Source organism: Pholcus phalangioides, unplaced genomic scaffold (genome assembly GCF_987345545.1).
Source record: "Pholcus phalangioides strain wild (caught in Gottingen) unplaced genomic scaffold, Ppha-v1.0 ptg000027l_1, whole genome shotgun sequence".
Taxonomy (NCBI): Eukaryota; Metazoa; Arthropoda; class Arachnida; order Araneae; family Pholcidae; genus Pholcus; species Pholcus phalangioides.
The window spans coordinates 607187-675281 of record NW_028301617.1 but is presented as its reverse complement, the minus strand read 5'-3'; the positions used below and the strand labels follow the sequence as shown (position 1 = coordinate 675281).

The following is a 68095-nucleotide window of genomic DNA, read 5'->3' as shown; positions in this document are numbered from 1 at the left end:
TGGGGTTTTTTTCCTGGCAACCTACTGTAGAGAGATAACCACAGGAACCTTCTAGAGGCTAGGCACCTCCTTAACCTATGGGCACCCACAGTTACTGGTATAAAGCGCCATCAAAAAAAAACTTAAAGATCTAATTTTTTTACTATAATCACAGGAGGAATTGCAATTAATTCTGAAGAACAGGAGGAAAGATAAGAAAAATTTTGGGGGTCTCCTGTTTTTTCTTAATCAAAAGAGTTGGCCGGTCTGGTATTGTTTTTGTACTGTAATTTCCTGTTTATAATCTACACCTGCCAATTTCTGGTAGTTATCTTTATCGCCACTAATTAGATCATAAGCAACGATTGTCGATAAGTTGTTTTTTTTTAAACTATCAATGCCATCTGTTATCTTTGAAATGCATTTTTTATGGATTGTTTTTGAAAATATTTACGATATTTTAATGTATATAAATATAGCGCAATGCACAAAAATGTTCATCAATAATTCGCTAAAAGGAAAATTTACTGCTAGGAAAGTCCATTGACAAAGTGTCATAGTGAGTGAGCAGATGAGTTATTCATCAAGGAGTTTTTAAGTTAGTGGGAAAATATGCGCATTAGTGAGCAAGTGAACAAATGTGTCAGTGACTGAGGAGGTGAGAAAATGTGAGTGAGCAAATTATTGAGCAAGAAAGTTAGCAAATGAGTCATTTATATGGTCGCCCATCCGCCAACTGGTGGTTATTCGCTCACACATTTACTCACTTCCTCAATCATTGGTAGCAAACTGCTGTTGGTGAATTGTTTGTCATGATTATTTTCGTCTGTGAATTTTCTTAGTAAACTGTTAGTGGTGAATTTTCCGTGAATTATGTAATGCATGGCGGTCTATAATCTGCTCCTAGGAGTCCAGTTCTTTCTTGACGTACAATCTGCAGATTATAGACAGGAAATTTATGGTAGTTATTTCTGAGCGAATACTGTGTCATCACATTCGCAAAAAAACAATAAGTTGGGGCTTGCGATGCATAATGTATGAGTGTCGGTATACAAAATTGTCGTAAATGTCTTATTCATTCATTCATTTATTTCGTGTTGATGTGAGCATTATGTATTTTGAAGAACGAACTGGTGCCTTGTACGTGTTTCAAATTCACACAAGGGAGAGATCGTTGTAAATGTGGATTTTTTTTACCTTGAAATAATTATTTAATGTATTTGTAACACTATCCAAATATTGAATGTTGTCGAGTCTCCAAAGTTTGCGATTCAGGATAAATCTGAGGAACGAGCGAAAATTGTTCACAAGTTCATTCTCGAAATTGTTTCACTTGCTAAAATTCAAAAACGGAAATGCTCAAAAATCCACAATCTCACTTGTTCTATTTTATTCATCAATCTGATTTATAGTATATATTTACACGATGACTTTCATCACAGAATAGCGAGCAAAATACGAGTATATGAGTAAAAGTACTCTGTGCCAACTAAAGAAGTTTATGTCACTTTTTTTTTTTTGTTTCTTGTGCCAATGCATTATATAAATAAGTATACTGTTTTTTTTTAGTTTTTTCGGGATGTTTCACTGAACGTTATCTTGTTTTATACACTTGCCAAGCTTGATCATGCATGATTTCGGAAACAAAAACAGTCTCAATGTTGTGTAATGTATTACATTATATATGAAAAAATATTGATGTTTGCAGATGTATGTTCCTATATATATATTAAACGAGATTTTTTTTTTTCTATTATGATTGGGTATTACTCATATGCATATTAGTTTCTAAACTTGCGCTCATTTTATACATACATATCACTTAGTGGGCCAATTTATCATGACCACCAATATCCCACATAATGCATTGTACAACAGCCAGTGTGTTTAGATATTGTTCGAAAGGGTACTTGATGAAAATGTGCCGTTATTTGCCATCCAACGAAGCTTCTTTTACAAGTCTCTGCACTTTTTATTTAGCCTAACTGTTAACGAAACTATGAACATCTCTGTGAATTATACGAAGAACAATTGTCTGGATAAAGAAAGTTCCCCCACAGAGAAACATGTCGTTTCTGTCCAAAATTATCTTCGCTTGATGTCCAGACACGGCTGGATTAACCATTAAGCAAAATAAGCACGTGCTTAGGGCATCAAGAGAAAAGCGACACCACAAAAAAGTTATCAGATTGTATTTTTTTTTTGTTAATGTACAATTTTTTCCCCAGCATCAACCATTCGGTAGAAAATCCTCATAAGATCATGTTGGAAATTAAAATATCTTGAAATTCCTCTTTAGCACAAGATGAGAGGCATGTGCTATGACCGCAACAACAATATTGAAATCTCAAATTCAGAGAAACTAATAATATTGCAAACAAGAGTTCACGTTAAAGCAGAGTTTTTGGAAGATGTCGCAAAAATTCCATAAAGTAAGCCCAGAGTATTTTTATCAACATCATAGACTCCAGAAGCTTATGCTGGCAAGGGCTTAGGAGGCCCGTTACACCCCTCCAAAAGATGATTGAAAATATTAAAATATCGAAAGAAAATACCTTTGTATGTTATTAAATGAATTTCTGTTTACTTGAAAAATTACTCTGGAAAGGTCAATCCTGGGAGGCCCGGAAAGGCAAAGTGATTTTTCCGAGACCCCCCCCCCCCCACCTAAATATTACCTACCTTTTTATTTGCAAAGTTCTACCCAAATCTAATTGTCATGAGGATCTAATGTCTCTGCACCTAAGGCATGGCCGGGTGATCCTGTAACTTTGAGGAGGCACAGAGTAAGCCAAGTTTCAACAATAAGGACGAACTTAGAATGTGCAGATCTTTATGGATAATAAGATCGACTGTGTGTAGTTTGATCCACTGTAGAAGCAAAAGATAGAAATGCTACCAGATCTAGATTGCAAACAAACTCAAAAATGTATCAGAAGGAAAAGGTACCGAATGATGGTGATTAAACACAAATAAGGTACCTGTAGATATTATTGTGGCTATGCCAGTTCAGTGGTTCCTTCTGAAGCCGGTTCGGGAATTCTATAAAGCAGTCAATGGGAGAAAATATCTTGGAACGTTTTTAAAAGACTAGAAAGTTTCCGAACTTTTCTCTCTCTCATCGCCCCAAACTCAAGTGAACTAGGATCATGGCCCCCACATCCTGAAGCAGCCCCCCAACCAGATTTTCCTGGACCCCTTTATGATGAATTTATAGCGTGAAAAAACAAAAATGATGAAAATCATCCCGGGCCCCATGGGTGGAGCATTGTTAGCCCACATATTGTGGGGGGCATGCATAGGATCCTATGTTAAATAGCTTCTATCGCCCTCCCCCCCCCCCCCAAAAAATGGTCATATCTGCCACAATTTTTTTTTTTCAATTGATTCAATAATGCGGGAGAGGGGCACCGAATTACTTGTCGAAACCTTAGTATTAATAGCAGAGTGACATCATCTTCGGATAAGTCAGCATCTGCTAGTAATGCGAACTTTGGCCTTAATTAGGTTTCTGGCAGTGCCGTCTTAAGGCATGGGCCCACCCGGGCGCCTCAAGAGAAAAGGGGCCTCACAAAAGTGAGATCTGGTTGAAATTTTCAACAATTTGTCTGGTAGGGCCTCAGAAAAATCATTTTGCCCAGGGGCCCATGACGCTCTTAAGACGGTCCTGGTTTCTGGCTGTGTCAGTCCTGTTCAGTGCACACAAGCTCTGAGGAGAGGTAGGATTCATTGCCTTTGTAGCATAGTGGTCTATGCAGTAAATGAGAGGACGTGGGTTCGATTTCCCACAAAGGCGATTTAATTTCCTTTCCTGGATTTATCTTCGCATCAGCCAGCTGTCAAAACCTTCAGTCAATTGCACTTTGCATAATTAGCAGAGGTTTGTTTCATTGCACGTCAACATCTGAGGGCTAGTAGTGTTGCGAGCTGTTGCTGAGTTAGTCTATTGTGCAGTCCCGTTCAGCTTGAACATATTGAGCATTTTCTAAGTAAAGTTAGAGAAAACGTCTTGTCCTCTGCAGCTTTATATAGTAGCACTCACCTGGACAGTGAGAGGTTGGTGGTTCGATTCCTCCATGGGACTTTTTATTTCCAAAACTATCGTCTCTTGGTGTCCAGTCAGTTGTACTAATGAATAAACGCCAGAACTTTGCCACTGGACTTATCCCATTGCCGAGATCTCTTCCAGCCCAGCTTCGTGGCAGAGTCTGGAACACTCAGTCAGTTGCACTGCAGGCAGGGACACAACTAGATGCTTAGTCAGCCAGGGCAAGCTCACATTTTGGCACCCCCCCCCTCCTTGTAATGTTGAAGGAGAGGTTAAAGGGTGAAATGCATGTTCCCCCCCCCCCCCGGGTCTAATCCCCACTTGCTTCAGGCCTAGTTGCGGTAATGGCTGCAGGGGCTTTCAAGACAGTTCGTTCACACCCACTGGAAGCCAGCAGCTCTTTATCTATGAGTCATAAATCAAACTTGATTTGCAGAGGCTTCATAAATGAGTCGCACAAATCTACTAGCAGCCAGGGATTCCCCTTAGGTATGGGTCCTGACAGAAACTTGATTCCAGGGAGCTTCTGCGATGGGTTGTACCAAAACTCACAGTCGGTTATTCTTGAGATATTTACAAAGCCGCTGCAAATCAGGTCATAAGTCGTACAAATCCACTTGCAGGCAGGAATTCCTTTAACCATGGGTCACAACGTAAACTTGATTCGTAGCTGCTTCCGAGATTGGTCGTACAAAAACACCTTATAGTCAGGTATTCTTGAGCTATGGGCCACGACCTAAACTTGATTCACAGGAGCTTCCAAGATGGGTTGTATAAATGCACTAGCAGCCAGGGATTCCTTCAGTTATGGGTCGCAGCCCAAACTCGATTCATAGGGGGCTTTTGCGATGGGTCATGCAAACAGTCAGGGGATTCTAGAGCTACAGGTCCAGACAGAAACTTGATTTGTGGAGCCTTCTGAGATAAGTCGTACAAAACCACACTTAGTCAGGGATTGTTGAGCTATGGATCACGACCGTGACTTAATTTGCAGCAGCTTCATAGTCCTAAAAATCCACTAGTAGTGAGGGATTCCTTCAGCTATGGGTCACGACCCAAACTTGATTCACAGGTGCTTCATAGATGAGTAGTAAAAATCCACTTGCAGCTATGGAATTCCTTTGGCTGTAGGTCCTGACAGAAACTTGATTTGCAAGGGCTTCTGAGACGAGTTGTACAAAAACACACTTATAGTCGGGGATTCTTGAGCTATGGGTCACAACCATAACTTGATTTGCAGGAGCTCCCGAGATAGGTCATACAAATACACTAGCAGCCAGGGATTTCTTCATTTATGTCTCATGACCGAAACCTGATTTGCACGAGCTGCCTAGACGAGTCATACAAATCCACTTAGTCCTGTTATAAATACACCTATTGCATCACTTCGGAAAACAAACAGTCCCATGGATCGCAAAGCTAATCGTGTTAATTTTGGGTCTGGGCTGAAGGTGGTTAAGAACCCCTAGTATAATGTATGTACCAAGTTTCAATGAAATTCTCCCACCACAATGGGCTCTACATAGGTCCGAATAGGGTCAGTTTAATTATAGCCACACAGTACAAATAAAAGATAATGATAACACGAGAATGACCCAAATGCACAAGCTCAATAAAATACAATCAACGAAATATATAAATTCTTTTTATTTCCACGTAAATTAATTAAACATCGATCGATGAAACATTTTTTTTTCCTTCAAGAAAAAAAAAAAGAGCCAAGGAACGAATCTACGAAACGAAACAAGGCAGGTTTTAGCACAATATACAGTATACATAATTGTTAAATAAGCCACTCGCTATTCCCGTTTCTAAAACTGAAACGAAATACAATATTACATTTCGTCACCGAAACATATATTTCCATGATTCAAATTTCTAAAATATTCAAAATATGTTTGTCTTTTTTTTTTAAATAAAATTGCATTGACAAGAATACAACCGAATAATTTCTCAATAACAATGCAATAGACGAAACAGCATGAAAAATTGAGATTCACTGGCAACATGATTGATCACACAGACGCAACGTGAAGGAAGGATGTTATTGCTTTTCTATCATTTAATGCATTGTCTAAGTACATGAGCAATTCTCAGAATAAGCCTTATTGGTGCTCTAGATCAGTGTTCTTCAACAGACCAGAGCTAGTTTGTGGGAATTTCCTACGCGTCTGCGAAACAAAATTGACCAATCCATGTAGCCGCTACTGGTATTAGATTTATAACTAAAATGTTGGGTTTCTATAATTGTCTTAGCCACCCAGCAGGTCTGTGCATTATTATGTCTCCCATCTCCCATTTGTGTGTTTTTGCCGTTCCCCAAATTATGTCTCCTGTTTGTGTATTTTTTGCCATTCTTAAAATTATGTTTTTTTTTGCATTGTTCTCATGTAAACTTATTTGGGTGGGGGGGGGGGGGGAAATTAGAAAAGTGTTTTTTAAAATGTTGCTGTAATGGTAGTCGTTAAAACAGGATTCAACTGCATTATTTTCCTCAAATTATGTCTTCCGTTGGTACATTTTTTGCCGTTCCTCAATTTATTTCTCTCATGTCCAATGGTCCGCAGTTACATAAACAGGTTGAAGAACATTGCTCTAGATCTAATTATTCATAAATTCACAAACACCTTCATCATCACCCTGTCAGACTACATGACGAGGCCAGTAGCAAATGTGACTATAGAATTGAACGAGACCTGTAAGCAATGTCTTACAGCTAGGCGCAGATCCAGGGGGGATGTGAAAGGAGGGGCAACTTATTGCGTATATTTATAGGATACTCCTGTGTTATGCAAGACAGCAATTTTTAGCTCTTGGTAGGGGCGATTTCGATTCCTCTGGACCCACATTTGCTTGCAGCATATTAAGGTCATGTTGAATGTGGCAAGAACAAACTTCATCAAATAGTATAAATTCCTTGCATGGGAGATAAGAGTAGTTGTGGGATCTCATTACATTCGTCGTTTTTGTCAATTAGTTTTGAAATTAATGATTCTTCTTCATACCTTTGTTTCTATCATGGAAAGGTAATCGATTCTTTTGAATCAGGTGGGAGGAGCCTGGGAAATTTGCAAAACAAAGGATTTACGACGTGGAGAAGTCTGTTTTTCAATATGCTGAAGCATTAATCTAACTATAAATTTTTAGCAGAAGTTTAAGAATCTCGGAAAAATTATATTGAAGCAAAAATCCCAGTCTTTCCCCAGATTCACAATTTTTTTACCTTTTTTATGTTTATCCCCCTTCGAAGACGGACTCAACGACAAAAAGCAAAAACCCTCAACTGAATATGATCTAGCAATATTGGAATATTAAATAGAAGAAGCTTCTAGTAGGAAACTTTCATCAGACACGCGAGAAAAGATACATAATCAAGAGAACACTGTTCAGGATTCACTTCAGTACATGAGGAATCAGCGCAAATGTCAAAAATAAAAAACCATAGAGGGAAAATATACACATAAAAATATTATGTATGCATATATATATATTACATGTATCAAATTCTTTGCGATTCATGCACTCAAATAACAGACTCCAGCGATAGAAAAACCAACTGATAGCTTTTTCAACAATTACAAAAATACATTCGAAATTCTTTGAGCTTCACTTTCCTCTTTTGTGTTTTCATGACAAATCACACTCAATACAATACAACTTACATTACAGTCGACAAACAGGACATTACACACACACACACACACATAACTCACAATTGTTTGTGCTCCTTTTTCATAGACGGACACAGCACCAATCTCTTTTTCTCTGGTATATTTATTTTTTTATCATTCTCTCTCTAAGGTAGACAATGCAAAATATCGAAAGCGATAATGGATTTTATTCCGCATAAACATCACAGAGATTTTCGAGAGCCACGTCATGTGACACAAAGACGTTCAAAATTTTAGAAAAAGTGGACTTGATTCATTCATAAATGTTATTGTCTCTGTAGTAAATGTACAGCTTCTTCAAGTTTTTGAATTTCAAAATTCAAACGCAAACTAATACAAGCATTTTCATGATTCCAAATATTATTGTGAATCAGTTAAGTAGATCATTTTTTGAAGTATTACAAAGGAGGTTAGAAGATTGTGGCATAAAGAGTCATGTGATCCAGGCAAACTTATTACTAAACATTTCACCCACACCTTGAATGAATGAAATGAACACCAGAGCTCTGACAGAGCTTATCCATTAACGAGACCTCCTCCAGCCTGATTTCATATCTACCAACTTTGGAGAATAAAAATTCAGGAGGTTTTCGCGCAGATCCAAATTTTGCACGAAAATAAATGTAAAAGGGATCTTTAAAACATTTTAGGGGTTTTTTCATAATAAGAGGGAAATTTTAGGGATATTTTCCCACTGCAAAATCCGTGACACCAAACAAGCCATCGCCAATCATGGCCAACTAGTAGGTTAAAGTCCTTGGGTTAAATTACTTCCGAAAAATCAAATCTCCACCGGGAGCAAAACGGGACATGGATTGATCGTGTTAATTTTGGATTTCGAAAGGGCGGATTGACGAATTTTGTGTCTCCCCAAAAATGATATATTTTTTGTGATTTGACAAAATGGTGACAGTTTGCAAAAACGCTTATGAAGGAGCAATTTTTTTTTTTTCCGGGTAAATTCTTAGGGAATAATTTGTTTCCCTAAATGTAGGGATTTTTTTTCCAATCACAGGCAAAATTCGGGAGATAAAATAATTTTTCTGGAGTCCGCGAGGTAGAGTAGAAATCCGGGAGACTTGGCAACTATGTGATTTCATGGCACAGTCTGGAAGAGACCAACATATTACAGCAAGCATTCTAACTGGTGCTAATAAGATCTCGGCTGTCTGGAGATCCCAAGGTTTCACCGGTGTTTGAGGAAACTGAGTTTCTCGAGGGATAGGGCAAATTCAAGACTGCCTCTGTCCCCGAATACATAGAGAAGAAATGAAAATATTTAAACATCAAGATTCCTAAAATTCAGAGAAAGAAGGTGATGAAGCTCAGCGGGATGCAGATCTCTGCTCTGATGAACACCAAATCTTCTGTTCTGTGGGTCCATCAATCAGATAACTCTACGCTTATTGTTCAATCACAATTTTTCTAGACCAGAGTTTTCCCAAACCTATTTGTTTCATTGCCTCTCTTATCAGATGTTGTTTCCACTCATCGTCCCTACTACTTAGCTTAGTAATGTTGTTTATGCCAATAATATACTACGTCCAAAAAAGTGCTGTTCTATAACCTCGTAGGGGGCAATATAGCACATTTCAGGAAAGAGTTCACAACGACGAATAAGGCTGAAGCAATACCCGACTAGTTAAAAAAAACATGTGATCAGGATGAAAAGTCACTCAGTTGTTGGAGAGGCTTTGACATTTAGTGTCTTTGTATAGCTAGCAATGGTTCTTCTAATTCAGTATAACCAGTAATACAAGTCGAGTGGCATAGTGGTAAGATGCTCGTCTACCATCATGAAGGTTGCTGTAACAGTCCCGGTTCAAACCACACGGAAGATATAGATAAAATATTTTCCCTAACAAACTTGAGGCGTTGAGGCGACCACCAATTGACAGCGCCTTCAATTCCAACCCATCTCATTAATGGCAGTAAATTGCAATATAATAGCGATATGGCTAGAGTTGGTGTTTGGTGAGTAATATAAGTCAGACATCTTTTGATGATGTTAACAACAGCAATGGGAAAACATCGACAAAAGCAAAAAAGAACTTGGAAGAGGAATGAACAATAGCCTGAGCCTCCGAATTCGGGGGGGGGGGGGCTCATGTTAGTTTTGAGTGACACTGGGGTCAAAGTTAGTTGGACTGATCAATTAGAAGTATGGTAGCTCTGCTTTTAGTTAAGTGCTCTACAATACTCTGTTGCTTGGTACAACTGACTAGTCTAGGAGTTCTCAAACTTTTTTCACCCACAGCACCCCTTCCTATTTAATGCTTACCCGCGAACTCTGTCGACTCCCCAGAGTTGTTTAACAACGAATCTCTTCTAAAACACCTTTGTCACGGTCACCGCTGCTGGCAAAGGTTGTATGTAAACCAGGGCACTGCGACGCACAGCTTGAGAACCCCCTGGACTAGTCGAAAATCAGACACTAACACAATGCAGCGCAAACGCCACCTGGCAGTCGAGTGGTTAGGGAACTTGCTTCTCACTGTGCAGGTCTGGGTTCGAATCCCGGTTCGGGCATGGATGTTTACTAACACTAACAAATTCCCTGGACGGATCATGCTGATCCCTTGGGAATCCGTGAGGATTACGTTATTAATTAAAAAAAAAAAAAACCTGACATCACCTTGAATACTAGAACAACTGAGACATCTCCACACAGGCGAGATCTAATCAACTCCAATAAAGATTATTGCCCCAGTTATGGACGAAACATACGGTAACAATTCACCTGGACCATGGATCTTCAGCCGAGATTATTCTAGTCCTGACACTGGCCTTGAAAAAAACCAACATTTCTTACATCTGAAAGACTTTCGTGCGTCATGGCAACGGAACACAAAATGGCAGTGTGTCTCTGCCATCAGTAAACATCACAAGCGTTTTAAGACATCTGGGGAAAGAAACAACAGTGGTTGGTTCGGAAGATTCAGTTCATTAATGCAGATGTGGGATTGCGATCATCAGAGACATGATAATTTTTACCCCCATAGTGTCATGTGTCAATCGATATTACGGATTCTTCAATTTACGTATATTTTAGAACATCTGAATGCTCGATAATTTTGCTTTACCCCTCAGCATATAACAACAAGCACTTGGATACAGAAAGCATATGTCCCAGAATAGCACAATCCTACAATGATGCTCGCAATCAATTTTTGTGTCCTCCCCTACAAAACATCAATCACTCTTAACCCAAGAAGGTACTCTCGCAGCCTGCATACTTAACCACTACTCCCCCCCCCCCCGAATGAATATACAAAAATTACATCAAATGCTATTCATACAGACCTGTTATTCAATATTGCTTATTATTATTATATTACTGAATAAAAACTACCCCATTTATATTTCAATAAAGAAAACTGCTTTATATCATCAGTTAAATCGTCATCAAGTAAAAACAGGTGATTGGAAAGAATGGTTTTAGAACCGCAAAAAAAAAAATCAATGGCATTTGATGCACAAAATTTCATTTACAAAAAAAAAAAATTATGATCTTCACTAAAATCACAGCATTTACTTATATTCCCAACTAGTGCCTATGATCGGGAATCATAAGTTTCATGATTGTGTCAAATATACTATAACATTGAATCAATATATAAAGTGTGTTCAAAATGTATCAGACCATAATATTTTGTGCCTGAACAAATGAAGAGCTAGGGAGGCGTGGTTTGGTGCACCTATATACATAATCGTAGTGCACATGCTTGAATTTTTACCTGTCTGCAGACCGTCGATGAGTGAGAAAGTGTAAGTGAGCACCGTTGTAGTTTCGTTTTTCACAAAAATGGCAGAAAAAACTTCAACAACGCCACTGTATTCAATTTTGTGTGAAGCTTGGTGATTCCCGAGTGGAAACAATCCGCATGATAAAACAGTTCTCCAAAGATAAAGAAATGGGCTGGCAACTTAATACCAAATTAAGTTGGTATTGTTAAGTTGTACCACACCTTTATAGGTGTAATACCACTGTTTGAAAGATGGCCACATATCAATGGAGAGTGAAGCATGTTCTGGTAGGCCTTCAACATCCAGAAATGAGATCGATATTGACTGAGTGAGGACTCTAGTGATGCAGCAGCATCGAATCACGATTACGGAACTTGCAGATGAAGCAAGAACTAGAACTGGATACGTTCGTTGCATTTTGACTGAGGACTTGTTCAGAAAATGCAAAGTCAAAATCATGATGACCGTCTTCTTTGACTCCAGTGGCATGGCATCATGAGTACGCACTGCATGGTACAGTTCAACCAAGATGTTGTGTGTCACAATTAAGCTCCATCGTGATTAATGCAGTAGCACTGTTCAAGGTTTTCCCTGCCATTTTGTGAAATGCGAAAATGTGACCCCGCTCACACTTCCTCACTCATCAGCAGTCTGCCGGCGACAGGCAGCATCTGCAGGTAGGGAAAACTTCAAGCATACACACTAGGATTGCCTACACATGTGCACTATAAACCATGCCTCCTTAGCTATATTGGTTCACATATGAGAAATAATGCTCAGACACACTTTGAACAAACCTTGTAACAATAAAACTGATTGCAAAGTGATTGAGAATGATCATCTCTACAAGACTGACATCCATTAAAAAAAACCAATGTTGTCTTGAAAATTTCTTTTTTCATAACATGCTATCGATTTTGTACATTTGATAGCGCTTTGTTACTAAATAAAACCTGGCAGTGGAGTCTCTCGATGGATTTTACCACTGCCTCCATCAAGACGACAAAACATTTTGAATCATCGGGCCCCACCTATAGCTGGCACTCAATGTGCTTTGAACCTTAGCTTTAAATCTTTGCTGAGCAAATGAGCCATACCAAAAGCTTTACAATAAAATACAAAGAGGCTTGACAAATCTGAGGCAGGGCCAATATAACCCATATACCTTCCATGATAATGAGATTTGGAACTATGATTTCCGTAAATTAACATGTAAATTAATAAGCTGTTACTTCTAGTCAGACATAGGGTCCCAGAACATTGCTTTGTCCGAGGTGTGGGGGCCATAATATTCAGACAGCCATGGCGACTACTAAATCCAGGTGTGATTAATAAACTAGTGTCAGATGACAACACAGAATTTTGGAATCCATGTCAACATGTTTATTACGAACATGGAAATAAGTCTTCCAGTGTAGAACAAGTTTTTAAAACATTATTTGGGACCGTTTTCTCAATGGAAAAAAAGTTCTTGGCAACTGAAAAAATTTAGCCGGTGCTCAATTTTCTTTTCCCCGATTTGTCAAACCTCAAAATACACAAAGAATAGATTTTTCGAATACCCTGATGAGCATCTAATTTATAAAACGATAGAAAATACAATCAAATCCTAATGTAAAAAAAAAAAAATTTAAGGGACAGACAGGCCCGTCATTTGGGGTAGGGGGGTGGGCAATTACCTCCTTCCCTCCAGCTTTAAAAAGTACAATAGAAATCGACAAACAAGGTGAAATATATATATATAAATTGAGTATATATTTTTTGCCGTTTCCCCCAGGAAAAAGTTGAAATGACAGGCCTGGGGAAAGAGAAAATGTTTTTTTTTTCTACGTGACTCGACTGTAACAATAAAAAGTCTCTCTCTTTGTTCCAAACTTTTCCAGAGCTATAACTCTTGTGGGCAATCAGTCGTGCTATGTTTTGTACTATAATTTACTTTTTTGCAAAGCCACCTATAAATACCTCAAGTGAGCAACGATTTAAATTGGGATACATTTTACAACAAATGTTTTTTAAGTAGATTGCGAGGGAGGAAAAATTATAATCACATCTGCGGTCAGTTTTATACCCTTTAAGTGGTTTTTAACATTTTCCTGATCCACATTCGAAATGTAGAACCCGAGATATTTCGGGGTGGCCAAAATAAAGTGAATAAAGTTTGACGAGGTATCTCGGGATTGCAGTTGTAAGAGATAACGGGGGGAAAGAAATTGATTTTGACAGAAACTACTACACAACACAGGAAGTTACATCGATCTTGATGAGGATTGGTGATGAAAGCCATTGTAACAAGAGCGGAAACATGTTGGGCAAAAGTTACAGCAATGTTGGTTCAGTGAGTGGATGCAAGCACTTTGAATGAAAGGGGCAACTCATACAAAAGATCAATAACTATTAATGAGAAAAATCATTAATCATCAAGCAATAATTTTTGCAATTTTAAAAATTTAGAGATCCTTCACTCTCGAGAATTCCACCTGATGGCGAGGCAGGACCACAGTCCAGCTGATGTTAAATAGAACCCACACCGACTTTGCAACTTAAAATAATTCCTCAATGATTGAAAGAGAGGTTCTCGGGACAAAGGGGCATCACCTGAGTCTCTTCGCCTGATGATATACTCCCACTTTCTTTCTTTCAAATCGAGCAGTCTCCAGTCTATCGCCATGAGCAATTTACTACCAAGTGAATTGTGCCAGAAATGTGTGTATACCTCAGTCTGCGCATGTATCTAGACTCTTTCATGAATATTTAATACTGCCATTTATATTCAAATTGTGAGTTAAGTGTGACAATTTAATATTTGTACCATTTTAGGTCTGTTGCTCTCTGTGGCTAGACTTTGACAGGGAGATCAGCTCACACTGGTACTTCTAAGTTGAGAACCATGTGTGTGGAAAACCAATTTTAGCTCACCACAACTGTGCTGTCTCTGGGGGTGTGAACCTGGATCCTCGCGATACGAGTATGTAATCATGTAAACGAAACTGCACAATGTTGATGTTATCTATTTGAGAAAAATTAACTTGCACCAATGACAGTCTTTTACTCTCTGAGAACCTCTCTTTCGATTGACAAGACCGCAAAAACTTCAGCAATTACTTAAGTCCCTTCAACTAAAAATGGGAAGACAATATTGCTCCCTTCACCTTCCCTCACATCCACTTCTGATTTCCTTGCAACCCCAGGCAATCATTACAAATCCTCGTGAAGAGACACACACATGGTATACCATCACTATTCCGGCAATGATACTGATTTACACTACAGCCATTTGCAGTCAATTAACACTTCTCTGTTATGGGCAATCCCACACAAGCCTATCACATTGCAGAATCGACTTTCAAATTTGATATATTGATGATTCGTAATGAATTAATCTGATTTTGGGATGAAGATAAATTAAATCTCGCTAATATGAACGAGAAACAAAAAAAAGCAAGCGTTATACAAAAAAAACTACACTATTTGCGATATACACCCCATGTTAATGATGATTAATGAAGGTTGGAGAAATGAAGAAAAAAAAAACAAACGAGTTGGACTAACCAGCAGGCCAACCATCACACCAGAATTAAAAACTATACAGGGATGAGTTTCACTGCACTTCACTAAAATAAAAAACAACGGAAAAGCCAAATACAAAATGTTCCGATAGAATTATACACAAACGGAAAACACAACTTAGATACAGAAACCATAAAGTTTTTGATGGACAACTGAATATTTCTTGTTTTTACTTTGACAACATGCTGTTTTGAAAGTTATCATCCACCCCACAATGATCCTTCCATTTATATGATGGATGGCCTTGAAAAAAAAACACAAAATTCTCTGCAGATACCTTGCAATTTCACATTATCTTGGCAAATGAATTATCTGATTCAAAAAACCGAGGGAAAGAAAAAAAAATCTGATCATCACAGGTGACAGACCACGTGATTGTCAGTATAGCGCCACCACCAATCGATGCGATTCCAACAGAACCATTAAAACGAACTCTCACTTCGGATATTTAAAAGTTCTTCCTTTTCCCGTCGGTCAAACTGAGTACGATGACTACAACAGCAACATCGCGGGAGGGACAAAAAGAATTCTGTTGGGGTGATAATCGCTACGTAGCAAAATCTACTTTGTCCCAATTCATGATGGGCGGACTTCTGAAGTCCATGTCATCAAGGGAAAACATATCAAACATGTCCACGTTAGGCAGCATGTTGGACAACAGGGGATCGCCGCCGCATCCTGTAGAGTTTGAAGTCGAAGAGCCGGGTTGGTTGTCCAGGGAAGAGAAATTGTTGAGCCAGTCAGTCAGGTCCATGTCCACATCCATCGGCTTATCACAGGACAGATCCTCGGAGAGTTGGTTCTGGTTCATCATATTTTCAAATTCCGAAGAGGTGAGATGGTTCGCTTCTTTGGACGACATACTGCCACTACCCTGAGAAGCGAGATTCATGTTCTGTTGGTTTTGGTCTAGCATACCAAGATCCATGGACTCCAGGTCGTGTAGATCCAGTTGGAAGTCGAAATTAAGTGACAGATCCGGAGCGCTTTCTTGCAGCATCGATGAAGGCGGCAAAGGATTCTGAGTAGAGGATGAAGGAGGAGAAATTGGGGAAATCTGCAGCTGGGATGTCGACGAAGTATTCAGAGATAATTCTGGCCTCTTTGTAGCAGTTGCAGGAATTGTTCTCGAAGCAGGCATCTGCGGCATCGTCGGCAAGGATGCAACAGGAAAAGTAGGTGCAGCTTTTGAAACGGATGCCTCCGGTGTATTTGGTGTTGACGGTACTTGGGCAGCACTCGGCGGCAGTTCTGCAATATGAAAATCAAAAAACTAATATAGCGTGTTTTTTACATTACACACACAGTTATTTATTTCATATAATTCACTTCTTTTGACCTCAACGATAAATTAAAATTTTTTTCACACATACTTAAAGACTCAATGCACAAAAACACAAACCTCCGTTTTTTATGAGTATTTCCAAAACATCATCGAGAGCTTGGCTTTTCACAGTTTTCTTATTATTACGCTGCTTATTGGCATTAGCTGGTTTCTGATCCTTTGAATAAATGAAAACGAGTCTGGATTATATTTACAATATATAATCTTGGCCATCCTGCCACAGAGCTTATTTTTTTAAAAACATAATTTTGCAGTTTTTGGTGCCTGCATTAATTTTTGATTCACAAAAAACACATTTGTTAAGAAATTGACTAAGAAATGTACAACACAATGTTCGGGTTTCAACTGATTGTTAGCAGTTCAATTGATCAGAATTGGTCCTAATCATTTAGTTCAAGTATTTCGTACCAAATAAAATCGAGGCTCATTAAGACAAAGTAAAAGAGAAACAGAAAATATTTCATACCAAACATCAAAACAGCCATTTGATTATGTTCAATGTGGAAAATATTTAATTTGTAAAGTGCACGCCACTTATTGCGATCAAATTGGGACTAGGGGTGGGGGGGCTACCATTCAGGCCCGTCATTTTAATTTTTTCCAGAGGGGGGGGGGGGGGTAGACAAAGAACATGTATACGTAATATATTTTACATTGTTTGTCTATTTCTTTTGTATTTTTCATTGACAGGAGGGAGGAAGTTGCCCCCTCAAATGACCGGCCTGCTACTATCTTCTAATGCTTATAAATAGAGCCCGGATTATAAGCACTAATAACAGTTAAATATGCACTAAAAATTAAAATAAATCTTCATTCGAAAATGCCGAGATGACAAAATCAAAAATGTCTGCAAAAAATGGAAAAAAATTCATTTAATAATGCTAAAGTATGGGACTAAAAATAAGAAATACAGTGAAACCTGTATGAAATAGAACATCAAGGGACTGAAATAATATTCAGTTTTAGACAGATTTTATAAAGGTGCAAATCAAAGCATTAATCATTGAACAGACTATATTTTGATTCCGTTTAAGACAGGTTTCCGTCTTAGAAAGGTTTCACTGTATATGTAAAAATGGAAAAAATATGCATTCAAGTTCATAAAAATTGTTAAAATATGCAAAGTTCCTGAAAATTGTTAAAATATGCATTTAAGAATGTTAAAGTATGCATAAAATAAAAAGTATGCTCTAAACATTTTTCAATATGCCCCATGGAAATCCTGAAATGTTAATGTAAATGAATTAAATGAAAGAAAAATGCATTAAATGAAAGAAAAATGCATTAAATGAAAGAAAAATGCATTAAATGAAAGAAAAATGCATTAAATGAAAGAAAAATGCATTTAAAAATGTGGAAGCTTCCCTAAAGATGGAACATATGTAAAAAAATGGGGGGACCTCGAATTTTTAAAAATGCAGGAAGTTGAAATTCAGCAAAATGAAAAGAAAAATTTACAAAAATATGCATATCAAAGTATTGAACTATGCCCTAAGAGAAAAGAGAAGAAAAATATGCAGTAAAACTAAAAAAAAATATGTGCAAGAAATTAGAAAACATCCATTTAGCAGCGCAACAATATGCATTTAAAAATGCCTAAAATGGTGAAATATTTTCTTGATAAAATTAAATTTTATTAAAGATAAAAATAATTTTGAAAATATTAGTAAAATTTGAATTAATTAAAAAAAATGCTAGAAATATGAACTTGTTCTAAAATTTCTGTGATTTTATGCATTTATATGCAGTAACTATAAAAAGTGCTAAAATATGCAATTGCATTTTATCCAGACTCTACTCATAAATAATTAGCAAAGAGACATGGATAATCCGCGCTGTTCATGGAGAAAAGGGAAATTTTGGCACCAGGTCAAAGCTTGATGCTTGAACAAACATCATTTTCGCTCCTTGTTACAAGGAGCGAAAAGAACCACCCACTGAGATTTGGATGACGGTATTTTACACTCGCAATGGCATTACGTTTATGAATTTTTTTTTTTAATTTTGAAAAATAAATGCAATAAATCACAAAAACACGAAATACTTTCATTTTATTATACGAACAGTAATTTTTCTTGTGGAATAAAAGGGTGATTGACATTTTCGGTTGCCAAATAAGGAATTCATCCAACATTTTATGATTGATCGAACTCAATTTTAAATTCACGTTAAAATTTTCTCACAGGGAGAAAAACTGTAAACTGCTACAGATGGTAGTCCAGAATATAGGTATTACGTCGAAAAAAATATGAGTGAAGATGAGGTATGATTTGTTTTCAGAACTGTTGACCTAGATTAATCTCAATCCGTGATCGAGCAATAATATTGCATTACAGAAAACCAAATAATTTTAACTGACCACTGCAAAAAATTATATGTACATTGGGGGGATAATCAAAGATGTGGGGAAGCAAACATAATTCAAATTATTCCACGCTTTTACAGGGATCAAGGTACATTTTTTTTTGCAATTTCGCTGAATGATCATGCTTAAATATCATTATTAGGGTTAAGATTTAGGAATATGTCCCATAAAAAATACATTTATGCCCAAAAAAACCTAAAAATATGCTCTCATATTTCTGAAGAAGGGCGATAGGACAAAAAAGGTTGGGAAACTATGGTCTGAAGCATAATTCTCAAATGATCGGTATGGGGTTCTCTTTTAACCAATATACAAATACAAATACAACGCCACAACAGGCAAATTGCCCAACGAGGTGGCTGACTTAAGAACATCATGGATCCCCGAGCCATTTTTTGGAGGCCCTACCTACTACTGCTACACCACACATGCACCCCCCCCCCCCGCGGAACCCCCCAACGAATCGGTACATGCGGGAATGTGCGTGTACGTGTAGTGAAACCTGACGTGAAGTTTTTTGTTTCTCTGTAATGCTTGTTATGTGTAGTACTGCCATCTGCCACCAGTTTTTCTAACTATGAGTGAAATGTCATGATTGAATGATTTATCGTTGTAGGACTGTTGCTCTCTGTGGCGAGACTTTTTAACGGGGAGATCGGCTCGCATTTGCGCCTTGAAGTTGGGAACCACAGAAAACCAACTTCAGCCGACTACGTGGAGCAATCACTAAAAACAGATCCTTATTTATCTCTTGGATTAATTCTTTATAAGCATTAGAAGATGGTAGGCTCCACAGGGTTTTTGATAACAAAATAATGGTCAATAACTATATCCGAAAAAAAGCCCAACAGTTGATACGATATGATCATATGTCCCATTTTGTTGAATGGGATGTATGAAAACAGCAAAGTCTATTTTCTCTTTCCCCTCCATAACTGATTTCAAAATATTGAATTGTACGGTCATTTTTTTTTTTTTATTCGAAAAATGTGAGGAGTTGGAATAGAATTATTTAATGTGTATCACAAGCAATAGTACTTTTTTATATGTACAATAAGTTTCGTGAATCTTTGAAAATCTTCTGGCCAAGGAACTGTGAACATCAGTGGAAAAAAATGAAGAATTGAAGGAGGAAAGTTTTCACCTATACATGCCTTTACTATAAGGAAGCCATTGCAAAAGCAGCGCTACACACATACATGGATCATAGCAACTATTTTGGTTTGATTAAGGGGCATTGTGAACCAAGAATAGAAATTTTTGTCAATAAGGGAGTCTTCTGACTTAAAACAAACTTGACAAACCTTAACAAACTTGAGGCGACCACTAATAGACAGCACCTTCATTTCCAACCCATCTCATTAATGGCAGTAAATTGCAATAAAGCGATATGGCCAGAGTTGGTGTTTGGTGAAGTAGTATCATAACATGGGAAAAAAATTGTGCCAAAAAAAAGAAATTTTCCCGAAGAAAAATGACTAAAATACTGATTCTTTTGACCTTGAATAGTGACCCTTTCATGTTGGCAGATATGCTGCTCTAAATTCCAAACATTTTGGGCTGCTCTCAGCCTGCAATTTATTAACTACAGAAAGAAAATTTTAGACAGCAATAAAAGAATTTTAGTCGCCATGGCAACCTGACACGTATGATTTGTCCAGCCTGGCTATAGAGATAAATTTACATTGTCTTGCAGATTGATAACTTATCAGGGGGGATAAATCTGGTTAAACCTTATAGCTTCAATATATGCAAAAAGAAAAAACTTTTAACAGAGAAAAATTGATAACATAAAGCAAAGTGCTGATAACTATAAAAATTTTTCCCATGTTGGTACGTTCCATACTTTGCGAAAAGTGAGAACAATACCTAAATGTTAACATAATCCACAATTCTAATAAGAGGGGTCGACTATAGTAAGCAATTTCATCTTAACAAGGTTTGCGATCCGTCAAATACAAATTGAAAAGATATGCAAATATTCATAAGCCAATTTCATACAATATTTCCAGCAGAAAATACAAATACAGAGGGAGAGGAAGGAAAAAATTTCACATAAAAGTAAACATATTCTCTTAACATACCTGTTTGCTTTTAACTATGTGTTTCGTGGCCTCCACATAGTCAGGCGGCAGTTTATTGTTCAACTTATTGTTGGCAGTTTCCACAGGTTTTGTGGCAGTTTCCATAGGTTTCGCAGCAGCTACAACAGCAGAAAAATTTGGCAGCGATGATGTCCTGGAACAGAATTAAAACTCGTTGATTATTTATTATAGTACATTCAGGTAATATTGAATAACAGTTTTATTCTTTTCAATTGTTCCAATTTGAAACATAGTACAAACTTGAAATTTGTATTCCTATAAAATTTTCATTCTTGTCTTTGCATTGACAAGTGTATTGTATTGAAAAATAGATATTATAACTAAGAAAAAATTGCATTAAAATTGCGGTAATATGGCATACAGAATTCAAATGAAAATTCATTTAAATTGATCAAAAACAAGATTTAATGAACCTATAAGGATAAAGATAGAGAGAGAGTGAGTGAGTGAGTGAGTGAGTGAGTGAGTGAGTGAGTGAGTGAGTGTATGTTTTTTGTGGTTGATGATGCTGAGGTATCAGTCTATATACAAGAGCCAAATGCAATCTTCTTATTTTGCTCCAAAACAGTCGAAGTGGACCCACAGAGAACAGGTCACACATTATTTTTATACCTTTCCTCTTCTATCTTCCTAAACTTTCCATCTTGAAGAGATATTCCAGCCCAACTCAGATAATACTTGTAGACTCTCACTAATCTGGCTCAGACCGGGATGTGCAGGATTATTGAAATCCCCACATTACTGGATGCTAATTTTTTAAATTAGCCCCATTTGAATAATACAGTAGGCACGCGTATCGAAATCATTGATAATGTTATCATTCGGATATTGATACGACTTTTGCAAAGTACGGAACGGACCAGTAGCATAACATGCCCGAGTGGCATGGTGGTAAAATGCTCGTCTACCACCGTGAAGGTTGCTGTCCACGGTCCCGGGTTTGAACCCGAAGGAGGATATAGATAAGATATTTTCCTTAACAAACTTGAGGCGACTACTAATAGACAGCATCTTCATTTCCAACCCATCTCATTAATGGCAGTAAATTGCAATAAAGCGATATGGCCAGAGTTGGTGTTTGGTGAAGTAGTATCATAACATGGGAAAAAAATTGTGCCAAAAAAAAGAAATTTTCCCGAAGAAAAATGACTAAAATACTGATTCTTTTGACCTTGAATAGTGACCCTTTCATGTTGGCAGATATGCTGCTCTAAATTCCAAACATTTTGGGCTGCTCTCAGCCTGCAATTTATTAACTACAGAAAGAAAATTTTAGACAGCAATAAAAGAATTTTAGTCGCCATGGCAACCTGACACGTATGATTTGTCCAGCCTGGCTATAGAGATAAATTTGGGGAACTTGGAAGGGGAGGGGGGAATAAAAAATTCCCTTACTGGGTCATTTAGAGATTTAATAATAATAACGTGATCAGCACGTATTTCCCAAGAGATCGTTTTGATCTGTCCAGGGAATTTGTTAGTGTTAGTAGACATCCATGCCCGACCCGGGATTCGAACCCAGACCTGCACAGTCAGAAGCTAGCTCCCTAACCACTGAACTGCCAGGCGGTGTAACATAATTTTGAACTTTCAACTATAAAATACAAACAAGTAAAATCTCAGAAACCAAATTATGTTAATGTAATACGGCAAGAAGACAATCTTATGAAGGGGAAAAAGTGTGACATGAAAAAAATCATACCGTTTATCCAAAGAGAGGTAAATTTTAGCAAAACATTAGTTTTATGACATTAAATAAAACCTGATCAGCTAAAATATTTCAACTTGGATTTCATAAGTTAGCACATAGGATGCAGCAATAATATAGACAACTTACAAGACTAATCTATGTGTCCCAAATCCATTTGGCAGCGAGTTTGCTCTGGGCTTCTCTGCATTAGTCTGGTAGGTCCCAGGTTGGCAGAGGACTATAGGCTGTATATTAGCCAGTCGTGAAAGAGTCTGCTGATTCAAGGCGGCGGCTGTTGCTCCAGTGGTGGATGATGGAACGGCATTCACTCGACCATTTGTTTGTTGCTGGTTATGGATGAAGGCGGCAAGATTTGCTTTGACTGCGGCAGAAACTGCAGAAGGATTCGTTGGAAAAACTGCATTCGCACTGCCTGAAAAGAGAAAAAAAAATGGATTATGATTTACTTTACAGCTCTGAAAAATTACACTGGCCTACAAGGTTTTTCTAACAGGGAAAAATTCAGCTGTTCTTAATTTTTGGGTGCAGATTCCAGATCCAACCTTAAAAAATGGCCATCACATCTAGTTTTTTGTTCTTATGGTATTTAAAATTTTTAATATCTTTCAAAATTTACATATTTAGGCTATATACGTGTGAAATGATGCTAGAAATCATATATATTTCCATTTTTTTCCCATCTAAAACTTCAGGAATGGCAACACACACAATGATTTTATATCTAATTGTATAACCAGATTTTATATTTACAAAAATATTCTAAATTAATTGAAAGATAAATACAAGCTTTATACTTTATAAATTTTATGAGAAAATAATGCCCATTATCTATATTTTCAAGATGTGTAAGTTTCCATAGCGTTAGTGTATTTCAAAAAATGGCCATCATGCATACATAAGAAACTGTATGTAATGGAGATTTTTTACATTCATATTTGAATTCAGCAACCCAAAATTTGTCTAAAACATATATATTTCCACTCATGTTATGAAAAAAAAGTAAAAAATTGTTGACCATCATTATCAGAGATTACTCTTTTTTACAGAAAAAAATTAAACGAACCAGACTGTTGGAGTTGTTGCAGTAGATGCTGCTGCTGGAGCTTCTGCTGCAGGTGCTGCTGCAACTTCTGTAGCGCTTTGGTGTCTATGTTACTAACTTGTGGTAATGTAGTGACTACAGAGGTCACTGGAACTTGCTGCAGATGCGCTGTAGCAACTGACACTGGTTGGGAAACCAACAGCGTCTGTGATGGTCGTTGAACTTGCTGCTGTTGTTGCTGCTGCTGTTTTTGTTGCAGCCATTGATGTTGCTGCAGCTTCAACTGAGACCTGAGAGTAAAGTTGAAAATGTTTTGAAATAGAAAATTCAACTCGTAGGAAAAAAAATAAGACAGATTTGGAACGCAGATGAATATAGACCAGTGATTCTGTGCAAAGGTGTGCAGTGACACCCTAAGAAATAGTGAGAACAGTGACCAGTACTGCACAATGCCAGGGATAAAATTTAAGGAAACGAAAATATGATTTTTGTACATCCGATCAAATAAGAGAACATCATATGGAATGGGACCAAAACTTTGTTCTATACAGAGGCCATTATAAACTGGTTCACAATAGCAAGGTTTGACTGTTTTTTTAATGCAGTCCACAGCGCTTAATGTGATCACATCAGGATTCTGGGTTTGATAACAATAACCTAATGATATGTATATCCAATAAGACCAGATGTATCCTGCCTTACATCTTTTACAGATTTCAAGGCGTTTATATGTACAATCGAATCCTGTTATAACAAACTCCAAGAGACCTGAGAAATCACTTCGTTATAATGAAATTTCAGGTTGTTTGCATTGTTCCTATGTAAACTTATTTGAGGGATTAGAAAAGTGTTCGTTAAAATGAGATTTTTGCTATAATGGTATTCGTTAAAATGAGATTTTTGCTATAACGGTATTCGTTAAAATGAGATTTTTGCTATGATGGTATTCCTTAAAATGAGATTTTTGCTATAACGGTATTCGTTAAAATGGAATTCGACTGTATATCCGGAAAAAGTCCTGTTTGCAAGTGCGGTGACTATAAATCCTGTTTGGTTGGGCGAGTTGTATGGTAAATGGCAATTGGTAAAAAGGACAATTCTTTTTTCTGCCACATAATGGATTGCAAAATGTTCAATCTTTCTTGTTTGTTGTTGTTTTTTAGTCTATTCTAAAACTGGACTTTTTTTGTACTTTGAGCTAAAATCCTACATTTTTGTTATCCATCCATTGTGAGGCGTTAGATCCTTCAAGTCACATTTCAGATATCACTCAAAAAAATATTTACCTTTGCAGTTCCCGCTGCAATTCCTCAATCCTCTTTTGCTGTTGCTTGACAATGTCCTCATTCAGAGCTGACTCTGCTGTAGTGTTCACAGAGTTCTCCGCATGCGGCGGAGAAGGTACCTCGACATCCATGGGAGCAACCGACGAAGGACGAGACACCACCAGCTGACTCTGCATCGGCATGGTGTTATACACAACTAAGGATCCATTCTCTGACAACGTCGCTGGAGCTCCATTGATAGAAGATGTATCCACCGCCATAACAGAGGCAACTGGTTCAGACTTTACAGTTAGAGATGGGAGTGCGTCTAAGATGATTCCATTGAAACCTATGGGTATTGTGCTACTGTCTGTCATCATTGATGCAGTTTCTTGTATTATGGATGATTTTCTGCCCCCGTTGCTCACCATTTCTGAGTAAGGCTTTAACCGCTCAATCAGTTGCGGCTTTGAGCCAGACACTGGTAAATTTCTTTTCTTCAATTCCGCTTTAAGATCGCTCACTGAAACAAGAAATTTTACTATTATAAAAACTTGAATTTAAATGAGTAATAATCCTTTGCCTCTAATACTAATACAATAATGAAGAAAACAACAATAAAGGCAAATACTGTATTCCCCCCCCCCCCCCCGCATTAACCAGCCTACCAGGAAACAGTGAAGGAGACATGCATGCCAGGATTATCCGCATTTTCCAGAATACCAAGAAATTCGAGTCACAGATTCTGGGAAATTCTTTATCCTAAAAATTAATGCAATAGAGCATGTTGTCCTTTGGTTGGCTAGTAAAATTTTGGTTGTATCAGTCAGAAGTTCCTTTTAATATAGATATACAATGAACTGTGTCATCATTAGGTTGGCTAGTAAATTTTCAGTCGAGTTTTTTTATAGACTAAATAGACTGAGCACATTCTGTGATCCTTATTAAACCGTGCTTTTCCTGGCATGCTGATAAAGGACCAGATTCCAACATGCACAAAGCCGGTGCTCCTCGAGTTTTATGGTATGCGGTTAATATGGGGAAATACTGTAACAAGAAAAAAATTTCCTAACATGTTTCAAACACTTTATATTGCCAACTTCAAATATACCGCTGACCAGGGATACTGCTTGGAATTTTGTACCAGGTATTAAACTTCTATTTCACCACACATACCAACTCTGGCCGCATTGCTATACTGAAATTTCCTGCCATTAATGAATTTGGTTGGAAATGAAGGCTCCATCGATCAGTGGTCACCTCAAACTCATTGGGGAAAATATCTATATTCCTTCCTGGGTTTGAACCTGGAACCGTGACAGAAATTTTCATAGCGGTTAACAAACATCTTACAACCATGCCACTCAAGTGCATATTAAACTTCTAGTTGCCGAGAAAGAAGTATGTTTGCTCATGTCAGACTCGCTACGGTTAGAATGAAGCTCAATACCTGTATGAAAGTCTCAAAACACCATTCTAATTGGTCGCTTGTGAAATCAACTTAAAATTTCTATTTGAAATGAAACTAAGCTAAAGCAATGTGATGTGATTGGTAGCGTTGATTTTCTATCATTGATATTTTTGAAAGCCTGATCACATTACCATGGCTTAATTTTATTTTGAGTGTGAATCAGAAGAAAATTTGAATAGACCAATCAACAGCACATTTCCAAAAGCAACAAATCAAAATGGTGCTTTGTACTTACATGCTTGTGAAACTCGACTGCTTTTACAAGGGGACACCAGTATCGATTGGTAAGGGGCAATGCAAGGTTATGGTGTCGCAGGGAATTTTTCTCTAATAGGGTTGTCAATAAATGGAATAGCTTACCCCCGGAGGTAGTAAATTTTAACACAATTGACACATTCAAAAAGAAGTATGATAAACATGTTGGGGTAAATCGAGAAGCTATTCATACTTAGAATAAGACAACCATAAGTATTCTTTATGGGCATTGTATAATATTTTATCATGTGTATATATATATATTGTTTATAATGTTTCTAATTACATTTTTAATTGGGTTGCTTTATTTTTGAAATATATGGCATCCATATTTGCTATGGGCATCTTTTTCATCCACTTCGTTGGGCATTTTGCCTGTTGTGGTGTTGTATTTGTATTTGTATGCAGGCAGGCATTTTGATCCATTCTGGTCAACACGTTTTTGACTTGTATGTAAAGTTTCTCAGATGAGTAACCAGGAGTTAAAATTTGTTAACCAACACAAATGGGATTTCAGACAGAATGATTTTGTAGTTATGTGCATATTTCTCTAAAGATGGCACCCATAGGGTGCCAAAACTTGTTAAAAAATTTGTGGCTTTTACTCATCATTTGCCTTCATTGTTGACTTTAATTTTCTAATAAAAATGTTAATGTTTATTTTTTAGACAAAAATGCCCTTAAATTGCTTTCGATAAAATTCCCAAAAAAATTAAGCACGGTAATATTCAAAAAACAAGAACTAATTTTTTTACTGACCTTTTAAATCTTCAAGTTTGGACCAACATTTCGGAGGGAGAACAACTGGAGGATCCTGTGTCTGGTCCCTTGAAGAGTGGCCATTAGATGGATTTTGATCACTGGAAGATTTCTGAAACAACAAAATAGAGTGTATAACAGCAGTCATTTTAGCTACTCGTATTGTATTAAGAAAAGGATGACACAAAAGAAAGTAACAGAAAAATCCCCTCAGCCTACCACAACAAAATCGCATGGTTCAGTGCCATATCAACTAGCTCTATCCTCTCTCACCACCTTCATACTACAGTTATATACCTCAGCTATCAAAAATAATTTGCTCCAGAATAACGTTTGTTAGCCGAAACATGATTTTCTAAAGGTTTCTATAGAAAATTGTTTGATTCATTCCAGGTAATGCCCAAAATTTAAAGATAAGATTTAAAAAAAACACACCAAGGAGTGCAATAACAAAAGACAAAAACTAGTCTAAGGCTAAAATGAATTGGATAAATGAGAATTTATAGGAAGATCAGATACTGAAGATCTTGTCATTTTACACCATGTACATGACCAATACCATCTACTAAAGCTGGTGTTGGCACAACCCAGTCAATGTGTGTGTTGTGTTCCCAACCATTTGTGATTTTGTCAGCTCCTTTCTGTGTCTAATACATGCAGATGGAAAAAACATAAGCTTCTAGAATGTAGACTATCCAGTTTGATGCCGAGTTATGCATTGAAAGTGAGCTCTGAAAACATAGGCTCCTTTTTTTTCAATGTGTTTTGTATCAGTTGAATCTATCATTTTACTTCAAATTGTTCAATAACCAACTTTCAAAAATAGAAGAAGAGATACATTTGGAAAAATATTACGAGGTGGAAAATAAGTTAGAGATTGAGTGGCAGTAATTCGGTTGACCACTGGCAATAAAATTCAGCTCACAACGCAGTTGTTTTATATTAGAATGTGTGTCCGTATCGTTGAAAATATTCTTCAGCCAAATCGACAGTGCCGTAGCTAGCCATTCCCATGCCCTGTGCAAGAATTTTAATTTAGGCCCATTCTGGGACCCCCCCCCCCCCTCTTTCCAAGTGGGCCCTGTGCAGGTGCATCTGTTGCACCTGCCTAGTTATGGCTTGTGAATTGGTATTTGATAGTCGAGGCAGAAAGTAGCAGAAAATTTTGTAAGCTGAGGTATCACCACAGTATGTGCAGAGGCCACAGATGAGTATAATCATGCCATAGAGGCTACAGTAGTATCTGCTGTCACAAGCAGCATTTGAGATCACTAGCAGGACCCTAGTCTAGTATTTTTCACTGGGGTCTCTCTGTATTGAATTTACAGTATAAAAACCCAAAAATAATAAGATTTGTCTCAGGCCTCACCCTTGTGGGGACCATGGTTGAAAGTGATTTTTTTTACATATGAAGGGCTTGCAGCAAGAAAGGGGTTAACTTTATTTTTTTCACTTTTGAGTCTACCCCCTTTGTTGTTAAAAAAAAAAAAAATCTTTCATTTGGCGCAAGATGAAGGCAACTACAGCAGTTAGTTCCTGTGTTTCTCAATAGATGAAGCATTACCATCATAGCATTGGGACAATAAAAGGTAGCTCCTCATAGGTCTATTGCCAAAAATGGAGCTAACCCCGTTCTTGCTACTACTAAACCACACATGCACCTTCATCTACAATTCTCTGCGGAACTTCTAACAAATTGGTACATGTTGGAATGTGAGTGTAAGTGTTGTGAATCTAACGTGAAGTTTGTTTCTGTGTTATGTGTAGTGCTGCCATCAATTTTTCTAACTAAGAGTGAAGAGTAATGATTGAATAATTGTACCATTGTAAGCCTGTTGCTCGCTGTGGCAAGACTTTTTAATGGGGAGATTAGCTCGCATTTGAGTCTAAAAGTTGAGAACCACCCCCTTTCTTACTACAAGCCTTTCATATATCTTCACAGTGTCTAAATATTTCATAACACACGTTTATTTACAGCAGTGGAGAGGTGGAGTGCCTAGGGTGGCACAAGTAATTTTTCACAAGATATTGGGAGTAAATGTCCAAATTTATGCTCAGAGATAGCTACTTCACTAACTGTAATGTAGCAATTGATTGGTTGTTCCCAGGTACCAGGTTGGGGGAACTACTGATTTGCTGGGAAGATCTTCTATTGATGCATACAATTTTCTGAGTTGATATTAGAATTTCAAGATTGATTTCCAACTTACTGGAGGAACTGGTAGAATCATTTGAGGATATTTCTGTTGCCACTCCAATTGCCATTGCAGGAACAACTGCTGCTGCTTTAATAAGAGCTCGTATGATGTTTCCGACGGAGATAGTAACGCCTGGTTTTTCTGCGCACTCGGTGGACCCTGAAAATGAAGAGTTTGTAAATAAATCAAAAGTTATACGTCTGATAGGCAAGATAGACAACTTAAATTCACATTGATCGAATAAATTTCACGTAATTTTGTTTATTTAAAAAGATACAGTTTAAGGAATTATTAAACAAGTTTAATTTTTATGCCTTCAAAAATTCAGCACACATCTAAAACCTTGCAAAAAAAACAAATTTACATAGCATATCAATTTCCAAGAAATTTTGCCTTTTAGTCAAAAAAAAACTCAAATGAATATGTAGGTAGATACCTTGTATTCATGGAACTTGATGGTTCTCTGTTTTGGCTGAGACTTGGGCTTTGATTTCTTCCTCACTCTGGAAGTTTGTTGCACATCCTTATGAACATACTCCAACTGTGATGTGCCATTCGACTGACTAGATGGTGGAGATGGTATGGAGACTGGCGATGGGACTGAACTCACCGGTGAAACAAGAACTGGTTTTATCTCTGTTTGACTACCAGGCGAATCCAGATTAAGAGGCGAGGGCACAAAACTTTCTACCGATGGTAAACTGAAACACAGAAATGTGAATTAACATAAGAATATTATGTTAATAACATTTGTAAATAGTGTAATAATCATTATTAATTAGGCCAATTTCTGCTTGTAAATAATGTAAATAGTGGGGGGGGGGGGGTTTCCATGTAATGGTTTGGGGCAAAATTGAATATTTTCTGTTAATTGCTCCAAGTTGGCTGGGGACTTGGTGACCTTATAACATCACAACATGAGTAGAATTTTGGATGATACTGGGCTGTTAGAAAAGTTTCTTTCTCTTTATATAAGGTTGCCAAAATTCCCGCAGGATACACACAAGAGAGAAACTAAATCAATCTGTCTGCTTTATTAGCATGTTTTTGTTATGTGTAATTGAGCGGCTGCTGGTGTAATAGTGTAGATTGTTGTTCTATGAATTAATTTGTGTTATGCTGTATTCAATGTTTTTGCTTTTGATTTGATTGCAGGATATAGAATTAATTCGTATCAATACATTTCAGTGCTTCATGAAGCACACAAACCCTACAGAGTTCCCAACAAAGTCGGCTTTATCATTTCCCAGACCAAAACAGGGAGGGGGGGGGGAATCAACAAAAATCTCGACTGAAATACATTTTCCTGATTTTCCCTGACCAAACCATCTGAGGAGAAAAAAGTACAGTAGAATCCAGACTAATGGGGTGGAAGGGTGGGTCACATAATGGAAAAGCCAGAGTTCTATAAATATTCACTTCCTACCCCCACCATGTCATCAAAAACACCATTTTAATACCAAAAACTGCTATTCATATTTTGTGGCCTTTTGGTACAGATCAGTACTTTTTACATAAATGTAAATATTTGTTAATAAATGTTTGTTACACTTTCAAAATTTATTATAGAAAAAGAAAGTCTAAAAATATAAATATTGTTACGAAAATTTAGCATTTATTATATTATTTTTTCCCCTATAAATATTGCCAATCTTTATTTGTAAATTCTGATAATAATTCTGGCTGTGTTTGTTTCCTTGAAAAAGTCAGGTTTCATCTGTTGTTTTCGTTGCTTTTATATAATTCAGGATTCCCACAACCTGGAAAATCAGGAAAATAAAAAATGCAGGAAAAATGAAAAATATTTGATAAAAGTTAGAAAAATTCTATTTATTGGCAACAAACTTAGCAAAGTTTGGCAACAGCTTCAATAATTTGACTACGTCATGGTACCCAGATATTAGGCCAAATAGTCGAGATTCTACTGTGCAATTAAAAATCTTAACCATCCAAATGCTTTCAAATTTAACTTTTTCCCGTTCATAGAATTTTTCTAACTTTTATCAAATATTTTCATTTTTCATTTCTCTGACTTTCCAGGTTGTTGGAATCCTGAATTATATACAAGCTACAAAAACACCAAATGAAACCTTTTTACTTCAAGAAAACAAACACAACCATAATTATTATCAGAATTTACAAATAAAGATTTCAAATAAGTACAGTGAAGTCTCAATCAGTAGAATATACAGCTGCAGATAAAAGACTTATTGTTAACTTATCCCACCTAACTTTCCTACAGCATTGAAGATGCTGGGGTAATGTGAGAACTTCAACTCAAACAGATATTTGATTAATCAATAAAAATTTCAATGATCTATGAAGCAAACCCAAAAAAGCAGGAATATGCAGAGCAGAGACATAATAAAGTAAACAGGATTCAATGTAATTTACCTGCTCAGAGACTGATCAAGAATGTTCTGCTGAGGTGGAGAGAGGGCAACATCACTGCCACTGTCTTCCTCCACAACAAAACTTGGTGGCGGATGACGTAACGATTGACCTTCACATGTCCTTTTGAATTGTATCTGGCCCTCTGTACGTTAAAAAAAAATTTCACTAAATTACAGAGTTTGAAATAAAATATATTTCAATTTTCAACATAATTATACATGTATAAATTTCTCTTCCCTTCCAATTTATGATTTCATTTAAAATGCTTATATGCTTCATGCTTATATTTTGTAACCATAAGTATGGTTCCCAACCATAAGTATTCTTTATGGGCATTGTATAATATTTTATCATGTGTATATATTGTTTGTAATTTGTGTTAATTGCATTTTTAATTGGGTTGCTGTATTTTTGAAACATACGACATCCATATTTTTATGGGCATCTTTTTATCAGCCACCTCGTTGGGCATTTTGCCTGTTGTGGCGTTGTATTTGTATTTGTATCTTTTCACCATTTTTCCAGAAAGATGTGTATAATCATGAGCTGTCATAATAATATCATAAGCCCTTTGCAAAGTGGACAGTTTCTAAAGTCTGGCCCCAGTACGTGAAACCAACAATTTGTAAAGTGACCAGACTTTGGACTTAGGATGTATTATTATGTAATTATGTAATATTTGTGGTCGGCTGAAGTTGGTTTTCTGTGGTTCCCAACTTCAAGGCGCAAATGCGAACCGATCTCCCCGTTAAAAAGTCTCGCCACAGAGAGCAACAGTCCTACAACGATAAATCACTCAATCATAACACTTCACTCATAGTTAGAAAAACTGGTGGCAGATGGCAGCACTACACATAACAAGCATTACAGAGAAACAAAAAAGAAACTTCACGTCAGGTTTCACTACACGTACAGGCACATTTCCGCATGGGTTCCGATTCGCTGGGGGTTCCGCGGGGGGGGGGGTGCATGTGTGGTGTAGCAGTAGTAGGTAGGGCCTCCAAAAAATGGCTCGGGGATCCATGATGTTCTTAAGTCAGCCACCTCGTTGGGCAATTTGCCTGTTGTGGCGTTGTATTTGTATTTGTATTTTAAAGGGTTGTCCGGAACTCCAATGAGAAACTTCTAGGGGTGATTGTACAGACCAAAACAAATAATTTCTGCAATGGAACCTTCAGAGAGAGTCGAAACAGATTTATTTAATCGCATACCACGTTAATACAGAAACAAGTCGCACATATGACAGAAAATAAAGCATGTCGATGTAACAGACTCACGGTGGCTGCTCAAAGTGGCATTGGGGGGGGGGGGTACTGTTGCACAACTGAAAACTGCACAATGTGTCTTTGACTAATGAGGTAGAACCCAGAAGTAGTAGTCTAATGAATTCAGGTCACAGGAACATGCAGACTAGGCTGCAGGTCCCCTACGGCCAAACCATAGCCTTAAATATATGTTGCTGCTTGCTTGGAAATGACTTAGGCAATGGCAGAACTGCCGTTAAATAATAGTGTTTCGACCCAAGGTTCCACTGAAAAAGTTATTTGTCTTGACATGTACAACCATCACCCCCTACTTTCTTTTTACCAAACACAAACTTCGGAAATAATGCCATACAGCAATTCACTACTGATCGAGTTCAGTCGGAAATTTTTCTTCTTGGAGAAAGTCCAGTTATACTTTCGTCCTCATTTTGATTATGGAGGGGACTTTTTTTGGGGATGTCATATTTAGAATGTTCCATCTATCAGTGGTTGGCTCAGGTTAGATGGGAAAAGAACTTTTCTTTACCCATGCTTGGGATAGAACCTGTGGACCAGATGGCAGTTTTTATGGTGGACAAGCATCTTACCACTCACATCCCTATACTTTGGTACTGGTGGCATGCACATAGAAATGTTATTTCATAGCCTAAACTGGCCATTTATGTATTATTTTCTCTTATATCTTGCAATATAACTTTGTTTAAACCTTTAATGCCCAAGATGGCCCAGATAGGAAGTATGGGTATGTTTTGGATGCTTTTGTGAATGGCGGGGAAAAATATGACAACTCTAGTCAGAGGCTGAAACTAGAAAGACAGGTCTAACTCCCATAGAAGAAAAGGGAAAAAGAAAGTAGTCAAAACTTAGACGAATTCGTTTTGAGAAGAAATATCTGAGCCTTAAAGGGTTAATGAATAGTAAGAAGAAATTAAAAAATTTCACCTCTGACAGCTTGAACAAACTTTTCATCCGCTTGTAGAATATTTCCTTTGACAAGTTCCAATGGGCCGGGTCTGTGCGATAAACGATCATTCAAGTCATCTGCTAAGCGAGCTTTCTTCAACTGCCTTCGCTTATCGTGTAGGCTTGGATCTACTGTTGTGTCTGCAAATGTAAAATATGTATATTTACCCTTCAAGTTAAGTCATTGCCTTCCACTTATCACTCATTTATTCTACAAAGAGTGTTTTCTGCTAATAGAACATTGAACTATAGAAATGAACATCCAGAGAATTCATTTTCTTAAAGATGGTACGACACAATAAACAATCAATCTTGAAAACCAAATGACAAAAATTTGACTCAGTCTAAAGCCTAAACATGTTTTTCATTTGTAATAAAACAACTGAAACATTGAAAATAACCAATTGGAAAAGAAGAAATACCTTCTAGAATGTGCTGCTGGATCAATGCTTGCCGATCTGGTCTCCTTTGAATTTTATTTTTAAGGAAATCAGTGGTCTAGAAAATTAAAAAAAGTTTAAGCAATTGCAAAAAAAAAAATAATAATAATAAGCACATCAATAACTGCAGTTGGAAGAAAAATAATTTGTTCTGGTACAACTTTTTCACACCGTTTAAAGAGAAATCAGAAGATACCTTGGCTCTTTCCAACTTCTGTCTTTGTTCATGGAAATGTGGAGTTACTTTCAGAGCTACAGGGTGATTTGAAAATATTTAGATCAATAAATTACAAGTGAAAGTTTTGTTCTATTATTTTTTCAAATTATAACAGACTATAATTTCAAATATGGCATAGACCATTGACATATATTGGGGAGGGGAGGGGGGAAATCACTACTACTACTACTAAACCACACGTGCTGGAGTGTGCGTATATTTGTTGTGAACCTAATGTGAAGTTTGTTCCTGTGTAATGCTAGTTACGTGTAGTGCTGTCATATGCAATCAATTTTTCAGACTATGCGTGCAATGTAATAATTGAAGATTTCTATAGTTGTAGGACTGTTGCTCTCTGTGGTGGGAAGTATTCACTGCTTCATCAATTCTTCTTTAATTGATAAAAATATATAATTAGTGGCATAGGCTGGAGGACAGAAGTGGACTATCATCCCCTTCCAGGCCACACACGCTCTCTGTGATCTCTCCCCCACCCCCCATGTAAAAATTAATTTATAACTATGGCTATAAAAAATTAAGTTTTCACTCACAAGGCAAAATTCCTTGATCAACAAGTTGACTGATAGGCCTCCTCGTCATCAATTTAACTTTCAATGCTAAAAAATATAATTAAAAAGAAAAATACTTGTGTTACACGAATCGAATACATTGAATCATACAAATGATGTAATATTATTGATAATAACAGTTCCACATAAGTATTAAGAGTTTATCATTTAACATAGATGTAACCATCCACAAAAAATGTAATGGGAAAAGATCAAGAAAAAAAAAAAGTTCAGGAAAATGAATTTCATATTTGTCATGAGTAGAGCCAGGATTATAGAAAAGTGGCACTTTGAACTGCCAAAATATGCACTAAAAATCCTGAAAATTTTGAAAAATTCCAAAATATGTACTAAAAATAAGAAAATATGCATTGAAAAATTACCATGCAAACAAAGCAGATATGTTTTCAAAATCCATATTTCCTTTTTCTTATGGTGCATATTCATTCACAAAAAAACAGCCCTGCGTATGTATATACTGCAAATGCAAATATCACTTCTAGACTTTTTATTTAGACATTTTTGGTTCCGTGTTTGTCGTAGCTGCTCAGTAAGGGTACATCCACACTCATATACAAAGTCGCAGAACAAATCGGGCATTCTGCGACTTCTATCTATGAAATTGTAAGTCTAAGTCACAGAACATGTCCACAATCATATCCTCTTCAAACTTGAGACAAACTAATCATAAAAAAACTTTTTGATTAACTTGTGTTTACTATGTGTCAAAAATACCCTTTAAAAAGAAAAAAAATTTTTGAAAAAAATTAATTGAGATTTGGGTCGATATCTTTACTATTACAATTTGAGTTGGGTACCCTAACGCATAAGTTAAGTCTTATCTTCATAAAAGAATCATTAAACCCATTTAAAAACCATTGAGAATGAAGGTACACATATGTGTACCTCTGCAAAGTCGTACAACACATGTTCCGCATGCAACAAATCACTCGATTTGTCAAGCTATTTGTTGCACGACTTTGTATATGAGTGTGGTCATACCCCTATGAAATAATAGTAAAAAAAAGAATTTCAACCCTATATCTAAAAAAAAATTTACAGTTTTGGCATATCTCTAGTAAAATCATTACAATAAAACAGGTGATATTTGGAAAATACAGTATTACAAACATTTCTATTAATTCACTAAATTTCCCACCAGCGGGAAAAAAACTGAAGTCATGAAAATATTATGAGCAATTATTTATTTGAAAAAGTGATTGAGCTATATATATATATATATATATATATATATATATACAAACTTTTTTTTAACTGTAAAATAAAACTGCATTCCAGCAATGACTCGCTGCTCTAAATTGTGTGAACACTCCTAAAAAAGTTTTACGGGGATGGCTCTGCTTTGTAACATGCAGCATAACTTTATATTGTAAACGAGAGCCATCACTTCACAGTATCTCGTAAGCAATATCCATTCAGACAATACAAAATCCTGTGAAATCGGGATTCTGAAGTTCACTTATTTCATTTATATCACTTCATTGCTTACACTGCTTGACCACATTAAAATTCCTATTGTGAGAAATGCATGAATATCTTATACAAGGGACAGCAAACGTATTAAGCAAAAAAAACTTCTAGAAAGAGTTTTTGAAGATCTAAAATCGACATACTATATATTTTCCTGAAGCCATTGCAGGAAATATTAGTGTACACACACGTATAGAAATTGATCATTATCTAAATAACTTCAACAACAGACACCATATTGATTACTATTGGAAAATTTTGGAAGATAACAATCAAACAAAAGCACATGAATTTATTTACAACAAAAACACTTACATTCTTTGTTCTTATCCATGGCTTTCTGGAGCGAAGCCTCGTCAACTATTGCTTTAGGTGGAGAAATCGAGTCCCTGTTCTCCAGGATTGGAATGATCATTTTCCCAAATTGGCAGTAACCTGATGGCTCAACATGCTCTGACATGACTTGTGAAAAATTTTTTCAAAAAAACACCATCCACAGCAACATATCACAAGTAGGATTGAGCTTCATATTGTACCTGGGAAAAAAATTACTCGTCAGATTTCATAAAATCAGAAGTAAAATTAATGTTATACAAGGTGGTATAGTCGCTGTTCAACTTTGCAAACCTCAAATTGATCGCCCAACACATTTTCATGAACTAGTGCTCTGGTCCCAAATAATGTATCATTTCTTTGAACCTCTTTTCCATTCACAAACTAACTGCTCGAATTCGTAAAACAAGCATCTGAGCTACATATTATGAATAACAGTTTACTTTTAGGGCATTTGGCTCTTGTGCATTTTGCCTGTTGTGGCGTGTTGTATTTGCATTTGTATAATAATTTAATAATTTCTTCAAATGTGATGAAAAAATGTGACACAAAATTTAAATAGATGGTAGAATAGTTGCCTGGTGGTCGAGAGGTTAGCGCATCAAACTTCAAATGAAACCACAAACTTCAGAATTAAAATTCTGATTCTGGATCGGATGTCTGATAAGTCCAGTTGTTTGGGTTGCACACTTGACTGTGAACCAACTGAACTGACAAATCGGATTGGTATGATGGCCACAAAATTGGCAATGGGGGACTTTGATATTTTTTTATGTAAACAGTTTTTATGTATGACTAAATAAATCATAGTCTGTGTGCAGTGAAAAATTTTAGAAATCATGTAAGCGTGTTTTTGCTAACACAGGAAAAAATCCCAAAGCCCCAGACAAGTCAAATACAGTAAAACCCAATGGCATCAGTGCTCGAGAACCCACAGAATTTTATAGAACAGATTTGAGCACCTCCAAAATTTAACCACAAATGACAATTTACTGCATAAAACTAAATCTTAGCACCCACAGGTCTGAAACACCTTCAACACCTATGGCAAAACCTGTCCAAGTTGGACACTTACAGTTCCATTAGAATTTGTCTTAGCTAAAGAGATGTCCAAGGTATATAGAGGTAAAGTGCTGTGGAAATTTTGTATTATAGGATTATGGCTGGTTTTATTCAAACAATCCAATGTAGGGAAGTGTTTACCAAGCGAACAGATTTAACTGTAAAACAGCGTTTCCTAAAATTTTTGATATTGCGGAATTCCCCCCCCCCCACCCCCTAGTGTAGATCAATGCTCAGCGAACACACTGTAGCGTTAGTAGGTCGATTTTGATGCCCAATGGCATCCATAAAATCCAAAATGAATTGTTTTTTTATCATTTGCATACATAAAAGATTAAACAAATTACAATTTCACAACACAAAATGTCAATATTCGTGCAATAGTGGTATATGAAAATGATTCCACGGACCCCTTGAAAAGTAGTCGCGGACCACAGGTTGAGAAATACAGCTGCAAGGCATTCAGATCGTTTTGCTGGAAAGGAGGAAGGGGAATCGCAAGGCTCCCATGAAATTTGGCTGCCCCCTATTATTATTTTTTTTTTTTTCATTTGTCAAAGTCCTGTTGTAGATACCGATTTTTCATCGGACCCGATTAGGAATGCTTAAAAATGACGTCACGGTAATCAGAGGGGCCGGCATAGGAAAAAACAATGGGGGAGCTGAAAGTAGCCAGTCGTCTCGTATATGCAGGACTCACACGTATATGAAGTGCGTGCGCAATAGGAATAGGGTGCATCACACTATAATATTCACTGATTCTTGGGGGAGGGGGGGAGACTTATCATTCCCCCCTGAGTTTCCGGAGTCTATGACGGTACTAAGCGTCAAAGATTCATTCATTCTATCGAGAAGATTAATTTAAATTTTTCTCGGAAGAAAAGGGAATTTCCTCTGTTTAGTGAAGTATCCGCGGATGTGAGGGATTTTTACTACACCACGTGAATCAATCCGTTTCCGTCACCGCGCGAGATGACATTTTTATTTCTTTTTCCGTGAACAGCATCTACACGTTCCGAACATACCAAATTACGACCGGAAAAAAGAAATGGATGAAATAAATATAAAACCTTTTTTCCTCTCTCTCTTCTACATTATTCCTTGGAAAAAATCCAAAAAAAAAAAAAAGCAAGAGGGGACATTCTTCCTCGTCTGGCGGCGACCATCGGAAACCGCGAGTCACAACGCCTGAATCATAACATGGCCCAACTCCATCCAGAAAACACCACCTTGTCTCAGAACAATAATATACCGCCGCCCACTGTAGAAACGTGTGTCGTGTAGCAATCACCGATTTAGAGATAATGTTATTTAATTGCTCCCGTGCGTCATCATCGTAGTGAAGAGGGAAGACGACAGGCAATGTAGCATGCTTTTCAAGAACTAAAAATCATAAATTTTCGGCTGAGGCAAAATATCCCCAGGCTTCATTCCACGGAAGAGAACATCTTCAACCTGCTCCCCCCAGCACGGAAGAATCCACCAAGAGTATAGGTATCCCCTCACTTTACGCCATAGTTTCCCAAACTTTTTGCTCCATCGCCCCCTTCAGAAATATTTTCTCTCTCACCCCCCCCCCCCACCTCCAACTCAAGCCAACCAATAGGACCCTATGTTAATACTCGTAACTTCTGCCTTCCCCCTTGGACAATTCCATCACCCCCAGATGGCGATATTGCCCACTTTGGGAAACACTGCTTTGCGCGTTTTCGCTGTAACGCGATTTTGAAAAATCAATGTAAGAAGAAATCACGACCTATGAAATTTTGCCTGGAATTTGATTTTAATTCTGAAAATCGGAGTACAAATGAAAGATTCGACATGATTGATTCTATTATCAAGACAAAATCTGCTGTATATGAGGCTTTACAGTAGATGAGACAAACTTGAATAAAATGGTCGAATACAACTCATGAGAGAGCTCGCCAATGAACATGTTTTGGGTAACACATTGGACATTGAAATCAGAATTTTAAAAAAATGATAGGAATGATTGTGATATTTGCGAAGGATATTCGGGATTCTCTGGCTTTCTATAAGAGTTTTTGCTGGGCCGAAGAATGCTGCTTTCTATCTGAATTTCGAGTATTTCATTAAAAAGTTATCAGCTGTCATTCCAGAGCCCTTCAGATAGATCCACATAAATCTCTCAAAGATCCACGCTCACTAGAACCAGTCACACCAAGAATAAAGAAAAATTTTTTTTGTGTGATTTAACTGATTATTTAAACTTATAGATGAATCTCACGGATTTGCCCCATGTGGATGAATTTAATTGATAATTTTTACTTCTGACTTTTCTTAATTGATGGACTGGTTCACGACTGAATTGAGTCAGCCACATGAGGCCAAATTCATCCACATGAGGCAAATCCGTGAGATTCATCTATAAGTTTAAATAATCAATTAAATCACACAAAAAAAAATATTTTGCTGCTGGAGTTAAGTTTATTTCCTTTATTCTTTTAAGGAGAAACTCTTTCCCCCCCCCCATTCCTATCTTATCCCATGTTAAATTCAACTCACTTTACGCGACTATTTTGCGAAACCAATTAATCGTGTAAAGCGAGAGACGCCTGCATTTATTAAAGGGTTGTGGTTTAGTTTTGTGCTCGCGGATGCCTTGATTGGCACCTCAGTCAAGCTATCCCATTCGAGATTTAACACCCCCCCAAAGCAGAATGTACTGAAAACTGAGACATGCATCACAAAACAATCCCTGGATGAATTTTAAGAAAATGAAGAAAAAACGAACACCTCGTGTTTTTTCGACTATTAATGGGAATTTTTTAACACAAAGCACATTTTCAGTCAACTGAGAAAGCTCAATGCAAAACACATTCTCCTTTAGGCATTTCGCACATGCTAGGACTTGACAAATCTCAGGCGCAAGGTCACTATGGCGACTTAACAATTGACTTCCAAATTTCTCCACGAGTATTTAAAATGGAATACTACTCAATTTTTTTGGAAATCTACTAACACGGAAAGGGGTTGGCTAGCTGACTACTTCGAAACCTAGCACAACTATGGGACAATTTACTACCTTTTTACCCCTCCTTTCCGAAAGATAATTGTGCTGGATAAGTTTGTGTGTGGAAACTAGTGCGCTGCCACACCTGTACATCTATATTTTCAACTATGAGTGTGATGTTTAATGATTGAATACCTGCCTGTACCATTGTCATGGGCGAATCTAGCTCGCTGTTGGGAAAAGAGTGATTTTACAAATTGCTAAAAATTGGTCAGTGTGAATAAGGTGACAATAGGTTCCACATTTTGTTCAGTATTTTTCAGGACAGTCCCGTTTTTTGTTTTTTTTTTCTACGCCCCGACTTTTTTGAAGAAATGTTCCGGTTTCTCACGTTTTCTAGTCGAAGTTTTCTCGAATTTGTTACTTAATCAAAAACGTTGATACAGGTCATTTTCAATGGATTTGAATGAATGCAATATTATCATTATCAAGTTCAAAACATTTCATAAATTACCGCATTTCGCTTGGTGGGGGGGGGGGGGTGATCCGCGCCTGACTATTGTAAGGGGTCAGTTGCTCTTGGCGGTGACTTTCTAAAGAGTCTTCCTCGCATTCGCGGGAATAAGGGATTGTCAAGTCTTGTATATTTTTTTAGCTGGATGTAATAAAATACAGTATGCTTGGCACCTCAAAAATTTGGCCGGCACAAGATACTTTATCTGTTAAGCCCTGCATCATCTGTTGATCGAAATTCAAAGATGTCTCACATCTTTGCCACATTAGTGCTCTTGTTAGGCCATAAGCCGGTGCTCAACCAAAAAAAAAAAAAAGACTGAAGACCCCTCCCCCTCCTGTCCCGGCAGAAGCTGGGTCGCAAAAGGAACCAAATTCTTTCGGAGAAAGACAGTTAATGCAGGGTCCTAACTTCCGCATGAGCAAGTGAAGCATTTGTCCAGGACCTAATTTTAGGGACCTTTGAATAATTCGATACCACAAATATCTTTGACCGCAGTCACGGGGGAAGGGGGGCGGGGGCTGAATTCCTGGTTTGCCCAGTGAATCCCATGCCGAACTCGGCCCCGAGTGAATGGTTTAAAAAGGTGTTTGGACGCAGTGTGGGAAGTTCCAAAAATGAGAAAAACATCAGAAATGAAAACTTCGGAGGTCCAGAAATACGACCTCACATCCTGAAGGATTTCCCACCCCTTTTTGTCCCCCTCTAAAATCAGCAGAAAAACCACCATCTATTCCCACCAACGAGGAAGAATGTTCCCAAACACACAGCACTGGCATCTCGCCCACTGTACACGAGGAACATAAATACAGTGCAATAACCCGCACATATCAACCAAAAAAAAAATGTACAGCTGATGGTAACGTACGAGTACAACTTAGAAACAAACTTCCCACCGCCTCCACCAGAGAAATGACGTCAAACGGAATCATGTTGTTGTTGTTATATAACATGACGTAGTAAGCAACAAGCACCAGGGAGCAACGGGTTATTACGCGAGTATATGTATTGCTTTTCGTTGCGAAGGTCGCCGAATCGGAGGCGGTGGGAAGGGAAACCAGTAGATAAACAACGGCCCCGGGGCCTACTATTTTTTTTTTTATTTATTTATTTAAGATAGCCTAAGCCAAACGCATTCACTGATTGGGACATACATCAAGCCAACATCAGTGGGAGGCGCAGATAATCATGTCAGCAGAAAAGAGACAAGATTCGGCCAAGGTGAAAAGAACCCTAGTGCAACTTTCCCTCATATCCTACGCACAGCGAATGCAATTACAGGTTTTCTTTTAGATATCCAGCAAGCTGAGCTGACAAGCTTCTTGGCTGGATACAAGCTTACTGCTTTGCATATGCATATTTCCAGCACTTGCCCAGTCGAGTCAAATCAATATGACCACCAGCTACTATATAAAAACAACTGTTTTGTGCAGTCAGACCAGCAGCCGGATGGTCTGTAATTGGCAGAAAAAGGTGCTGGGAGATTGTCACGACTCACGAGCATCTGGAACCAAGCAGACTGAATTCTATTATTCGATTACTTGGGGGGGGGGGGGGTCGCAAACATAATTTTGTAAAATAGGCAGTCCAGTGATACCTCGGTTTTCGTCGATAATCCATCCGAAAACAATCGGCGAAATCGGAAACCGACGAAAACTGAGGCGATTATTTCAATATAAATCCAATTAATTCGTTCTATAGCATTCCAAAATAATACCAAAAACACATTTTATAGAGAATAAATGTTTGAAGAAACGTGTTTAATACTAAAAACAACAAGAAACGGACATAAAATGAATATAAAGACTAATGTAAGGAATAAATGAACATTCAATTAACATGGAATTTGCGGGGTTTTTTTTATCATTCTGAAGACTTTTCTAGGCGTATGGAAGACAGCGAGAAGGGGGGGGGGAAGGTGCAGATATTATTGTTTGGAAGGTATAATCCCTCTTCATAAGGGCCTTAGGTACCTAGTTACTATCTGGGGTCACTTCCCTTCTCGGTCTTTTGGTACTAGGACCAGCTTCAGAGTCAGTGGACCCATGTCGCTCAAGAAAGCTGTCCAAAGAGGTCTGTTTCTGCCCCCTCCCCTTAAGATTTGCCTAAAATGGGACAAAACATTATCATTGAATAAGTTGCAGACATGCGGCCTGTAACAGCTTTGTCTCGGTGATTTTTCTCAACCTCCATGTGGAGTAAGGTACGGAGGTGTAAGATCGTACTAGGGAGCAAGAACTTTACGGTGATAAAACTGAACTCCTCCAACAATGTGACTTCGAAACCTGGAAATGCGCAAGATTATGCGTCCATTACCAGGAGGCACTTAAGGGGGGGGGGGGGGAGGCAACTGATTATATATATCCTAGAGAAATTTTTTAACACTCGGGCCAAACACTTCACTCACCCACTCAATGAAAATTGGCCTCGTGATCCATGCTTTCTTCTTCTTTGCCCCCCACATCACAGGCAATTTACTTCTAATCACATTTTTCTGCTAAACACTCTAGGAGTTTCAGAATGGTACACCAGTAAGGACTTCAACTCGATCGTGTTCCTTGCCGCCTTCTTCGAAGGGCTACTGGCTCTGGACTTTCTTTAGTCCCATGGCATTGTTTGGCTAGACGCGATGATGCTCACACAACGAGAAACAACGCCACACTGAGCAGGAGAACGAAAATTAGCAGCGAGAACGCATCGACGATATCCGAGGAAATCGACGAAAACCGAGACAAATTTTTCGCGGAAAAAATCAACGAAAATCGAAACCGTCGATAACCGAAGTCAACGAAAACCGAGGTATTACTGCACATGTAATTGGATCGATCAATGTCAGAATACCAGTAATTTTTTAGGTTTAGGAAGTAAGCACTGTCCCAGGCAGGGTTTCCATCAAAATCTGCTTGATAATTTCCCTGATCAAAACAAAAAAAATAATCCGACTCTCCCCCGACCAAGATACCTGGAGAAAGAAATATGATTCGAAAACCTTGACGTTCCAAATGTTTTTCGAGTTGCAGTTTTGTCCACTTCACAGGATCCCCCCCCCCCGAACTGCAATCAAATGTTTACATATTACCCTGACCTTTACCAAATGCAGGATTTTACATCTTCCCCGACCATTTTTCATTTCCCTGACTTTTCTGGTCGCTGGGATCCCTGCTAGGTTAATTCGGAGAGTGAATCGATGTCCGAAGTGCAGCGCGTCGGAAGATCTCTCCTCATTCACAATCGCATGAAACATTACTCTTCACACATCAACAGCATTTGGTGCTGCCCCGCCTCCACTTAAGTCATGTATTCTCAACCTATTGGTCGCGACATCGCAGGAGCTTGACAGATGGGTCATCTTTTACTCTCCTGTTATATGCTTATTGCGTCACTGCATTGGCTGCACTAATTTCGAAAAAGTCTTGTGCGAGTCGCGTACTCGATTCATGATGTCAACTTAGGGTCACGGGTAAAAAAGGTTAAACCCCTGACTTATGCTATTTGTCTAGTTACGGTATACTTCAATGACAGCATCACGCGAAAATTTTCCCAAAAAAAAAGAAAATGCCCGGTATCAGAGATGCAGAACTGTTTTTTTCCCCTCATCAGAGAAAGGAGGTAATAATCTCTTTTATGAAAATGCGGTAGATCGCTTGTTGAACCTGTGACCGATAAATCATTTTTCCAAATGCTGTGTGATATCACATATAATGTTCACACCAAGTTAGCTCACCTGATGGGAAGAGGACCTAGTATTATTTTTCACCTATCGTACTTTGTTTGTTTTATTATTGTCATCAGCCACACGCATTTGATACCAGAAGATATTGGTTGCGAACCATGTGATCCGACTGTGTGTGTGGTTAGCAATGACATTTTCTCTCTACCCGAGGACTAAACTAGAACAGGACCTGTAATTTATTGCCGATTTCGAACAGCACGGCATTCGACATTTATTTTCTTTCCATACGTCTCGCCGAGAGGTTGGTTCGCTAGCCCCTCGGTGCGAACTTCCTGCCATGTTGCCGCCGTTTCTGTCATACCTCCGCGTAAGAAAGATTCTCAGAAGGACGATTCGGGTATAGAACTAGCCATGTTCTGATTTAGTGGTGTGGAACTAACGACACCTCTGAACATCCTTTGGTACTACTACTAAATCGTACATGCAACTTCGATAAACATTCTTCTGTGGGATTCAAAATTGATTGTTCATGCGTGCATGTGTGCTGCCATCTGCCCTCCATATTTTGAAGTGAAAATGGCAAATTCCTGACTTTTTCATGTCACGTAAGTACCATGTTGAAACTTTCTGCACAGAGCCGCACTATCGAAGAGAGTCCAGCACAATGCCCACACGACAGTGCAGCGGCCATCCTTCGGTACTGTAGGCATCTTATCGACCTGGGCCACCGTGCCTGTTGACAAGACTATCAGAAAAAACTACATTCTACTGATATCGCAGAAAACGAATTTCACCGAATAATTTCCCCCTTATCTATAGCGTTATCGTTATTTATTGCCACTGGAAAGATATCAGTCGGCGAAATTCGATGCGAAACACGTCAAGGCGTGGAATTTCAAGTGGAAAAGTAAAATGAAAGTTTAAAAAAAAAATTATGACGAGAGGATAAAAAACAAATATTTGCAGAGTCAATTCCCGTTAACCGCAGGGTTATCGAAATCAGCAACGGCACGCGATAACAGTGACCCGAGACATTAAAAAAAAATCTCTCCCCATCATACTTCAGGTAAGAGTTTTAACATTGACACCATAACCAACAAGACGGGAGGAAACTTGCCAACAAGAGAGGAAGCGGAAGGACAGAGGCCTCTCGACTTCCGTCTCGTACGTACAACATACAGCAGATACGGAAGAGAACCATCGGGAAAAAGTTCTTTCCTAGCTAAGCACTTCTTCCTCTCATGTCTGATGAGCTTGTCTTTACTTTTTTTTCCCTATTGGACGACCTGCTGCTGAGCCAAGTGTTAAGAAAAACAACAAGAAAAAGACCAACACGCTCAGAACGAATGACGACACGACAGAATAAGAACAAGAAGAATTAAATAAGAAACTGGAATGACGCCGGAACCGAGAAAGAGAACTTGGGTAATCATCATTGAGAAGAAACAGCGCATGTTTTTCTTTTATAAACACGAACTGTTTGAACCCAAAAAAATAATAATAATTCTCGATTAAGTCAAGTCACGACGAGTTTCGAATTCACGGACGCCACAAACAATTCAACAATTCTCTTGCAATACACGTGCACGGCTCGATTTCCTCCAAGAATTTAGTGTCTCGTTCGATGCCTCCAAGTTTTCACCGATTCGAATGTTCCCTTAAGTCCCCCAAAGCAGAATATGCCGGAATCGGCGACGTAAGTCGCAGAACAATCAGGAAGAATTTTAAGCAAAATGTAGAAAACACTATTGTATGGGAATTTCTTGTGCAGAGCATTTCCAGTCAGCCGAGGGTTCGTTGTAGAACAGTGCAAAACATTCTTTGAGGCAGGCGAATGTTGGTCCTAACCTTCGGTACGTGATCGCCATTCAGGGGTACGGGAAGTATAATGGGCGATGGTGCAATGGTAAATAAAGGTAGCAAAAAATAGAAGTGTAAAATATTTTAAATGTGACAGTATGCAAGATTTTCCAACGCATTTCTATGAGTACGCACAGGTATCACGCATATTTCTAGGGATACGCAAGCCTTCTACATATTTTAAAGGGTACAAACGGCCTTTTATGCATTTCCAGCGCGGCATGAAGCACGATCGAGAGATCTCTAGGACACCCTCGATGCCTCCTACTTTCGATTCATCGGAGTCGATCTTAGCGAACAAAACCATGATATACACATGATAAATCGAAAAAATATTTAGGTGCCAGCCGAATTTTTCAGGAATCAAGCATGGGTTTGGCTCTATAAAGAAACGGTCCTAAATAATTTTTTTACACTTCTCCTGAACTTGATAGCTCCTTCACGTGCCGCTGTGGTGGTCGAGTGGTCATAGTGACGGACTCGCGTGTAAATTTAATCTCAGAAAATAACGTAATAATAACGTGATCTTCACGTATTCCCAAGGGATCAGCATGATCCGTCCAGGGAATTTGTTAGTATTTGGTTAGATGCCCGAACCGGGATTCGAACCCAGACCTGCACAGTGAGAAGCTAGTTTCCTAACCACTCGACTGCCAGGTGGCAACATGAATTAGAGGCCAAGATAATGTGGAAAACACATGCAAAAACAATCAAAGGTATATATAGCCCAGGAAGGGTCCTTGACCTTTTTTTCAGCCGCGACCCAAAATCAACACGATTTTGGGTCGAAATTTATAACAGGAGAGTAAGGGGATAGACGACCCATCTATATGTCGCGACCAATAGGTTGAGAATACATAAGTGGAGGAGGGGGCAGCACTAAATGCTGTTGATGTGTGAAGGGTAAATGTTTCATGCGATTGTGAATGAAGAAAGATCGTCCTACGCGCTGCACTTCGGACATCGATTCACTCTTGATTAACCTAGCAGGGATCCCAGCGACCAGAAAAGTCAGGGAAATGAAAAATGGTCGGGGAAGATGTAAAATCCTGCATTTGGTAAAGGTCAGGGTAATATGTAAACATTTGATTGCAGTTCAGTGGGGGTGGGGTGGGGGGAATCCTGCAAAGTGGACAAAACTGCAACTCGAAAAACTTCGCAACTTAAATGGGTCTACTTTGAATTTAAAACTGCTAATTGAGTATTCCCTTATCAACGGTTTGATTTTCCGAAATGGGGAAACAAATGTATTTATAACAAAACATAGTGGGATAGATTTGCACGACCGATCACGGTAGCCTCCCGCGACCCATAGGTTGGGAACCCCTGTTTATAGCCATGACGTGTCACGATCGGCAAATGTTTCTACTGTATATCTTCCACAACCACATCATATTTCGATATTTCTTCTCTTTTGAGACAACTAATTGTCATTCACTCAAGTTTTTTGCAGAATCCGGTATGGATCAAAGGACTACCATACCACACTTGAAGATTCATTTCCAACTTTATTTTTTTTCCCCCCAACGGCGTTTAATCGTCCAAGAAGAATCACGCTCCCACAACAACAACAACAAAAAACCGATTATATTAAGGAATCAGACATCATTATCATCAAGATCTCGTTTCAACCAAAGACTATTTTGTCTCGATTATGCATTCTACAACGCGTTCCAAACAGCGGAGTGGGGAAGGGATCCTCTCTCATCATCTTCCCAGCAAATGGAGTGTGAAGTTTCAAACAAGCTCATCCTTTTGAAGAAGAAAAAAATAGAAGAACGGCTTTAAGAGAAGAAAACAAAAAAGTTTGAACAAACTTTATTTCACGTATCCGTACAGGTTATTCAAATCGATGTCTTCCGACAGAAATGAGAACGGAAAAAAATGTGATGGATTTCGAAATTCCAGACATGAATAGCAAAAAAAATGGGGGGAAGGTATATCAGTTACCGTCTGGGACGGTGTACCTAGAGGATTAAGAAACGAAACTGCCGTGGGAAACAAGAAATAAAAAGGTCTCAAATTCCTAATTTTCGAAGACGGCAGCCGCATATCGATTTCAGCGATATGTCTGAAGGCTTCTCCGGTTTTCCTATACATTTCGCATTGGCAAGGGAGGTAGACGTCAAGTTCACAAAACCCATTCATTACGTCACATGTGTTTCGCAACCCGAGTTTTCCTTCTCATTTCGAGTGCGTTGGGGCCAGTCATTGACAGGCAAGTTTTCAAGTGGTCTCGCTATTAAGGACCATTTAGGACTTATAGGTCGGCGTCTCTCGGGGGACTTGAAACGATCAGAATTCGCATCAACTAAGTGAACATATACACGATCACTCCACGTAGAGGCGTCGGAAGTGTTTTAGACGCGTGGATGCTTCGACCTGATCTTTATGTGGGTGATTTTGATTCCTGAATTAATTCTGCGGAGTGCTCAGACCGGTACTACAAAATACTGTGGATACTCGAGTACCCACTGCATCCTCGGTCCGACGCCACTGACTTCAGGAAACGTGTTTTCCTCTGTCCGTAAAAAACATTTACACTTCGAAACTAGAATTGAATTTACGTCTCGGGGGAATACGCCACAAAAATCAAGATATGAATAGAAATCTTGTAAATGACCAATTTCTATTTATGTTCCGGAAGAAATTATCAATACAAAAAATTCTCTAAACTTGATGGATAATCGAGAAACCTCGAGCAAGACCACCTCTTGTGTCCACAACATTATAAATATGTGCTCAATAAAATCCCACAGAAACACTTGCTGTTTTCAGCACGTACTGAGATCTCGCGATTGAATAAGGGGGGCTGTGAAACCATCGGAGAAGTTCGGCATTTTTAAAACTACTTATCAATTAGCCTGAATTTGAGTGCCACCTTTATAGGTGTAGCGAGTGGGCATGTGCACATTTCGGAAGATCGGGAGAGAAACCACATAAAAGGCCCATAATTATTATGGTTAGCTATGGCAAGCCTAACGATCGAAGGCATCTGAATATCGAGATCTTAGTGATCGACATATGGGGGCCGGTCAACCGAACTGGCCGACTTCGGGCTTTGGCAGTAACATATATATATATAAAATGACATGTCCTGACGGGGCTCGGTCGATTGCCCTGACTGCATCGTAAACTCGTCATCGCCGAGCCGAAACCGATGGAGTTATAAATATGAAATTTGGTCAGTAGCTCTAATTCATGACGCAATGTTTTTTTCCCAGTTCCACTTCTAAAGGGATCATGAGGGAGGGGGTTAAACATTATATGGGGAATTCATCGCCGAGCCGAAACCTCTGAAGCTATAAGTATAAAATAAAAAATACTAACCAAATTTCGTATTGTAAAGAGTCACTACGCGAAGGGATTTTTCAAAATTCAACCCTTAGGAGGGTTCAAAGGTTATATAGAGCAATCATGGTCAAGCTGAAATCACTGAAGCTATAAACATGAAATTTGATCGGTATTATATTTTTACAATATAGAGACTCACTAAGACGAGATTTCTGAGAATTCAATCCCCAAGGAGATCATGAAGGGTTGAAAACATTTGAAGGAATCATTGCCGAGTAATTTTCAGATCAAATCCATGCAAGCGAAGCCGCGGGTAACAGCTAGTTAATAGTATGCATACAAAAATAATTCCACATAAACTTTGGGACCGAAATATGAATGTTTTAAAACAAATAAATGCATTTTAATAACTTTATGCATATTTATTCGCACGTGTTCCCTTTTTTGCCACAAACGCAATATTTTTTTCATGAATTTACATTTAAGTTCTCTCAACCATATTTTGCATAAACAAAAGTAAATCACCTCCTTGAATGAATTTTTTTCAAAAAACATTGAAATTCAGAATTTTATACTATTATTTATTAATAACATCAGCGGCGGGCTGTAGATAGAGCGAGCACTACTACCCTACGCCATCGTCTCGGAACACCTCTGGTCAGCGCTGCATAGGTTGAGAAACGCTGTACAATATCGCCTACAGACACGAATTAAACCATACCGGACATTACCGGGGGGGGGGACCAAATCGTGTCGATGTCCACTTGACTACTCCACTTCCGCGATCGACTGAATATCCGGCGAATCTCCTTGGAATTACTCATCCGTCCTAACAAGCATCTAATGGGAGCGCTCACGAAGAGGAAAAAATATATATTATTCTCCAGGAGTCAATCCAGCCAGACTTTTAGTTTAAGTCAAGAAAGAAACCATTGCTCATCTCGGCCTGTTGCCAACACTTCGAAACTTAAAAAAAAGAATGCGGAAAGGGGGGGGATCTTTTATTTTTCCACGGTCTTACATAACAAAACCGTTATTCCTCCATAATCCCTGCACAGATATCAAACACGAATCCAGCAAAAAGAAGAGCTCGACAAAGTGAGGATTGTGAGTGGAAACATCGGAACGCGAATTATGTCGAGTGTTTTCGATAAGGAAAATAAACAAAAAATATTCGTCCTACAACCACGCGCGTACGAAGTAGGATGTTTCGCAACTACACGTGTTTATTTCGTAGTAATGCTGAGAGACTTTTGACCACGCTTTCGGTTCCCGATGAATCGAATTACGGGAAAAACAAAGATCTAAAACCGAGTATTTTCTTCCATGATTATTACACGGGGAAGATTCGAAACTTCGTCATTTGTTTTGATAATGGAGTTCGTTCGAGCGAAAAGAAAGAACACCCCTTTCCTTGGAGTTAAAAATAAAAAGAAACCCCTGGCGACTAACCCTCAAACCTACTTACAGGGCGGAGAGGCCGCATTATAATCCGACTTTCGGTTTTCTTTCTTCTATTTTATTCCGTAGACGACATAGCCGAGTCTCATTACGTACCATGTGAGCTCATTAGAGCGTGCCACGCCCCGAGCTAAGCCGAACCAGCCGATTCATATACGTACTCATCATTCGCAATCAAACGATCTGCTGCCACAAAACATCCCAATGACTTGAATCAGGGATTCCCCCGCACCAACCTGTGCGTGCCTGGGGGCGCACGTGTACATATTGTTGCAAATTGCTGTTTCATAACAAGCTCTGTTATAGTTCCGCGGAGACCGAGTTGAGAAACACCGTTTTACAAACCGAACTTTTCAAGGTCAAAGAATGGTCACGGTCAAAGGCGGAATTGCTCAATCTCATTACTCTTGAAATTTGGTACATACTTCTCGAGCTCTGGTGTATTAGTGCAGTGGTTCTTCTCCAACTCCCAACCCCATCTTGTCTATAATCAAAACAAAATTTGTTAATCGCGACAGCACCCAATTGTCCGAAGAAAATATGTTGTAAAACTGTTGTATGTTATGGCTTTTTTTTTGTTGTTGTTTTTTTGATACAAAATAAAGTGTTCCGGGCTCTGCCACGAAGCTGGGCTGGAAGAGATCTCGGCAACGGGATAAGTCCAGTGGCAAAGTTCCGGCGTTCATTCATTCAATGCAGTGGTTCTTACTTGGGGTGGGGGCCCCCTGAAGAGGTTTCAGGAGGTCCGTGAGCTTGAATGAGAAAATAATTAACGTATTGTTCTGCAAAGGGGTTCGCAACCCATCTCATTAGCAAATGGGATCCCCCCCCCCCTCTTTGCGTACGCCAATGATCTCGAATGACCCTCTAACCATCTAAAACAATCTCAATATCGTCTCCCTGTGAAAGATTTATAGATTAGTCTCTTCCAAACTCTTTTCTGTTCCACCATCCTTCTTCCTCGGATGAAAGCGATGTTCTCATTAACCTTACTAAGAAAACCCATTAGGTCCCCATGCCATATTTGCAAATTTCTATCGCCCATTTTAGGACTCGTAATGTGTATGGACATTCATTCAAACCGAGCATAACTCCGGTACATCGCCATGGGCAATTTACTACCGATTGAGTGCGGAAGTATGTGTGTGTAGGTACCTAACAGTCTGAATGTGTATTTAGTGCCGTGTTTTTGCATTTTCACTGCTGCCATCTACGAGTGAAGTGCAATGATTCAATATTTGTACCGTTGTAGGCTTGTTGTTCTCTGTAGCGAGACCTTTCAATGGGGCTCACATTTGCGCCTCGAAGTTGGGAACCACAGAAAACCAACTTCAGCCGACCAGCACTGAGGCGACGGGGCGGTTCGAGCCCGGGTCCCCACGATGTCCATCACTATGAACACAATGTGTACAGACAACAAACAATGCATGTAACCACAAAATATTGACGGAGTAGAATGTTAAATAAGCAAAATAAAACTGCGAATTTCAGGTGAACCTATGTGGCCCTACATAGCCAATAGCTAAACCCAGTACTGAGCCGTGGCAAGGCGCTGTTAAGGAAACACAGCCTTTTACAGGATAGACTTCCAACTGATGCACCGTGGAACGACAGGGGGGTGGTAACAAAAACTGTTAAATTGCTAATAGTTGTTTGAACAAGAATATCTATTTTACCATTTTCTCCACTTTCAGAGGTAAGTGATTTAAGTCTGCCGAAAGTCTGTGTCTATACCCAACTGATATATACCTAACCGTCTGCATGCGTATCTAGTGTTTTGTGTGTGAAGTTAGTGCTGCCATCTGTGTTTCGAATTGTGAGTGAAGTGTAATGCTTGAATATTTGTACATTTGTAGGCCGGGTCACTTGTAGGGAAGGGTGGGGGTGGGGATCTGGTGCCCACTGGACCAGGAAAGCCATCAAGTTTGCTTTTTGTTCGTTCCAAATTACGAGGGTGCCGAATTGGGTACTTGCCCCGACCGATATTGTCACTTTTTATTGCGCTTAGGCATGATGAAAATGCATCGAACGCGGAGATTTCGAGTGTCCGAATGAATAAGATCTTTCAAGCTTGCTTGGCCTGCCACTCAGAGTTTCCCTTAAGAAACATAGCAAGAGGAGCGAGCCTCCGAGAGCGAAGAAGTGGTTGCTAGAAATGCAAGCGTTTTTTTCCAAAAAAAAAAAAAAGAGAGGAAAAGAAAGCGAAAAGTCACTGTAAATGCATATGCAGTCGAATCCCGTTATAACGAACGCCAAGAGACCGGAAGAATCATTTCGTTAAAACGAAATTTCGTTATAAAGGAATTCTAGGTTACCTAGCATTGTTCCTTATGTAAACTTATTTGGGGGATTATAAAAGTGTTCGTTAAAACGAGATTTTCGCTATAACGGTATTCGTTAAAACGGGATTCGACTGTATACCTCTGAAAAAATGACTACAGATTGAAATTTACCGTGGAAAAATGCCCAAAAAATTATCTGTAGCGTGAAAATTCCCGAAATATGATTGATCGCTCAAAAATGCTTAAAATGTGACCAATAGCTCGAAAATGCTTAAAATATGGCATGTCATAAAAATCCGAGCCCTAATCCTAACACAGTTGTGAATCGGACCCAGTAATCACTTTCAATATATAATTTTACTCTTCCAGCAAAATATTTTATTGCATCCTTACAGAAAAATCAGACCTTCAACGATAAGAACATGTGGCTGTACCAGAGGCGCCGACTGGATTAGCTTAAAGCAGCCGATCTCGTCCCGCAAATACGATTTTCATGTGAGTGTACAGGAGGTTGAGGAGATGCCTTTCATTGTACAGGGTGTCCCACAAATTCGTAAATAGTTTAAAAATTCATAAAAATTGAAGGAATTAGTACTCGCTTGAATAAAGCGGTTTGCGAAAAAGTTATTCTCACGAAGAGGGGATTTTTTTTTTTTTAATTTTCGTTCAAAGTTTTGTCGATAAAGGGCGCTGCAGGAAAGTAAATCAGAAGTGATTGGACCCCGAACCTTTCTTCAATCTCTTCTGTGTCCGAGACGTTAGTAATGCTTCAGCCGGCGATTCGTTGGCAGTGTAATGGCAAAATAGTGCTTTGTATCCACCGATTTCAACATCACAATGAAAAGCTTATGTAAGCGCTAGTAACAGGAAAATCCAAGAATGAGCTGTTAATCGTACAGTCCCCGCATTTCATAGGACTCCGATTTGCATATTTCTCAGGGACTTGCTTTCGCACCGCACCCTCTATAGACGAAATTTTGAATTAAATTTTTTTCTGTAAAAGAATCCCCCCCCCCTTTTCCGGCGAGAACAACTTTTTTCGCAAGCTGCATTTAAGTGTAGCAATTCCTTCAATTTTTATGAATTTTTAAACTATTTACGAATTTATGGGACACCCTGGAAAGTCAAGAATAATTGGGGGAGTGGGGGGGGGGGGAACTCAGCCTCTCACAGAATTTATTAGGGGGGATCAAAGGCCCTTCAGCCAGCCATGGGCTTCCCCAGGGAATATAAGCCGGTTCGTCTCAAGAGACGTGGGGCCATGGTAAAGAAAATGAGATCAGGAGCCACCCCCCCCCCCCAAGTTCCAGCACCTATAGGCCATGCTTCAAATAAAAATTGCTTCTTGCGACTCGAGATCAAAACTTGAACAACGGTCCGGAAATCAATTGGAGATCATCCGTGTCCGCCTCTAATGATTTTTCTGCAAAACTCGACATGGGGGTCTAGCGCAGTGTTTCTCAACCTCAGGTCTGCGAAGATGGCACAGGTGGTCCGCAGACAGACCTGATAATTAAATTCTAACTGACCGAAAAACAGAATTCTTGTAATGGATATACGGTAAGTATGGTAATATCCCCACGGTTTAAAATAGAAAATTAGATCTTCGTCCTTAGAGTAACCATATCTCAACTAAAAAAATACGGGAAATTGTGATTCTAAAATACAGAATATTAATTGTAGGCAAAAAATGCAATTTACGACAAATTTGCTAATTATTACTGCACAAATTGCAGTAAATAAAAGTATTTCTCTCAATGGAATTGATTTCATCATGACTTGGGCCATAATTCATTCAGAAAAGCACGGGAAATGGGAGGTCAGATACGGTAAAAAAAAAAAGGAGAACATTGGCAATTTTCACCGAAAACGTGGCTATAAGTCGGCGAAATCACCAGTTATCGCTAGAAAAATTATCAATTGGTGGGTAATGAAGAATTACTGGAAATCGCAATGCACTGGGGAAAAAATGTAGTTCACGGATTACTTTAGATCCGTGAACTACATTTTTTCCCCCAGATGATGACAAATATGTTCAGATGAATATTTATAGCGTAATTATCAGATAATATAATTTAGTGATGAAATTATTTTCATTCGTTTGCAAATTCAAATATGCAAGATTGCAAATTCAAATATGCAAGATTGCAAATTCAAATATGCAAGATTGCAAATTCAAATATGCAAGATTGCAAATTCAAATATGCAAGATTGCAAATTCAAATATGCTTCGTTGAAAAAAAAAAACAAGACAAATCTATGAAACTGAAAATCACTTATAATACGGCACATTCCTGCATAACGTAATTTTATTCCTGAATTTGATATGTCCCGTATCACGGGACTATAGTCTCACCCCTCATACTGTGAGTTAGTGATGCGTCGAATTCTATCAGACATTTTACTGGTCCTTGGGTTCAGAAAGGGTTGAGAAACGCTGGTCTAGGGAATAGTTCGTTTGGCACGTGCGTGACAACATGAATAGAATCGGTCTTTTCATTTGAAAGCCGATAATTGACCGCGGAAGGACAAAGCCACGAAGCTCAAAACAGGACGATAACTTTGTCGGCGATTTCTTTTTTTTTTTAGGTTTTTCATACTTCGCCGAATAACGAATTACCTTTCTGTTCCAGTGCCACGGCCGATTACGTTGCCGAAAAAGAGCCGTTCCCTTAATTGATCACCGTTTGACCTTAAACAGTCAACGACCTGTCGATTATGAACAACCGATCGAGAAGCATCGAATCTTTCACGCTCATTGAGCATGATAATAATAATCGAGGATCGATTCTTGTGCATCCCGTCATCCCTACATCCAGCATCTTCATACGACTCAGAAAAACTCTCGGGTCAGTGAGAAATCTTTGACACAGTAGTTTAATTACTAGTTTGACGAAATGATTATCGAGAAAAAAATTCATTAGTGTTAACACAATGGTATCCGGACTTCATTATCCGCACAAGGGGGGAGAGAAATTTCTACACTGATCAAAATTAAGAGAATTTTACATTTAGCCAAATTTCTGGTGGGAGGGGGACTGATAGCCCAAGTGGAACATGAAAAATCCTACCAACCCTGTCCTATCTCAAACCGCTTTCGAGTTAGGGGCCATTCAAGTATTACGTCAGCATCGATGGTGGGGGGGGGGGGGGGGTTCCGATTTGCTGACTTTTGATGACAAGGGGGAGGGGGTTTGGATAATACTGACGTCATCAAGCACCCCCTTTATGAAAATATAAAATATTTTTAATGGCATCTTACTCGGTGCGCCAAAAACGAGAAAAACCTCTCGATAGTTTGTGGGCACTTGAAGTAGCATTCCCCCCCCCCCCCACTATTGATAAGTGCCCTACAGAGCCACTTTAGTGATCCCTAAATATAAATGTGTCCGGTCCGTTTAAGTGCTCTGGAACTATGCCACGCATCACTCAAGTGATCCGTAATTATATGCCGCGGATCACTTAAATAATCTGAGAATGTGCCGCGGGTAACTTGAGTGATGTAGAACAGCACTGGGGGCCCCTTAAGTGCTTTAAAACTACGTCACATGTCACTCAAGGGATCTCTTAATGTGTCACGGATCGCTTAAGTGTTCTGGAACTGTGTCCCCGGGTTATTTAAGTGATCTGAAAATGTGCCACGGGCCGCTTAAATGCTCTGGAATTGTACCACAGGACACTTAAGCGATCTGTAAATGTGCCGCTTAGTTCGTTTTTACAAAATTAGGTTAGAGGAGGGCAGGCCGCATCAGATAACCCCCCCCCCCAGGGCCATATTTGGTCTGCGGGCCTTTATACGATTTATCATTACATGGCTTAGAGGGTTGGTCGCAATGAATTTATTAAAGATAAATTTTAAGTTCTTATCCTTCAAATAACATTGAAATTAACAGAAATTGATTATAATAACATATAAAGGTTTTTTTTCAGAAATTTCAATTAAAACACCATTTTTTGCATTAAAAAAAATAAATTTTCATCGTCGGGGGTGCACGAGCCCCCTATGACTCCTCTAACCCCTGTACGTCTCTGATCCCACCAATATGTGTTAGGATTCAGAGGGGCAAAGCTGATGAAATTTTGCTGACAAGGGGGGGGGGGTCAAAAATGGCTAAAACTTTGCTTACGTAATACTTGAATGGCCCCTTCCGGTAGAAAATGGATTATGGAAAAAAAATGCGTCGAGTCTGAAAAACAGAAATTTGCGGTTTCTTGGAGACCTACGTGCAAACTAAGCACCTATTTGAAAAGAGCAGAAAAAAATACTATGGACACCAATTTCATCCAAATATCTGGTTTTGATGGCGAGCTACAAGCGCTGAAGGATTGGTGAAATTCAAATTCGAATTGTCGCCCAAACATTTAATCGCCAATTCCGCAAACACCTTTGTAGCACTGATTACCACTGTGCGGCCGTGTGGGCATCGTGAGGATACATGTTCAAACCCTGTTGACGGCATAGTGGTGATCAGCTGGAGTTGATTTTCTGCTGTTTTTAAACTTTGAGGCATGAATTCGAGCCGGTCTCCAGGAAACATTTAAAAAAGTTGTATAAATAAAAAAAAAATTCCATAAAAAACCCATTAAAAAAGGAGCTGAGAACCTACAACACAATACTAACATGACATAAAACTTCAAGCATTTACCAGCTTCACTGTAGCCAAAATGTGGAAGACAGAAAGCAGCACCAGCAAGAACGTGAAACAAGCACAGTTCTGACAACACAAATACGTTAGGGCCACACAGACTCAGAACGCACATTATGGCATTTATCGGTTCATTAGAAATTCCATAGAGGAATGTGTACGAGATGCATGTACGTTGAGTAGTAGTAGCAGCACAGATTGTTCTGAAACCAATTTTCAATACATTCTGCTTTGGTGGCGGGAATGCTGCTGTTCAATTTTGCATGGTGTCTGCTTAGACCCTGACAGTTCCGCTGCCACAGAAGTTCTTTTTTTCTGATATTGGAAGAATGGTATCGAGTCCCAGGTTTTCAACTTTCAGTGACAAACCATTATAAAGGCATATACATGTCTGAAACGCATTGCTACCAGGAACCATTGTTGCAGACAGTTTTTCGCCTATTTTGGGCATTTGCCCATCTCTGGCGAACTTTTAAAGCAGCCTATCGTTCAAGTCTGGTCCCATTTGGTATATATGCAAAATTTGGCGATGATAGATCTAAAATTGTAGATTTGTATACGTAATTAATAATAATAATTGTAGAATTGTAGATACACACAGACAGAAAATCAATTTTGTATATATAGATTTGTCAAGCCCTCCATCAACTTTTCCCACATTTGACAAAATATGAAAATTCTCTTATGATTTTAAAACATTACGCTCTTACATTGAAAGAATAAATTAAAAACCAACTAACCCCTCGTTCATTCAATAAGCATGCCACACAAAATAAAGCATTGCTCAGGAGTCATTTGTTAATAAGAGACCTTGAAGCATTGTTCGGCATTGACTGTCAATCATCAAAAAGAAAAACCAATTGTTTTGGTTTTTCTTTTTTGATGATTGACAGTCAATGTTTTTCTTCGATGACTGTTTATTAAATGTCATAGTAACACTTGTAACGTTGACAGTAATTGTTACAGCCTGACAGTTTAGTCCCCCAAACAACCATAGTTCCTTGAGTAAACATTTCAAAACCATTGATGAAGTTGTCAAATCATTCGCTAAACAACCATCAGTACAAGTCATTAATTTCAAAAACTCTATGGCGAGTCTAGATGAAAATATGGTCTTTGAGAAAAATTTCCCCATAGATAGCAATCAGGCCTACATCAGTCAAATTACGCCCATAAAAAAAATCATTGCCAGTTGGTCACTCCCGATTCAGAAGAAAGACGGCAGCGCATGACAAGCACAAAACTTACATACATGCATGCATGATTAAGATCCACAAAAAAAACATTGCCACATCTCCGTAGATGAAACAATAAATCTCTTACTGGCTTTCATCCCAATGGTGATAGACGAAAGTTGAGTACTATCAAATTAAGTAATCCTAATTAGAGTAAATTAGGACCTCTGAGTAGATATCATATAAAAGGATAAACAAGTCAAGTCAGGGATCAACCAGTCAGTCAACAAATCCCAGGGGACTAAAGAATTGCTATTGACACTTAGTTTTTATGTATATTAACTTCTGATCACGTGACTAAGGCTTTGGGAAAAAACAAAAATGTATATGTTGTTTATCTTGATTTCCAGAAGGTATTCAATCAGGTCCAACATGATAAACTCTTGAAACATGTACACAAGATTGGGATTGGGGGCAACTTGCTGCTGAATTGGATAGAGCTGTGGTTACGAAGTAAATTACATGTTATGATGAATGGGAAATTCTCTGATTGGGACAGGTGTCACAAATGGAATCCCTCAAGCGGGAGTGTACTTGACCCCATACCTTTTCACTTTTTATCGATAAACTCAATCAGGGTATCGATGAGATTGTTAACAAATTCGCAGATGACATGAAGCTAATAGGGGTAGTTGAGAATCAAAGAGATAGGGAGTTGCTCCAGACCAACCTAAACAGGATTGCAGCTTAGGCAAATGAATGGAGCATGTCTTTTAGCATTGACAAGTGCATGGTCACTCATTTTGGTTCAAACAACCCACATTTCACTTATAAGTTGAATGGTGTTATTATTCCAGATGCAACTAGCATCACCGATCTGGGTATTCTTTATTTTTTCAAAATGTTTACATTGGAAGAACGCAGATGTTGGGGGGATATCATTGAAGTGTTTGAAATTTTCAACAGGACAGATAAACCATTAATACATCGTGAATCAACTGCTTTGACAAGGAGACACCAGTATCGATTGGCAAAGGGCAATTCTAGATTACAGTGCGTCACAGGGAGTTTTTCTCTAATAGGGTTGTGAATAAATAGAACAGCTTACCTCCTGGGGTCTCGTAAATTTTAACACAATTGGCATGCTTAAAAAGAAATGTGATAAACATATTGGGATAAATCAAGAAGCTATCCATTCTTACATGAGAAAACCATAATTTTTTATGGGCAGTATATTTATATTTCATCATAATTATTGATTTTTTATTGCTCTTATTGGGTGGTGTGGCTGTATTTATATAGTTTAGATATATATTCGATATATACCTATACATTTTTTATAGGCATCTTTTTTTTTCCACCACTTCGTTGGACATTTTGTCTGTTGTGGCCTTTGTATTTGTGTAGCTGGATTGAGATCTGAGGACAGCGCAAAGTTATAGGAAATTACATCAGCGCGGTGTCCGCTAGTATAGAAGGAGTTGCCGAGTCCCGAACCAGTCAAATAATTCACTATTTTGAGCAGATTCCATCTAGGGGGAAAAATGTTTGGAGCCTATGAAATTTTGCTAGTGCCTAATTTTTCCCATTGGTCAAGCTCTGAATTACGTAGATATTTTTCTGTTTTTTCTGCTGGGCCATCTCATTTCCATAGGAGAGAAAAATAGATAGGCCTATGTGGATACCACTTTTGTGAATGAAATCATCAAACTTAAACTGAATGCTTATTCACAATACCAGATATTTCAGTCCGAAATATCAGGAGCTCCACAAATGCCAGGTCACCATGACATCTAAAAAACTGGAGTTGGCTCTTAAAACTTTGTGTGATATTGGTAAATTCATGTGTGAGGAGAGAGAATTAAAAAATTTTCAAAATTTATGTCTGCGTCAACATATAAAGGTTTCGGACAAATAACGGTCTATGTTAACACTTTTGTGAAATCAATTTTTTGACTGAATAATGTTCCATATAGCTTCGGTTATAGATTCCGGGAGTTAATTCCTGCAGAAACCCCCCATATTTCTTTAGTATACTATTTTAAAATCGGAAGCATTGGCACCTATGTGCAATCTATGAGTGAAGTGTTACACTTCACACATACACTTCAATGATTGAATATTTGTATCATTGTAGGCCCATTGCTTTCTGTGGCAAGACTTTTTAACAGGGAGATCAGCTTGCATTATCAGGCTCGAAGTTGGAAACCACAGAAAACCAAGTTCGGCTGACCACCACTGTGGAGATGATGGGGGTTCAAGCCCAGGACCTCACGATGCGAGTACGTTGCTATGACCACTCGACCACAACAGCACCGTGACCTGAACATTTCATATGTAGAGGAATAACAAAGCCTTTAAAAAAATTAAGAAACGAAAAGGATTTGGCGCTTCCCCAGACCTGACAAAAAGCATTTTCTTTCATTTTTTCAGCCAATTAAACCTTTTTACAGCCGTTCACCTCGGATTCAGCACCCCATGCAGCTCAAATGGGACTATTTCAAAAGATACTAATTATCGTACAAGATATTCTCCTACGAAACGAAATGCTATAAAAATTAGAGTAAAAACTATTTTAGAGGAACAGATGCGGTATGGTCCACCACAACTTTGGCAACTTTTTCCTCCCGATAAGTCGCCAAGACTGTCATAATGGTTCTCTGGGTTGCCGCATTTTTTAACATCTTTCAAGTTCCCACTGGGTGATACCAGATGGTGCTGGCTTCGCCAAACAAGATATTTTTTTTTTTTGTTCGCTGCGTTTTAAAAAAAATTCTAAACAGCCGTCGCTCCATTTCCAGCTCTTGGATTATTATTCCTCGCTTCTGTAGCTCACGTCATTTGGATTATTATCTAATGATCAGGTTGTATCATACAGTTTTATTATTTCGTTGTATTTATTACTTATTCATCCATTGCCATGCCTTCAGTCTTATCGGTTCTTTATTAAAAATGAACCTACAGGATTTTTCCTGTCCGGATCCGTTTATTAAAAAAAGGATCTGGGTTTTAGTTTTAATGCATAGAATATTTAACTGATATTTTTTTCTATTTTTATGCTTGGTGGTTTCTATTATGTTTTGCACGCTGATTTTTTTTCGGCGTCCGTAATGTCTGACGGCCTTGGCAACTCTTCGTCAGGCCATCAGACATGTTGAGCACCAAAAATCGCCAAGTGGCGGACCATATGACAGCTGTTCCCAAAAGAGTGACCTATAGGGAGTTTGTAAGCATTTCAGTGAGCAAAAGAGTGACATGAAGAGCAAAGAAACAGGTCAGCGAACAACCTAGAGCATGTGAATGACCAAAAGATTGACTTAGAGCATGTAAATGACCGAAAGATTGACCTAGAGCATGTTTAAAAGTGTAAATGATCAAAAGGATGTCCTATAAAGCAAGGAACCATGTCAGTGCACGCCCAAAAGAATGACCGAGAGCGTATTCAAGTATATGAGTTACCAATACAGAGTGTGCAAGCATGCGAATGACCTAAAGAGTGGCAGAGAGGGGTGTGAGCATGGGAGTGACCGAAAGAGTTACCTAGAGACACGGGTGTACTTGCAGGAGTGACCGAATGTGTGGTAGAGTGGGGAGCGAAATTTCAAGGAAGGAAGCTCCAAACGGATTATAGCACACGGTGGCGAATTCGTGGGAAGAGTAGTCGAGAAAATCAGACTAGAATGGGATAAGGGTGCTGGAAACCATAAAATACGCCTGTGCTCGGCATATTGAACCAAATCTCATTACCATGGGGTGCCCCTAATCATTTTTTTTTTGGGGGGGGGGGGGGGCTCATGACCAGTCTATACATCAAGTCGGGTCCCGCATTGCAATAAATTACCATAGCCAACGCAGCTATAAAGCAACACCCTCTCCGCTGTTTCATTCAATCAATTCTACTCACAACTAACAATTTAAATATTTTACGTATCCATTTTACACAATAACAATCACAGTATTAATCAACTGTTAAAATCATTTTGTATTAATATAAATCAATGGGGGTTTATTTTTTTCCTTACCTTTTCTCAGATTTCAAAGGACGTGAGAGACTTGAATATTATAATCGGTATATAAAAAAAAAACAATAATAATAATAAATAAATAAAAGAAAAGCGTCACTTGGGGTGATTATTCATGATCGTAAAGTGATTATTTGAGAGATGTTGGTTTCAACGGATACGTTTCCGGGTTTGCGGACTTGACGGGGACCGAAATAATCGGATTATTGCTAACATTTTGCGAGATCTTATTACCAACACGGACGAGGACTGCGGTCGCCATCATCCGAAGTTTTCTTTCGTTTCGTGACATCACAACTGTTATTTTGTTTCTTATCGTTTTTTCCTCCTCTTCCCTCACCTGGAATTGTGTGCGCGACCGCGCGTCTGGAACGTTAGCGAATCAAAATGCTTCTTTTATTTTCTATGATAGGAATATGGATTAAGAAACTGACGGTGATTCGTCAATTTATTCATGACAGACGGAATCTGAAGAATAAATAAATTCGTCTCAAATTACGTGTTTGTAATAGTATATTAATTAGATTCAGATTTTTTTTATTTTCTTAGATGAAGTTTTTTTTTTCTATTTCTTTGACTGCAAGTTATTGCTTGGCGTTGGCTGATTGCTACGAGATTCGATCTTTCAGATTTAGAGTTACGTTGGTGAAACCCTGGAATGTGTACGCTCAATGCGGTGGAAATTACCTGCCATCGTTCGCAATAGATGACGCCACTATGCCAGTACAAACGGAAATATCTATGGCACGGCGTGATATTTATAGTGGAGTTAACCCTTGGTTTACAAACCAAGTCTTTAGTTTGCGTACAACTCGCTTTACAAACAACAAAATGATCCTGTGTACGAACTAGTTTTGGTTTCTTTTCTTTCTTTCTTTCAAACCGAGCACAACTCGGGTCTATCATCACCATCTATGGGCGATTTACTACCTAGTGAATTGTTCCGGAAGTGTAATTGTGTGTGTACCTAACAGTCTAAGCGCGCATATAGTGTTGTGTTTGATTTTTCAGTGTCGCCATCTACATTTCAGAAGTGAAGTGAGTGATGTGTTATGATTGTATTCTGTTTGTAGGTCTGTTGCTCTCTGTGGCGAGACTTTTTAAAGAGGAGATCGGCTCACTTTCGCGCCTTGAAGTTGGGAAACCACAGAAAACCAACTTCAGCCGACCACCACTGTGGCGACGGTCGAATTCGAACTAGTTTTGGTTTACGGACACGCAAGCCGGCGAAGAGCAAGCGATATGAACAAGTGAAATGGATTGAATTCCGTGGGAAGCACATTCAGAAGTCTGTGGCCACATGTTGATTTTTTGTTTATTTAAATGAAGATGAGATTTGATGAAGGATTCTTTTTTTTGTTGAAGAATTAGATTTCATCTGATTTAGTTCTCGCCCACCCACCCCCCCCTAAATACGAATCCTCTTATCCAGTCCATGTATCAGCAGGTCATTTCAAATTTTACGAAGCTCGTCTAAACCATAGTTTCCCAACCTTTTTATGTCTCTCTCACACATCGCCCCCTAGCGTAATCTGTAACCCATATAGGATCCAATGTTATACCCGTAGCTTCTACCGCCCCCCCCCCCCTGGAACTTTCCATCACCTCCAAGGGGGCGTTAACGCCCAAGTTGGGAATCACTGCTCTAAAGTTTAGAAAGCCAAATAATTTTTTCAAAGATATTTTGTAAATAATTTTTGAACCGGAATTTTTACTCAGCGACTCCTGAAAATATTATTTTCCCTACCTCGCACCGCAGGGCAGCCCTAACCAGATGGGCCCAATGCGAAAATAATAGAGGGACCAGGTGCTCAACAATTCTGGGAGACAAAAAATGTTTAAGAAAAAATATATCAAGACAGGGACCCTTTTGCCCTGTCTTGATATATTTTGTGAGGAGTAAAGAGTAATCGGCATCTATTATTTTAGAATATACCAAAATGTCAAGACATACAGTGAATCTTCCCCTAACGGACACTCCCCGTCAGGGCCGCAACTAAGGGGGTGCAGGGGGATCTGGTGCCTCCCGCGCTGGACTAGAGGGGGCGTAAATTTCACTCTTTAACCTATCCTTTAACATTATGAGGGGGCGCCAAAATTCGTGCTTGCCCCGGCTAATCAAACATCTAGTTGCGGCTCTGCTCCCCGTTAACGGAAACTTTTCTGATCCTCGGTCCCGTGTAATAGGGATTTGATGCACTTCCCGTTAGCGGACACTCTCGATAACGGACAGTAAAATGAGGCAAATTCCAATTTATTAATTTTTTGTCATAAACCAAGAATTTATGTTATATAACTATGACATAACTATAACTATTTCCCAAGCTCGTGTTAGTAAATATGGTAAATCCTCAATTAATTACTTAATTAACTGAACATTGTGGTCCAGGATGGTGAATTCGAATCTTTGTTTTTTGTTGTTGTTGATACGTGTGAAGATAGCCAACATTACATGACTGAAAATGTCGTTATGAATGATCTTCACACCATAGGCGGAGATTGACTTGGAAGTCTGGGGGGGGGGGCAAGGTCATTATTGCTGGGGGGGACACGATGATGATGATGTCAATTCATCTATACATATATACATTAGATCAGTAGACTCCACGTTTGACTCTGGGGGGCCCCACACCCGTATCTCCGCCCATGCTTCACACTCATTTTAATTTAACGGAATTTTCATTGTGTGTTGTGTATAATCATGTACGGGTAAAAATAGTTAATTGGTTTAGTTATTTGGCCAATTAGCGGACACTCCCCGTTAGCGGACAAAATGTTTGGTCCCGTGGGTGTCCGTTATCGAGAGGTTCCTGTATCCATACAAGAAAAATGATTTTGAACACACAGTTATAAATGTAAATTAACACAAAAATTGCTGAAAAATTCAGAACTGAAGGTGAACGGACTAGTGAAAGGAACGGTTCCCGAAACTGATGAAAATTTTAAAATTGATGAATTCAAAATTAACTGAGGAAAAAAATTCTACAGTTGATGGAAATTCAGAATTAATGATAGAAATGATGCCAGAATTGACGAAAATTTTCAGAATTAACAGAACAAATAATTCCAGAAATAATGAAAATTCAGAACCCATGAAAGAAATTATTCCAGAATTGATAAAAATTCAGAATTAATGAAATTAATAATTCGCACACAATTGATAAAAAAAATTCAGAACCAATGAAAGAAATAATCCCGGAATGGATGGAAATTTTCAGAATTAACGGAAGAGAAGTATAATTCCAGAATTACTGAAAATTCAGTACCAGCGAAAAAAATCCAGAATTGATGAAAATTCAGAATTAATGGTATAAAATTTATATTATGCGTATTGACCCGCGTACCAAATGCGGCCCTGAAGGTTTGAAGGTTATCTGATGTGGCTTGCCCCTTCAAACCCACTGATCTAAGTGGCACATTTACAGATCACTTAAATGACCCGTGGCACAATTCCAAACCAATTAAGTGACAAATTTTCAGATCGCTGAAGTAGGCCCGTGGAACATTCAAAGATCACTTAAGTAGCCCGTGACACACATCCAGAACACTTAAACGATCTGTGGCACATTTGGAGATCCCTTAAGTGACAAGTGGAACAATTTTAGAGCACTTAAGCGTCCCCCCCCCCCTCCTATTGCGGTTCTACATCACTGAAGTTACCCGCGGAACATTCCCAGATTATTTAAGCGATCCGTGGCATAATTACGGATCACTTGAATGATGCGTGACACATTTCCAGAGCACTTGAAGGATCCGTGAAACATTTAAAGATCGCTGAAGTGGGTCTGTAAGAGAGGGATTTATTATTAGGGAGAATGTTAGTTCAAGTCCCCACAAACTAGCGAAAGAGTTTTCTCGTTTTTGGCGCACCGAGTAAGATGCCATCAAGAATATTTCATATTTTAATAAAGGATGGTTGATAACGTAAGCAT

General features: G+C 38.5%; 1 protein-coding gene across 1 annotated transcript; it reads right to left on the bottom strand.

The window, feature by feature from the left end:
* Positions 1 to 15459: 15459 nt before the first annotated feature.
* Mrtf (Myocardin-related transcription factor) lies at positions 15460 to 64426 on the bottom strand. The gene is made up of 16 exons (XM_089251884.1): positions 64164 to 64426; positions 37183 to 37403; positions 35359 to 35424; positions 34787 to 34842; positions 34573 to 34648; positions 34130 to 34291; positions 31923 to 32064; positions 29965 to 30229; positions 29541 to 29687; positions 27331 to 27442; positions 24867 to 25368; positions 23602 to 23870; positions 22665 to 22950; positions 20807 to 20960; positions 16415 to 16514; positions 15460 to 16263 (listed from the first exon to the last, which is right to left on the bottom strand). The coding sequence occupies exons 2-16, from the start codon at positions 37325 to 37327 to the stop codon at positions 15560 to 15562; spliced, it is 3186 nt and encodes a 1061-aa protein (XP_089108010.1). The 5' UTR covers positions 37328 to 37403; positions 64164 to 64426; the 3' UTR covers positions 15460 to 15559.
* Between the last annotated feature and the right edge of the window lie 3669 nt (positions 64427 to 68095).

Excerpts from the sequence above, each read along its gene's own strand:
- Mrtf (XM_089251884.1), bottom strand. The coding sequence starts at position 37,327 with ATGTCAGAGCATGTTGAGCCATCAGGTTACTGCCAATTTGGGAAAATG. Across the intron at positions 20,961-22,664 it reads GGGACACATAGATTAGTCTT|GACATCATCGCTGCCAAATT; the intron begins GTAAGTTGTCTA and ends ATTCTGTTCCAG. Across the intron at positions 16,264-16,414 it reads AATACTCATAAAAAACGGAG|AACTGCCGCCGAGTGCTGCC; the intron begins GTTTGTGTTTTT and ends TTCATATTGCAG.